At 49.2% G+C, this 71,399-nt stretch overlaps 2 protein-coding genes and 1 long non-coding RNA gene across 3 annotated transcripts in view; all 3 read left to right on the plus strand.

Moving 5' to 3' along the window:
* Nucleotides 1–24,084: 24,084 nt before the first annotated feature.
* On the plus strand, nt 24,085–40,351 carry LOC114667451 (serine-rich adhesin for platelets-like; the record flags this gene model as incomplete). Its single annotated transcript, XM_051920295.1, has 15 exons — nt 24,085–25,693; nt 26,213–28,033; nt 28,313–29,950; nt 31,202–33,112; nt 33,281–33,898; nt 34,175–34,633; nt 35,366–36,048; nt 36,227–36,291; nt 37,455–37,609; nt 38,112–38,239; nt 38,325–38,389; nt 38,464–38,606; nt 39,217–39,341; nt 39,420–39,478; nt 40,147–40,351. Coding segments are annotated over 15 exons (9,684 nt in total), but the record flags the coding sequence as incomplete, so codon positions are not given.
* Nucleotides 40,352–40,600: 249 nt separating this feature from the next.
* LOC127526117 (uncharacterized) lies at nt 40,601–41,582 on the plus strand. Its single transcript, XR_007933735.1, has 3 exons — nt 40,601–40,685; nt 40,810–40,887; nt 41,230–41,582. It is a non-coding gene; the product is annotated as an uncharacterized LOC127526117 (long non-coding RNA).
* A 7,073-nt stretch (nt 41,583–48,655) lies between these two features.
* LOC114667715 (mucin-3A-like) overlaps nt 48,656–71,399 on the plus strand; it is a 29,463-nt gene continuing 6,719 nt past the window's right edge. The window contains exons 1-16 of the mRNA XM_051920297.1: nt 48,656–48,798; nt 55,565–55,626; nt 57,993–58,091; nt 60,388–60,479; nt 61,116–61,154; nt 61,701–61,856; nt 62,598–63,188; nt 64,024–64,088; nt 64,968–65,122; nt 65,265–65,374; nt 65,543–65,604; nt 66,798–66,934; nt 68,627–68,751; nt 68,831–68,889; nt 68,964–69,109; nt 69,423–71,399. The exon at nt 69,423–71,399 is cut by the window's right edge and continues 206 nt beyond it. Of these exons, the coding sequence (XP_051776257.1) occupies nt 55,587–55,626; nt 57,993–58,091; nt 60,388–60,479; nt 61,116–61,154; nt 61,701–61,856; nt 62,598–63,188; nt 64,024–64,088; nt 64,968–65,122; nt 65,265–65,374; nt 65,543–65,604; nt 66,798–66,934; nt 68,627–68,751; nt 68,831–68,889; nt 68,964–69,109; nt 69,423–71,399 (3,853 nt within the window). The 5' untranslated portion in view covers nt 48,656–48,798; nt 55,565–55,586. The remainder of the gene's footprint in view (nt 48,799–55,564; nt 55,627–57,992; nt 58,092–60,387; nt 60,480–61,115; nt 61,155–61,700; nt 61,857–62,597; nt 63,189–64,023; nt 64,089–64,967; nt 65,123–65,264; nt 65,375–65,542; nt 65,605–66,797; nt 66,935–68,626; nt 68,752–68,830; nt 68,890–68,963; nt 69,110–69,422) is intronic.

A 71,399-nucleotide genomic window follows, 5' to 3' on the forward strand; every position in this document is an offset into this window, starting at 1 on the left:
AGGCCAAAGAGGAGGTGATGAAGGCAGAAAATGATATGAAAGGCAAAGAGAGTCATGAATGGGAGCAGCCAAACGAAGAAGAAGAAATGAAAAATCAAATGAAACACTTCAGTAATTACGATGACAGAAATCTCATTCTTGACTGCGTTCAACTTACTGAGACGAGCGGCAGACGTTCTGCTCTGAGTCTGCTTGATGGTGAAGTGAACGGCAGCCATAAACTACAAGCACATTGTTTACAGCGTCCGTCCATTAGAGAAGGAGGGGACTTGTGTTTAATTGTGGTGTGTGTGTGTGTGTGAGGTCATGGTGTGTGTGTGTGAGGGTGTGTGTGTGTGAGGGTGATTCGAAGGGTTAGGGTGTCTTTAAGGAGGTCTGGGCTCTCTGGGGGTCTTGTTGTTTCCTTTGTGATCATCTCATTGTAATGCTCTTCATTTGTGTGCGGTTTTCAGCCCCGCAGCTCTCGTTATTAAAACGCAGCTTTAACGAGATTTATCGTATTTGAATCTAAAGGTGCACAAATTGCTCAGACTCTGACCGGACCACTCCGGTGATGACAAAAAGGTGACAGCAGCAAATGGGACAGTGGGACAGTGGGCACAATCCATTGGCTGCTTACACTAATCCTGCATACAATGCTTTCGGGGGTCCTCATTTCGGAGTGTTTCACTAAATGGTTGTGCAGTTCCTTCTGGCTTGGTGGGCTCACTAACTGGATTTATTTCCCTGGATTGTGGCCCAATTTACTAGTCGAGAACTGAGCATGTGCGCTGTAAGACCCCTGTCCTAAAAGCTAATGCAGCAGAAAGTAACGACCCGCCAAAGCACAGACAGGTGGCACTTGTGTCCCATTGCATTTAGTGCTCTTGTCACGTCCTGAGTGTGCCAGCGGTGCTTTGGCAACTGTGTGATCTTTCTGTTGGGCACCTTGAAAGCTTTTCTGTTTGACTAAACCACAGGAAGAAGCTTCATGTTGTCCCATTGAGACCTGTGATGGCGAGTGTTTATATAGCGCTTGCCCTGCGTGACCCCTAAGGGCTGCCAGCAGCAGCGGACTCCTCTTAGCAAAAAAGAAAGAAGCGTGCAGCCTCCTCAAAGTGGAAAGTCTGTGTCCGCACAAAAAGGGTCTCAAACGTGTGGACTGAACAATGGGAGCGAAGGCCATCAGCGACATTTGGGAGAAACCAGCAAAGGATGCCACCCTCGATCAAGCAGGGAGGTGCGGCACCACCCGCTACATGACGACTCACACGGGTAACATTTCAGAAGTTCCCAATCTTTTTCAGGCCAGGAGCCATTAGAAGGCGGGTTGGGGGGGGAGTTATGGCCGTCCACCACAGGGAAACGCAAGACAAACAAGTTCTCGTCACAAAATGCGCAGAGCTCTTGAACGTGAACCCACTTTCCAGATTGGTCAGATTTAGAGGTGCCCTGTGCCACATCTTGGCATTGACATTCATCCATTCCACAGCTAGTAAAGTGCAGAGAGGCCTGTGCAGCTTCTTCTTTCTGGGCAGGTGGCTGGCAGGCTGGCAGGATGGTGTCCTCCACAGTTTACATTGGCCCCCTGTTGTCACTTCCCAGGGAGCTGGTGGCACATTGGGCATATGTCAGCCACACTTTTCCCTGTCAAGTCTGCAGTGCTGGAAGCCATCAACTGACCAGCGAGGCGCTACATCCGGTCTTCGTCTGGTCTGGTGCACATTCATGACACACGACACATCATAACAGCCAACTGGCGGCCATGTCTGCTCCTCCTAAGGTAACTGGAGCAATCGAATGCCCTCCCACTGCAATAAGAGCGACAAGCAGAAACAAAGTGGCTCCTGTGAACACTTCATTAGTGCACCAGTCATCTGAGATGTGGCTGACCAACATCTTGACCTGGTGGTCTCAGTCAGCCCGCAATTCATTTATTTGAGGCAGAGCAGCCTTGAGAGATGTGACAGCTGGCTTGTGGGTAAGGTGACTGACTGGCTGAAGCCTCCATGTTTCCTCTGGCATTTCATCTGTCATTGTCATGGCAATCACATCATTTCATGTGCCAGGGGGCTACCTGCTCAGACACCTCCAGGACACACAGCAGTGAGGCGCTCTAATGCCATGGGTGATCTTGTGTGCTCTCAGTTGTGGAGCGCAGCCACGGCCTCTTGAATGCCTCCGGTGGGAGCTGCTCCACCAGCCAGTGATGTTCTGCACCATCGTGTCTGCATATGTATGAGGCTGATTAGCATGCTCCATATTTGGCTGTCTTGGGGTGGGTGGGTGTGTTCGAGGGGCGTTCACAGACGTTTACAAAGGGCTGTGCTTCATAAAGGGGAGATGGTGTAGGAATGAGCAGATCCCATTGTTTTTTTGGCCTGCACGTATCTTCACAAAGTTTTATAAATGAGGCCCGTGGAGGGCTGCCGTGGCTGTGGGTTTCATTCGGACCTTCTGCTTCATCAGTCCTCAGGTTTTGCTGCTCATTCTTTTCCTTGTGTTTTTGAAGCTCTTGTCTTCTGAATTGCTTTGTTTTTTCCTTAAACGGCACCCAAACAGGAATGAGATGTGACTTTAGTGAGGGACTTTAGTGACGTGTCAACTCAGGGCCGCAGCCTACCAAAGCGGTCCAGCAGGTGGAGTCCTTGGCTCACCAAAGCAGCCGGCCTCGGGCACTCATCTCACATTCTGTTGTCCCGTAAGAACCGGCGCGTAGGGCGCTATATGCCAGCACTCATGAGGTAGCCAGCCACCTGAACACCCCTGAAAGACCCTGGCGGTGACCCCCAAGGTCTCATATGAAGCTAAAGACTCCTCAGCCTGGCAAACAGCCTGACGGACTGGGTGGGCAGCAGCTTGAAGGGGGAGAAGGGGCGCGATACGAGAGAGGGTTTGTTACATTTCAGTCCTACACACAATTTGATGCTCACTTTTTTTGCTGCGTTTTTAATTTCAATGGAAATGTGGAGGCGACTGCGGGGTCACTGTAATATTTACAAACCTGGCAGAAAACGATTACCGATTGGGTCAGCTTATTAGAGAAGACCCTCGGCCCCTCTAGTGGCCGTAGGACGTATTTTTCAAGCGGAATACATTTAAGAAGTTAAAAGAGCGGGCTCCGATATTTAGAAGCGACCGTCTGACGCCGCGCAGATTGTCAGCAAGAAACTGAGGAACACCACGGCCGTGCTCGATGTGTTAGGATCTCAGACAACATCACATTATTACTGCTGCCAGTGAGAACGAGCATACGAATAACAACGATAATGACAGGAATAACAATACCTTTGGCTCTTTTGCTTTCTTGGTGTCGTCACCTTTTGGGTTTCAGTTCTGTTTACTTGCAATGGAAGAAATGGGCGAATACAAAGAAACGAAAACTAAAGCTAACAACGGCACGTTAAGTCCTTCAAAGAGGTCCAACAAAGGCAGGTGACGCTCCAGAAATGCACCCCATCTCGAATCGTCACTTGGGTGGGCTGGCACAGCCTTGTCACTTCATATCGCCTATGAAGTGACTTTGTCACCCCGAGCTCTTCTGTCATTTAGTGTTAATTAGCAGGGCTGTTACGCTCATTCTTTCAAGATGCTTCATTTCTTCTTCTTAGACCACTATAACAATGAACAAACAAACCCTGCACCTGAATTTGATGAGGGGCAGCTACAGACCCCCGGCAACTGTCGCGCGGACTTGAGCAGTCGCAGTTGATTTTTTGACAGGTCCACATGGCGGGCACAGCAACTGATGCCATCAGAAGTGACATCCTCAAAGGTGACTGTGCGCGGGTGACTAGTGCCATGATGAACCGGTCAATCCTTTAGGCGACATCGGCGAGGGTCGCTGTATGTGAAAGTTAAACGCATATTCCCACCCTGGCCCCCAACTCCCAGTTCCCCCGCTCTGGACACAGGGAGGCGCCGTTAATGACAGTTAGGGGGCGCTCTTTCCGAACCTGCCCCGCCATTTCTGCATTATGGACGCCGAGGGGCGCCGTTTGGTAATCCCAGGGACACGCATTCCGCCTCGGGCTCCATTGTGGGCTTCGACGGGCACTGATGATTCAACAGGCGCTGCTGAATTGTCACCGGTCGCCTCTTCACAATAGAGGTCCCCCAACACGGGGACAAGTCAGCACATCTTGTTTATTTGGCCCCACAAGGAGGACATTGTCGTTGACTTCATCTTCAGATGTTTTCAGCTTTCCCCGTCCATTAAAGATATTGTGACAGTGCAGATAATAACGCACACTAATTCTAAGATTTCTTCGATTATAATTTAACTGAACTTACACTTAATTCAAGTAAAATCCCACCATCCTGCCTTGTGCCCCTTTGCACACCAAGTGCTGCTTATCGCTGCTTTAACTGGTTTGTGCCACACAAGCAGGTGGGCACTCGTGCTTGAAGTGATCGGCTGGGTCAGAATGGAAGAAAAGAACACTTGGGCTAGTGAGGGGGCAAAGGGGCAGGGGCTTGAGCCTCTGCAGCCCCCCTTTGTGCATGTCCCCGGATTGAAGGGTGTAGCACTTGACGGTCTGCACCTGCCAGTAAACATGCCAGCAGAGTACCACTGACCAACTCTCTCTGCAGCCATCAGGGGTTTATACAGAGTTGGCCACCCTACTCAGAGAGGTGCCAGCAGCCCACATTGGCACTAAAGCTGTTGGGTGTAGAGAGGCCTCACTTTTACAGTCTGAACCTGGAACATTTTTTATATAAAGCTCTCCATCATATAAAGATATGTCTCCGCTGGCATCTCACTTCAAGCAGAGTGACCCAGGTGTTGTGACAGTTGGCAGATTATTGAAAGTGGCACAGCAGACAAAGCATCCAAGGCACATTACTGGGATGAACCGCAGCATCAGAACGCTGTGAAGGTATGGCAACAGCGCCACCTACAGACATCCAGCATGGGAGGCTGAGCCCCTTGAAGAACATGACAATGATGCCAAGTAGGCATGACAGCCTAATCAAAGGAAACACAAAAGATGTCAGGAAGTCAGAGACGTCACCTGCAAGGGGCACTGCAGACACAGAAATGACAGGAGAAGTCAGACGGCCATGAAGAGGATCGGAGCTGACATTTGACAAGACAAATGACACAAAGCCTGTCCTCCCTTCATTTGCCATGGCAACGTGCTGAGGGTCACCACTGCGTGTCACCAATGGCCCATGTGGTGCCCCACCTTTGAGATCATCAATTGGGTTCAGAAGCATCAGGAGAAGATATCCATGACCAGGGGGCAAAGCACAAGCATCCTCAAGGTCCGATGCAAGGGGGCTTCAGCCAACCAGCTAAGAGCTTAGCTGAAAGGCTCAAAAGTGCAACTCATTGGATATCCTTGAAGCGGCCCGGCTGGCTCACCTCTGACAGGAGGTGCCCGAGCAGGAGGTTAAAGGTGGCAGCCCATGTCACAACACTTGAGTTGTACACGTGCAGGTACAGACAAGCCTGGGCATGGCGTGGAGACACCTGAAGGTGACATGCAGTCTGAGATGTCCATTGGCAGATTGGCAGAGGGCTGGGCAGAGTGCCAACACAACCACCCATTAAGACTTTGTAGGCACACTTCTCATCCACCCTTCTGTCTGTCACACGAGTAAACCTAACATCATGCTCATGGTTGTCATATCCACCTTCTGGAAATGCAGCAAAGGAGCATCAGTGAGAGAGAGTGTGTGCCAGACCAACAGGTGGCACACAGAGAGTCCACTTAGCACAACGCTGCTGCCCTAAAGGGCCTAAAATGTCATCAAGAGAGGAGCGGCAGGTCGGCGTTTGGTCTCTCATTCCACCTTTCTGTCTGTGGAGAAACGAAGCTCTGACCAAAGCCTAGTGGCGTGCCCCTGTGTCCTGACTGAGAATGGCCTCTAAAGTGCCAGTCGGCATCCATCTGCTGACTGGAGTTTTGTCACCTCCTAAGATGGACATCTCTTGTCCCCATTCAAAGCCTCTCTAGTGCCACGTCTGGTCATTTTCAAGTGTTTTGAAATGTCAGCAGCGTTTTCCTTCTTTAAAGGCTTTTGATTTGCTGCCCTTCTGAGCGATGCTATTCATGGTTACGGTCGTCTTGTTTATGGCGTCTTCATGTTTTTTGTTTTTCAGTTTCTGCCTAAGTGCTGGGGATCACCGTCAGAGTGATGGGTGGATCGCCATTGTGACAAATCTCTCGGTTATTTTGTCGGTGACGACCAGACTGACTCGGTTGAATTCCTTTGCCTTGCGGCGTTGTCGAGGAATATTTTGCGAGCCACTCCCGCCAGGTTCCTCGCGACTCTGAGCCGCGCCTTTGCTCTTTTCATTCTCTACAGTCCCAAATACGTCTGAGCAGCTCTAGGACTTTATCTAAACGTAGCAGCTTTCCAGCAGGACTTGCTGAAGGCAGGAAAAGGAGAAGAAGACCACCAAGTGATGAGGCAGGAGGCACGGCTCACCATGATGATCTCCACTCCACACCATGCAGGCCCCCGTGGGATTGGAAGCAAGGCGAGCCCTGACTCTTATAGACTGACATTCAGTCTCAAGGCTGACCGCCAGGCCTCTTCTAACGTCGGTGACAAACGAGGGAGGAGAGTGAGGCTCGAGCATCCAGCACAGCACTCCAATCTGGTGCCACCTGCCCTCTAAGCCTCTCCTCGAGGTGCCATCCTGGCACAAGAGGGGCCTTGCATGAATCCCGTTGTTTTTCAGTGCCCTACTGTTTGCACATCATGTGATTTTGGGGCTGCCTGAGTGGGTAGAGTTTGCTCCTGTAATTGTATTGTATTGACCCCCTTCTTTTGACACCCACTGCACGCCCAACCTACCTGGAAAGGGGTCTCTCTCTGAACTGCCTTTCCCGAGGTTTCTTCCATTTTTTCCCTACAAGGGTCTTTTTTAGGAGTTTCTCCTCGTCTTCTTAGAGAATCAAGGCTGGGGGGCTGTCAAGAGGCAGGGCCTGTTAAAGTCCATTGCGGCACATCTCGTGTGATTGTGGGCTATACAAAAATTAATTGTATTGTATTGTATTTGTATTTGTAGCATTAGGGTGTTGTACCGTGTTAGCCATTATGAATGTAGAGAAAAGCCAATGACCCCTTTTATTGGCTAACTAAAAAGATTACAATATGCAAGCTTTCAAGGCAACTCAGGCCCCTTCTTCAGGCGAGATGTAATACAGAGACTGGAGTTCCCTGTGTTTATATACACACTCTAGAACAATGTATGGTCAAGATCTCTGGATAGGAGAGCTGTCCACCAAAGTCTTTTGAAGTTTGTAATGAGTTTTTCAGTACAATGTGGGTCTGTAGTCGGGTTGTCTGTCATTCTGAGAGATGTAAGCAATCCTCATACCTGGCATTAAAACTCTTGTCTCTATTCAAGCCATGTTGTAATGTATTAAATTTTAGCATGAGCTTAACTTCCAATTCTTTTCTCTCTTGCTGTGTTTTGAAGTTGCCCATAAGCCCTGTGACTTTAAAGTCCTTCTCACAGTACCCATGGCTGTTGAAGTGGGCCGCTACAGGAACATCTGTGTTGCCATGTTTAATGTGTCACCTGTGGAAATTCATTCTCTGGCGGAGTGTTTGTCCAGTTTCTCTCACGTAGAGTGCGGTGTCAGGACATTTCATGCAGAGAATTAGGTAGACTACATTACCATTGCCAAGCAATACAGTACAATCGTATTTGCTCAGACCCGACAGACCGGGATCAACAACTGCAGGAGCTCAGATGAGATTTCATCAGACAAGGTTACACCCCCAAAACAACAGACACTCAAATAAGAAGAGCTACTGCCATACCCAGAGACCACCTTCTGGAATATAAAAACAAAGACACCAAGAACCGCATCCCCCTTGTTGTCACCTACAACCCACATCTTGAAACACTTCGAAAAATTATAAAAGAACTTCAGCCAATACTAAACAAGGACCAAACACTGAAAAGTGTATTTCCTGAACCTCCCCTTGGCATACAGACAACCACCAAACCTTCAGCAACTAATTGTCCGAAGCTCCCTAAGTGAACCAACAGAAAATGGCACATCTCCATTTCTACAAAGAAGATGCAAAACATGTGCCCACATTTATGATACAGACCGTATAGTTATACCACACTGCTGACTTGAACATCACATCAAGGGATCATTTTCCTGCAGATCATCTAATGTAGTCTACCTAATTCTCTGTATGAAATGTCCTGACACTGCACTCTATGTGGGAGAAACTGGACAAACACTCCACCAGAGAATGAATTTACACAGGTGACACATTAAATATGGCAACACAGATGTTCCTGTAGCGGCCCACTTCAACAGCCATGGGCACTGTGAGAGGAACTTTAAAGTCACAGGGCTTATGGGCAACTTCAAAACACAGCAAGAGAGAAAAGAATGGGAAGTTAAACTCATGCTAAAATGTAATACTTTAGAACATGGCTTGAATAAAGACAAGAGTTTTAATGCCAGGTTTGAGGATTGTTTACATCTCTCAGAATGACAGACAACCCGACTACAGACCCACATTGTGCTGAAAAACTCATTACAAACTTCAAAAGACTTTATTGGACAGTCATCTTATCCAGAGATCTTGACCATACATTGTTCTTCTCTCTCTTGTTAAATTAACCCTAGCCTGAATGAATCTATTAATTTTTTACATTTAAAATTTCTCATTTAAAGATTTACCAATGTTGTTTCTTGTCCTAGAGTGTGTATATAAACACAGGGAACTCCAGTTTCTGTGTAACATCTCACCTGAAGAAGGGGCCTGAGTTGCCTCGAAAGCTTGCATATTGTAATCTTTTCAGTTAGCCAATAAAAGGTGTCATTGTGCTTGGCTTTTCTCTACATTGTATTGTATTGTAATCCTTTGGGGTCTTTTTGTTCATTTTCAAATACGTTTATAACATTGACACTTTATTTCTTCACTTAGCAGAAGCTCGTGTCCAAAGTGACTTTCAAAAGAGGCCACCATAATCAAAGAGACAGTTTGTGAACAAGTGTGACAGAACAAGGTGACAAAACTCATGACCACAAGTGAAGAGCTCAGAACAAAACTCCAGCGAGTTACAATTCTCAGATTACAAAAACTTAATAGACAGAAATTAACCAAACCAGGGGTCTTCAAATGCTTCCTAAACACATGGACGGCGTCAGCAGTTCAAATGGAGGTGGGCAGCTCATTCCACCAGTCAGGAGCTGCACAAGAAGAGAGTCTGGACTGAGATCTGGTGCCACATAGAGGTGGCATCACCAGATGCTGTTCATCAGCGTATCTGAGTAGTCGAGAAGGAAGCTGAGGACCTCGCAGGAGCGGACCCACTGACGACTCTCCTGGGAAGCATCAAGGAGTTGAAGCTAATCTGAGCTGCTAAAGGGAGCCAGTGTAACCATCTGAAAGGAGGAGTGACCTGTGCCCATTTTGGCTTGTTAAACTGCAGGTGTGCCACCGCATTTTGAATCATCTGCAGCAGTTTGGTGACACATGCATTGCATGGATTTGAACAGGCATCAGAGATAAGGAGCCGAGATGGGGTACTAAAAGACAGACAAGCTGGGATAACAAGAAGGTCAGTCTTTGCCAGGTGAGGCTGGTGATGGTGCTTCTTCATCCAGGTTTAGAGGCCAGTGAGACAAGTTGAGATTCTAACAGATACCACGTGGTCCACTGGAGAAAACCACAGTTGTGAGTACGTATGTTTAGCATAACACTGGGCCCTCTCCGTACCCGTTTCTTTATTTATTTACACTGCCATTCTGTGGTTGTCCCACTGCTACCACATGATGTCATTATAGTGTCACTATTGAAGATGGCGGCACACTTCCTTCTTTGTGTAGCTCTTACAGTTCCAGATCATTTCAATCATCGAGAACTTCCATTTTTGAGTTTTTCTGTGCTCTTTAGGCTTCACTTTTCACTGATTTTTGACTTTTTGATTGTACTATCATTCCCATTCTTTTCCGTCATAATGCCACCACAGCAGCCATTTTAGATGTCATTGTTTTGTTTCTTCATGATTTGTTGATTTTCATCATTGTGACAGTAATGTCATATCACTGCCATCTTGAGTCATCTTCTTCAAGGTTGCCACCCTTTGGTTTATGGTTTCTATGCAGGTTGTGATTCTTCAATCAACTTTGCCTGCCCCTTGGCCACCGGATGGGTCACCTGAATTGGATGCAGTGTGCCCAGTGCTGATCCCTCTGCCATTGAGCTTGCTGCCATTTCTGCTTTTGCCCTCTTGTCCATGTGTTTTTAGGCTTGCAGGTAGTGCTGGGGCATCTTTCCTCTTATTTCTCTCCTCTGTCCTAACTCCTCCAGGTCACAAGGTGCCCAACCCTAAACACCCTGCATGTGCCCAGTGCCCCCTGCTGGAGAGACCTGCTGAGGGTCACATGCCCAACTGAACCACTTGATGTGAGCGTACAGAGACTTGCAAAACTGTGCCAAGGGGTGTATGCATGAAGGGGCTGTTGGGATAGCACCTGTCGGGGGTGGGGGGTGCTGTCCTTGCACTGCTGATCTAATGCCCAAGCGTTCAAGTTCATGTTGATTTGGTTTCAAGCCCCTGGAACACGACTAAGACTTTGTTACATCGATATCTCGTCTTCTGGTTGCCACTGTCTGTCCAACCTCAGATCCACTCATTTGTCAATGTCTTAGTGGCTGATTGCCCATTGCGTTGCTGGACTCCTGCTCTCGCCCGTCTTGGTTTTCTCCCTCTTGATTTCCTTATATTACTGATGTAGGGCTGACTGCTAATAGGCTTGGCATGGCACTGCCACAGTGGTGCCATGGTGGTGTGGCGCTCTGCTCCTGGAGTCCCCTTCTGGTCGACATGTGTGTGTGTTCAGCGTGTTCTCCCCATGTGAGGTTCACTTTTCTCAAGAGTCTCTAGTTTTACTTCTAGGGATGTCCTGGTTGTGCACTGGCGTCTCTTCTGGGGTTGGGCTGCCAGAACAGGCTTGAGCCGCCCCTAAGCAGGTCCAGCAAGTGTACGTTCCTCCCAATGCACACCCATGCTTGAATTCTCCCTGATGTATAGATCACCAGGGTTCCTCCATTCATTCTTGCCACACATCCATTTTGAATGTGCCAGGACTCCTGACTGAGGTGGGACAAAGCTTGGGATTAAAAGGAGAGAGATGGGAAGTCACGGTGGGCATCCAGCAGGTTTGGGAGGGGTGACTCAAAGCACAATTTTGCCATGGAGGGCGTCACAGGCGTCACTCTTCTATCACCTCATTGCGTGACACCACGTCCTCCTCCAGGTGATTCTCTGTTCTTTGATGACATGTGCGGCCTTTCAATCATCTTGTCATTGTCATTTGTCTACTTTTAACTCTTTAGTTCCACTTGACTTGTGGTAAACTCCATAGCTCCTCTCTCCTCCAAAAGACACCCCAGTGAACCATGAGAGCTCATCCTACAACCAAACATAGGACCCACCTGGCCAGCATGGCACTAGAAAAGATTGGACACTTCACTTTGATACTGAGCCACTCTTGCCCTGCCTGGCCAGGTACGACACAGAGAGCACACCACCTCTCTAAAGGGCATCATGTGAGCTGCCCCAGCTTAGTGATGCCAATCTCATGCTCCAGATACGAGCGACCCTTCAGTGAACTGTGGGCACAGATCAGAAAGGTCAAAAGCACAGGTGGCACCAGGGTGACTTTTGGAGAGAAAAATCATTTGTTGAACCATTTTTAATTTGGAATACGGGTTAATAATACAAGAAGCTGCCCAGTTAGTAGGGGACTGCCAGGGCAAAGGTGCCACCAACAGAACATGGAACACTTGGAACTCTGACCTCTGATAGAGACAGAGAGCCACAGGTGTAGCCAGTGAGGGAAGACAGGGCCACTAGGGCATGTAAGTCCTGCCATCATTCATGGTGCCACAAAAAATGGTGACATGTGGTCTCTGGCTGGGACAGGAGAGCCAGCTTGTCCATTTTAAGGGATCTGGCAGCTTTGGAGGGTTGGCACTTTAGGCCAAGGAGGGCTTGGGTGGCAGGGGCACAAGGTGCCACTAGAGGAGAGCTGGCCTTTATAGTTGACCCCAGAAGTAACCCTTCCATGAAATTTAAAGGCCACCTTTGGCAGGAGCATTTTCAGGGCTAGTGCTTTTTGGTCTCTGAATTCAAGTTTTCCTCAGTCTTCTCTGGCTCTCTTCTCACACTTTGTTCCTCAGCCACCAGCCTACTAATTATTGGGGGTGTCCACAGCTGTCGTGGTCCAATATGAAGAAGACAGGTGCCACATCCACTCGGCTTCATAGACCATCAGGTCCAATCCACCTGTGACATCTAATTAGGTGCCCTACTGACCTCCCCCAAGCATGGTGCCTATGGCTGCCTTCTCGATATCTTCCTCTTCACCCTGCCATTTCATACCAAGAAGGTGACCAAATGTGGTACCATATGCTTGTGCCACCTTTACAAGAAGGGGTGCCCTCTGTTGGGCTCATTAAATGTGCGGGGATCCAATAGTCATGGAGGGTGAAAAGGTAACCAGGGGAAGTCAAGAAGACAGCAGGCGTGCAGCCCTGGCACAAGGGCTGTCCCATCTCTGTAATATACACACAAACAAACACAGAGGCGGGCGGAGGCACCTGCCACTCTTCATTCTTTCATGATGACATGTTAGTGAACTGAAACTATGTGCTTGAGGTGTGGCTCTCAAAAAATTACTATCTGCAAACACAATAGCAGGTGAGAGCCCACGTAAAAAGTGACCGGTGGCCGACGTCAGACAGCCGCTCCGCACACGCAGGTAGGTAAACAAACAGACAGATAGACACCGTACACCAACATCATCTGACAATAGAGCAGACGTTGGCACGGGTCACTAGTGTTCCCGCCTTGCGTTCGGCCCATTGGTGACATGGCTGCCTGCTGAGTTTGAAGAGCCAACACTCAGCTCCTCGATGACGTGGACTGTGGCCACCTCATGAAAGGACATCCACTTGTAATCGAGAGCAGCCACCCCAGCAGTGCTCCGATTTCATCATCAGATGACTCTGTTTGATCCAAAGCCTTCAAGTCATTGAGTCTTCGTTTAGATATTTGTCACAGGTCCCTGTCTCTGTCATGTTTGGCCTTTTCCTGTTTCTTTATTCACCAATTACAGCTCCTCTTCTTCTCCTGCTTTCATTTTTATTTTTATTTTTGTTTACCTGATTTTATGCCAGCTCACCTAAGTACTTCAAATTAGGCGCTTTCTGTGTCTTTATATCACCTGCCACCAAGTCACTCAAGTCATGTGCCCCCTTACCTGTCCTTAAAACCAATTAGCAGTTCTTCTTGCCCCCATCATCTGCCCACTCTACATCGCTCACTTTGATCACCTGCACTGCTTGCCAGTTTTCTACACTGCTCACCTGTCCTCGTCATCACTCATCTGTACCACCAGCACGCATCACCTGTGTTGTACACAACTGCCCCTGTACAGCTGATGCCCCTTTTCCTACCCGCTTCACTGCTCACTTGTATGACCTACAACATGACCCCTAACGTGTCCTCTACACCACTCATCTGTTCACGTGCCTCTCCTTAAGACTCTTTAGCAAACTACTTGCCTGCATTACCGGTCCTCTTCACGCCTTACCTGCCTTACATTTCAGTTGTCTACACTACTCGCCTCTACTGCCTGCCTCCATCACCTGTCTTCTAAATCGCTCACATGAAGTATTTGCCCCCTTCCTACACTCCACTTTGCCCACTTGAACTAAATGCCCCCTCTGTCCTCTCTATATTACTTACATCACTTCCTACAACCTCATAGGTCCTATAGGCACCACTCACCTGGACTATTTCCCGCCTTTACCTTTCCTCGACATCACTCCTCTGTACCACTCGTCTTCATCACCTTCTGTATAATCACTTGTCCTTATCTAACTTTCTCACCTGTCTTCTGTATTATTGGTCCCCTTTTACAAGCCTGCTGCATTACTCACCTGTCCTTAAATGCCTTTCTCGTCTGTCCTGTTTCACCACTCACCTGTACTACCTGCTTCCCTCACCATCTGTGCCACTACCCTTGGACTTTGTGCCTCCATTACCCCATGTGTCATTTGCTTGTATGACCTGCCTCCATCCCCGTCCTTGGCACCACTCACCTATATTACTTGCCTTCCTCCTTGACATCATTTACCTCAAGTACAGTACCTGTGCCCCTAACTTGCCATCTGCATCGCTCACCTGTATTACTTAGACAATTTACCTGTACTACCAGCCTCATTATTTACCTTTGCTAGCTGCCCCCATCTGTCCTCTTCATCACTAACTTGTATTACCTGCCGTCCTTACCTGTCCTTAAGTCCATCCACCTGTACTACTTCATCCTTCTCCTGTCCTCTTCATCACTCACCTGTTCAACTAGCCTCATCTCCCATCCTCTTCATTAAACTACCCTCTCCTTTCCTTGCCCTCACCTGTAATCCTTGCCTCTTTTACCTGTATCACTGAAGCTCATCTGTAGATTGGAGGCCCAAGAGCACCTCTGGACCAGTAAGACAGCGTGAAGTGTGGATGAGTGACACAGGGCACAATGGTGGATGAAGCAGGCTGGGAAAGACTAGAGGCTCAGTGTGAGTGGACAGAAGTGGAACAATGACATGAGAAGAGACTGGCCAACAAGATCTAACAGTCAGCACCCCCCAACCCCCCTTAAGCCTGCAGTCACTTTACAACCTCAGTGAGGACACAAAGAGACATGTTAGGGAGGACCACTGGCAGGACACACCATCTACAACATGACGGTAAACCAAGGTGAGTATGAATCGTGGAGGGTATTGGCCAAGTTAACTGCTGAGATGAACCACAGCTGGGTACTGACTAATAAGGGTGGCTGCAAAGTCACAAGGTTGCCAGCCGGACCTTCAAGAAAGAGACAGCTGATAGGAGCCATCTGCTGACCCCTCTATTCATTCAGCCACACTTGTCCCCAGTGACTTTAAGTGGTATGTCCTGCCCAATGACCACTGAGCTGATGAAGAAGGCACACTCTGGCTGCATGTGTATGAATGACAGGGATGGGCAACAAGCCCATTGTCACAATGCATTTTTGTGGTGACAGTGACTGTGACATATCCCATTGTGTTCGTCTCCACTGCTCCAGCTACTCCCTAGCCTTAGGAGCAGACACGCCTTGCAGTCTGGATGTGGTGCTGTGTGGCACCTGGAAAGAGATTTCAACTTCCCACCTCAACGTGCCAGTGTATAGCGCCTTTGTGACACTCACAAGGGGTCCACTCTATAAGCCTTTAATTAAGTAGAAACCTCACACATGCACAAGGGGATGAATGAGGGCCCCACAGGAGTCCCACTCTAAATGACACAGTCAAAGTGACAATCATCCTGTCAATCACTTAGTAAGCTGAGATGAGGGTGCCACACAAAAACACAACACACCCCACTGGGCTGGGCCTCTTTTATTTGACTCCCTGAGGCAGAGCAGAACCCATCACTCGTTCAGTGAAGAGCAGCAGAGCATCTCGTGCAAAACACTCCTCATCGAGTCCCGTGCCAACAGCCGAACAACACAGACAGACTCAGCAGGTGAGTGTCGGGGGCGCCGGGCTAGCATTGCACTACATTGTGTGGCTTGAGGCACTCGGTGAAAGGAAGGCTCACTCAAGCTTTCAGGCTATCAGAGGGTGCCTCTGGGTACAAATGGCACCCTTTAGTGGGCTTGTGTGGCACTCTACACTTTGTGTGCTCGTGTTAGGCAAATCCTTGTGCATTTGTTGTGTTATGCTGGTCAACCTGTCTGGTGTTTGCACTGTCACACATTGTACTTTGATGCCTTTGGCACGGTGTTGTGCTGCAGATTGTCACTTATGGACTTTGTTTTGTGGCCCTGCTACCTGCTTCACATTGTGCTCTTTGTCCATTTTGCCCGTTTCTTCATTTCTCAGCTGTGTGTGCCTGTGCTGTGTTGCCCTTCTACACATTTGTCACAATGCACTTTTGTACTTTTAGAGCTTTGTTGGAGGTCTGCTTGTTTGTCACACACATTGGTCACTTTTGTCACATTATTCTTTTGTTTGTTTTATGTTGTGCACTTTTCTTGCTCATTGGATTTGTTGCACTTTTAGATGTGTTATCATTTGTGTGTTTTTCTCGGGTCTGGTCCTCTTCTGCACATTTGTTACATCCCACTTGTGTAATGACGTTGTTGTGTTGCCCATCTGCTCATTTCTTGCCCCATCCTTTTGTCTACACCTGGCTTAGCATTTTTGCGTGTCGGTCGTGTTGTATGTCTGGACGTCTGTCACATGTCCCTTTTGTATATTTTATGTGTTGCCACTTTTCCGTATTTGTTCTGGTATGCTTTTGCACATTTGTCATGTGATGCTTTTGTCCATTGGGTTGTGTTCAACATTTGCCCACCTGGCACGTCATGAACTTCTTCTTGTTTCCCTGCCGGCCAACTTCTTATTTTGTCTTCTCATCGGACAGCCTGAGCAGACACGCACTCACACTGGGCACTTGGTGGCTGATGAATGCCCAGACTGGTGACCCGGCCTGTCATCTTTGTCCATGTGGCACTCTGGACTAGCAAGTGACACCCAGCAAATCCCACAGGTGCCAACATCTTGGTTGCGCACACTCCCAGATGCCTCTTCTCAGTGGCTTCTCCCCACTGCTCTTACACCCACCACTCATTCAGGAGCCATCTTAAACTGAAGCAAGGCACAGCCCTGTTATTAACTCGCCAAGAGCTCCTCATCATCAGTGGATGTTAATGACTTGGGAATTGGCAACTCAACAAGGGTGAATCTGACCTGCCACCTACTGCCAATGTAGACTGTACTAAGATGTTGATATAGCGCCATCCAGTGGGTTCTCCCCGGGCTGCTGTCCAAACATGTTATTGGGAGGATGTGCCGCAGATAGACAGTGAAAGATGCTACATATAATAAGAGATGGGCAGTCAAAGTCAAATCAACTTGATAGATAATGAAAGGCGCTATATATATATATATATATATATATATATATATATATATATATATATATATATGATAGAAAGCGCTACAGCAGGCAGGTCACCAAGGAGATGTTCCATGTCCATCCATGGTGGAGGTGTTGACATGAAACTCGTGACATGCTTTATAGCTGCAGACTCAAGCTTTGCGGTAAGCCCCCCGAGCCCCAAACCCAAAACAGCCAACTGGTGCCTTTTATTAACCAAAACAAGGAAGGAGAAACAGATACGGGAAATAGCCACGTGGTCAACAGCCCTACCATTGTCCAGGGGGTGTCCTGTCCACTCGCTCCCTTCTGAATGAGGGTCTCCTGCTCACCTTCTATTCATATTAAGTGGGCCATTAATGGCAACATCTAGGGGCTCACATGAAGCAAGAGGCCACTGGGCTTGAAGGCATCTGAAGGTCTTCTTCTACACACCCATGGCCTCACACAAGTGTAAAAGGTGCTATATACAACAGACAGGTGGATGTGAAAGGCACTATATAAGGCTGTCAGGCACAGGTGTGACCTTCTGCTTTGCTGTGACATTCTGCTTCTCGCCTGGTTGCTCAGGTGTCACTGAGATAGATGATTCGCTGACGATAATCTGCCCCCGAGTGTGAAGCCGTGTGGTGTCATGTGACAGAAGTGCACATAGCCAGACATGTAGATGGTGTTGCATTTCTCGACACACTTCTGCTGAATGATTGGTTAGCTGAAAGTCCTCCGTGTTGGTGTGTCAGACAGAGGGTGTGCAGCGTTGTTCATAATGGCACTCAGCTTTGTTTTATTTCTGTAGTAAAGACAATGCAGGTGTGCAGCTGCTCCTTACATGAACATGTGGATTACAATACTGTCCTTAAATTCACCGGAGATCCACCAGTGAACTGAGCCCACCGAGGTGCCATTTTCCTTTCATAAGGATATTCCAAGTGGAACAAGTGAACAAGTTTCCCTCATTTCTGCCTGGATGGCGCCACCATTTAGTGGAGGCTGTTGGCACACCTTAGACTGAATGACACATTTGGCCTTCCAGGCGGTGCCTTTGTCACTGAGGGTGGCCTTCGCTCTTCTTTGCTGAAGGGTGTCTAAGGAGTTTGGTTGTTATTTGATCTGCTGCTCTCCAGCTCGTGTGCCTCATAACTCCACATAGACGCCGACCATGTACGGAATGCCAGCAAAGACACTATGAGCAGTGGCACCGAGGAGCATCCACACTGGCACATGAGTTGGCTGTTGCTCCTTCAAGACTACGACCACAGATGACATTTTTTGTGGGATTGTTCCAGTGACATCATAGGACTTTGGTGTCCTTGTCCTCACTGACAGAAGTTCAGTTCACACAACCACTAAAACTCTATCCAGCTAAGTCACATGTGGCGATGAAGACCTTTAGGAACATATAAAAAGATGGGCATGGTGGGGGGGGGGGTTGGGGGTGGAAGAAAGACAATCTTCAGCAAGGGCCAAACAAAATTAAAAAAAAAGGCAGGCACAAAATCCAGGAGTGCCATTTTGGGATTAGGAGACTGTTGGGATGGAGACACTAAGGCGTAAGGAGGAAGAGGAGGAGGTAGTGTGATACAGAGGAAGAGAACAAGTGGAAATCTCCAGAACTCGGAGGGTCCTACAAACACTGGCATCTAAAAGAATCGAGCAGAGCAGTGGGAGACCAGAAACCCCCGCAAGGGTGAAATGCCTGAGCTGATGAGCGGAGACCAATGGAGGGCAACCATCCGGACCTCATTTATTGGACAATAAGGACAACACAGAGAAAGTGAAAGGACCAGCTGTCCGCTGCAGCTGTGTCATAGTACTTAAGTTTGGAAATTGACCTAAGAATTTGTAAAAGGAGGACATTTTGAAAAGGGTGGGACCTGAAGAACTGGAAAATGAAACCTCCCCTATGCTGAATACCTAGCCTGTCCTGCAGGTCACTTTTCAGGACCACTAGATTCAGGGACAGTTGTCACTCAGCTGCTCACTGACCACTTCTACTGACCCCTACATGACTCTCTTGTGTCTGGTGCGGTGTTTATGGTGGTGCGGCTAAGGGCCCGCGTCCAGCGTGAATGGTGGTGTTCACAAAGGTGGCCACCCGTTTGACCCGGCAGAATTGCTTCAATTCAACAATGAATCGTGGACTTGAGGACACCTAGTGGAGACTAAGTGCAAGGGCATACCATGGCAGGGTACACTCAGCTGTGTAGGGTCGACTTAACATGGCGAACTGGACATCTTTAGGGATTAGGGCGAAATCTGACTATGTGGGGAATGCTAAAAACATGCAGGGTCCACCTGGCAGTGCCAAGCTGTAAGGCAAAAGGCTGCACCAACATGCTGCCCAAATATGCACGGCAATATCAGGGATTTGATTTGTGAATAGCTCAGTTCTAATAATGAAGGCTAAACATTGACAGATTCAAGTAGCTGATGTGCCAACAGACAAAACAGACATGCCCAGGTGTAACCCACTACATCGCACTGTACTCACGCTGAGAGTGGCTCTCCTTGGACAGCCATGCCTGATGCTGCCAGCTGCTGCCAGCTGCTTTCTACCCTGAACAAGTCCATCACATTTTTCTGCCGTCTTTTTCATGAATTTGATAGGCGACCATCACGAAGGCTGGTGGCACTGCAGGACAGAGTGGGTAACATGATGGTGCAGCACTCTGCGTGTAGCTGCAAAAATATAAGGTGTCATCAGGCACGGGTAAGACGCGTGTCAAAAGAACTCTCAGAGTCCAAGAGTTCGTTTTAACGGTTTTTAGTGAAAGTTAAAAGCGAATGATCCAAACAAGAATAAAAGAAAAAATATTTACACACTTAGAATAAAAGGCAAAAAAGGTAAAAATGAATCTTCTATAAACTTAGCTTTTTTTGAAAGACTTTAGTATTTTTATACTTAAAGGTTCTTAATTTCTTCTTTCCTACTTAAAGGTTCTTCTTCTGTACGCTTTACGTATGGCACAACACATAAATTAAGTGCATAGTTACTTCACGCACTCTAAAGGCTCGTAAGCCGGTTGGCACAGTGACGTGCAATCACAGTTAAAAATCGTATGCCTCTACACCTTAACAACACAAGGCTGACACTAACTCACTGCAGAATAATGTTTACTCCAAGCTATTAGACATGGCAAGAACATACCAAAATGATTCTGTTCACGGGGGTTATAGGAACCTTCCATAGTTTATGCATTGTCATCTAATAAACATTCATGAATCTTATAGAACAAGGAAAATGGCTCTTACACTGCGTGTCCCAACATGCCGTATGCTCCTAGTCACAACTGTCAATCCATTTTCTGAGCCCACCTTGTCATCTGACTGGAATTTATTTCTGCAGAAAATGACATCCCGTCCACTATCACCCATGTTCCCCTACCAACCACCCTATTCTCAGATTTCAGTTTACCAGCTGACAATAATATCTCGGCGCTTGTAACAAAATCGAATTCTTCCACATGTCAATCAGATCCAATACCTACAAGCTTTGTTAAGTCCTGTCTGTCACATATTTCCCCCATGATAACTACTATAGTTAACTCTTCCCTTACCACAGGCCCGGCCCCCCTCTCACTAAAAACAGCCTCAATTACTCCAATTCTGAAAAACCTGCTTTAGACCCAAATATCCTGAACATCGGCCCATCTCAAATGTCCATTTATAGCCAAAATTCTTGAAAAGATAGTTGCCTCCCAACTCCAGTCCCACCTTTCAACAAATAACCTTTTTGAACAGTTTGTTTCAATCTGGGTTTCGCCCTAAACACATGCAGCACAGAAACTGTCCTGGTCAAAATCACAAATGATCTTCTCCGGGCAGCTGACATGGGACTTTTATCAATTCTTGTGCTTCTTCACCTCAGCTCTGCATTTGACACCACATCTCAGCAGATACTTTTGAAACGACTCGCTAGTTTTGGAGTCTGTGGCCTTGTCCTTCAGTGGTTTTCTTCCTACCTCACTGATAGGACGCAGTTTGTTCAAATTAAGGGCTTTAAATCTGAGAACGCAGTCGTTACTCAGGGAGTTCCGCAGGGTTCTGTTTTGGGGCCGCTTCTTTTTCTTATTTGTATCTTCCCAATAGGTAATATTTTCCAGCACCATGGTATTAGGTTTCGTTGCTATGCCGATGACACACAGCTATATCTATCCACTAAATCCACTTCTGTTTTCCCTCCAGATGCCCTTATGGCAGGTCTCCAAGACATAAAGACATGGATGACTCACAATTTTCTCCAACTAAACAGCAATAAAACTGAGGTACTCCTCATTGGTTCTAAATCCACACTTGCTAAGGTTAACCATTCTTCTATTTTAATAAACAATATTAACACAAACATTTCTTCCCAAGTTAAGAGCCTGGGTGTTATCCTTGACAGTACTCTTTCTTTTTCTTCCCATATAAGTACCATTTCTCGGACTGCCTTCTTCCATCTCCGAAACATTTCTAGACTTCGCTCTGTTCTCACCCAGCATAATACTGAAGTACTGGTCAATGCCCGAGTCACCTGACGTATAGATTACTGTAACGCTATTCTATCTGGCATTCCACAAAAACTTATTCATCGCTTACAGCTTATTCAAAATTCTGCTGCCAGGATAATATCCTGCTGTTGTAAATCCACTGAACATATCCCACCAATTCTCCGTAAACTTCACTGGGTCCCTGTTAACTACCGATTACAATACTAAATACCGCTCTTAACATTTAAAGCTCTCCACCACCTCACTGATCTCCTCCAGACTTACACTCCTTTCGTTTACTCAGATCTTCATCTGCCGCTCGACTTTCTGTACCACACATCAGACTCAGTGCACTGGGAGCTCGAGCGTCTCTCCTGGTGCTCCTCAACTCTGGAATTCTCTTCCCTCTCATATTCGTCAGCTTGAGTCAATAGCACAGTTTAAAACTCCTCTCAAAACTTATCATTTCAAGCTGGCATATCCTACTGCCGGTCATATTTGTTTGTTTACTAATTATTGCTTTGTGATTTATCATTTTCTTGTTTTTATTTTATTAATTATTGTTTAATTTATTGTAAGGTGACCTTGAGTGATAAGAAAGGAGCCTATTAAATAAAATGTATTATTATTATTATTATTATTTAAATGACACAAAGTAGTCGACAATTCATTAATCCACATGGAGGCTGTCATGCGATCCAGAAGCACCCCCTTGTTTGTTCATACAAACTGATGGTGACAATGACAAACAGAATGGGACATCTGGGATGCAACAAGAACTACAAAAAACCATAAGGACAAATACTGCACTGGAAGTTGCTGCTGGGACTGAAACGGAGACATCTACAGTATGGTGTAGCACCACTTTCACTCTCAACACACTCTCTTCCCAGCTTTGAGGATTAAAGATGGCTCTAGGAGGGGCACAGTGGGCAAGTCCTTGATGGCAATTCAGTGTTTGGGTTTTGGTACACAGGCACAGACTGTCAGGTGAGCAGACAGCACAGACAGGCCAAATGACGCTGCCTTTTCTCTTATTCCAGGTCACCAGGCAAACCAACGGCAAGGTGCAGCACCATGGAGCTGCGGAGTGTGTCCCTCCTCCTCCTAGTCACAGGTATGTGTGGTGCTAGACCAAGACCATCCTCTGTCCAAGAGCTTCTGCTCTGTGAAGTATGGCATCCACAGTAGACATTCCTGCCTTCCAGAGTGCAGGCAGCACAGCTCTGTGGTCACAACCTGACCCACCAACCCATTGCTGAACAAGCACCATGGGAGCTGAATGGATAGTTCAAAACCCAAAGGCTCACCATGAAACCCTGCAGTCCACATGAGATGTGGTAAAACCTTCTCTGGACACAGTGACTGCATGTAAACACATCCTCAGCTAGCTTCTCCCCTCAGAACTGAAAATTGGGGTGGGGATAGTGGGAATGTACAAGACAACAGCATAGTGCCCACATCAACAACAAGACACTCCAGATGAAAAGGATAGAGAGTTGAAAACAAGAGGGCACTGTCCAAATTAAAAATTGTATCTCTCTAACAGTATTTGCCAACGTGATGAGGACTACAGACCAATCAGTATCAAATTCAACGACGATTGCCACCAGTACACTAAGTGGAACACTGGCCCCCTCAGTGACGTCCACTGCATCATCATCATCATCATCTTCCTCAAGTACAAGTTCATCATCTTCGTCAGTTAGTCCAATTTCCTCAACTTCCACAGCTAGTCAAATAGCATCTTCTTCTTCCTCAGCAATTCCTGAATCATCATCGTCCTCCTCAAGTGCCAGTTCATCATCTTCCTTACCAAACCCTGTATCATCTTCATCCACAGTTAGCCCTGCATCCTCAAATCCCTCAGCTACTACAATATCACCATCTTCCTCAGCCAGTTCCATATCCTCATCATCCTCAGCCAGTTCCATATCCTCATCTTCCTCAGCCAGTCCAGCATCATCCTCTTCATCTGCTAGCCCTGTTTCCTCATCCTCCTCCAGTCCCAGTTCATCATCCTCCACAGCTAGTCCTCTATCCTCATCTTCCTCAGCTAGTCCAGCATCATCATCTTCATCTGCTAGCCCTGTTTCCTCATCCTCCTCCTCCTCCAGTCCCAGTTCATCATCCTCCACAGCTAGTCCCCTATCCTCATCTTCCTCAGCTAGTCCAGCATCATCCTCTTCATCTGCTAGCCCTGTTTCCTCATCCTCCTCCCCCAGTCCAAGTTCGTCATCCTCCTCAGCTAGTCCAGCATCATCATCTTCATCTGCTAGCCCTATTTCCTCATCCTCCTCCTCCTCCAGTCCCAGTTCATCATCCTCCACAGCTAGTCCCCTAACCTCATCTTCCTCAGCTAGTCCAGCATCATCCTCTTCATCTGCTAGCCCTGTTTCCTCATCCTCCTCCTCCAGTCTCAGTTCGTCATCCTCCTCAGCTAGCCCTGTATCATCATCTTCATCAGCAAGTCCAGCATCATCCTCTTCATCTGCTAGCCCTGTTTCCTCATCGTCCTCCTCCAGTCCCAGTTTATCATCCTCCTCAGCTAGTCCTGTATCATCCTCTTCATCAGCTAGTCCAGCATCATCCTCTTCATCTGCTAGCCCTGTTTCCTCATCCTCCTCCTCCAGTCCTAGTTTGTTATCTACCTCAGCTAGTCCCGTATCATCATCTTCCTCAGCTAATCCTGCATCATCCTCTTCCTCTGCTAGTCCTGCTTCCTCATCCTCCTCCTCCAGTCCCAGTTCGTCATCCTCCTCAGCTACTCCCGTATCATCATCTTCCTCAGCTAGTCCAATTTCCTCATCTTCCTCAGCCAGTCCCGCATCATCCTCTTCATCTGCTAGCCCTGTTTCTTCATCATCCTCCTCCAGTCCCAGTTCATCATCCTCCTCAGCTACTCCTGTATCCTCGTCTTCCTCAGCTAGTCCAGCATCATCCTCTTCATCAGCTAGCCCTGCTTCCTCATCATCCTCTTCCAGTCCCAGTTCATCATCCTCCTCAGCTAGTCCCAGTTCGTCATCCTCCTCAGCTAGTCCCGTATCATCATCTTCCTCAGCCAGTCCAGCATCATCCTCTTCATCTGCTAGCCCTGTTTCCTCATCCTCCTCCTCCAGTCCCAGTTCGTCATCCTCCTCAGCTAGTCCTGTATCATCATCTTCATCAGCTAGTCCAGCATCATCCTCTTCATCTGCTAGCCCTGTTTCCTCATCCTCCTCCTCCAGTCCCAGTTCGTCATCCTCCTCAGCTACTCCTGTAACATCATCTTCCTCAGCTAGTCCAATTTCCTCATCTTCCTCAGCCAGTCCCGCATCATCCTCTTCATCTGCTAGCCCTGTTTCCTCATCCTCCTCCTCCAGTCCCAGTTCGTCATCCTCCTCAGCTACTCCTGTAACATCATCTTCCTCAACTAGTCCAATTTCCTCATCTTCCTCACCCAGTCCCGCATCATCCTCTTCATCTGCTAGCCCTGTTTCCTCATCATCCTCCTCCAGTCCAAGTTCATCATCCTCCTCAGCTACTCCTGTATCCTCATCTTCCTCAGCTAGTCCAGCATCATCCTCTTCATCTGCTAGCCCTGCTTCCTCATCCTCCTCTTCCAGTCCCAGTTCATCATCCTCCTCAGCTAGTCCTGTATCATCATCTTCCTCAGCTAGTCCAGCATCATCCTCTTCATCTGCTAGCCCTGTTTCCTCATCCTCCTCCTCCAGTCCCAGTTCATCATCCTCCTCAGCTAGTCCTGTATCATCATCTTCCTCAGCTAGTCCAGCATCATCCTCTTCATCTGCTAGCCCTGCTTCCTCATCCTCCTCTTCCAGTCCCAGTTCATCATCCTCCTCAGCTAGTCCCGTATCATCATCTTCATCAGCTAGTCCTGCATCATCCTCTTCATCTGCTAGCCCTGTTTCCTCATCCTCCTCCTCCAGTCTCAGTTCGTCATCCTCCTCAGGTACTCCCGTAACATCATCTTCCTCAGCTAGTCCAATTTCCTCATCTTCCTCAGCCAATCCCGCATCACCCTCTTCATCTGCTAGCCCTGTTTCCTCATCATCCTCCTCCAGTCCCAGTTCGTCATCCTCCTCAGCTACTCCTGTATCATCATCCTCCTCAGCTAGTCCCAGTTCGTCATCCTCCTCAGCTAGTCCCGTACCATCATCTTCCTCAGCTAGTCCAGCATCAACCTCTTCATCTGCTAGCCCTGTTTCCTCATCCTCCTCCTCCAGTCCCAGTTCGTCATCCTCCTCAGCTAGCCCTGTATCATCATCTTCATCAGCAAGTCCAGCATCATCCTATTCATCTGCAAACCCTGTTTCCTCATCCTCCTCCTCCAGTCCCAGTTCGTCATCATCCTCAGCTAGTCCGGTATCATCATCTTCCTCAGCTAGTCTAATTTCCTCATCTTCCTCAGCCACTCCCGCATCATCATCTTCATCTGCTAGTCCTGTATCCTCATCTTCCTCAGCTAGTCCAATTTCCTCATCTTCCTCAGCTAGTTCCATATCCTCATCTTCCTCAGCCAGTCCAGCATCATCCTCTTCATCTGCTAGCCCTGTTTCCTCATCCTCCTCCTCCAGTCCTAGTTCATCATCTTCCTCCACTAGTCCCGTATCATCATCTTCCTCAGCTAATCCTGCATTATCCTCTTCCTCTACTAGTCCTGCTTCCTCATCTTTCTCAGCCAGTCCCGCTTCATCCTCTTCATCTGCTAGCCCTGTTTCCTCATCATCCTCCTCCAGTCCCAGTTCATCATCCTCCTCAGCTACTCCTGTATCCTCATCTTCCTCAGCTAGTCCAGCATCATCCTCTTCATCTGCTAGCCCTGCTTCCTCATCCTCCTCTTCCAGTCCCAGTTCATCATCCTCCTCAGCTAGTCCCGTATCATCATCTTCCTCAGCCAGTCCAGCATCATCCTCTTCATCTGCTAGCCCTGTTTCCTCATCCTCCTCCTCCAGTCCCAGTTCATCATCCTCCTCAGCTAGTCCCAGTTCGTCATCCTCCTCAGCTAGTCCCGTATCATCATCTTCCTCAGCCAGTCCAGCATCATCCTCTTCATCTGCTAGCCCTGTTTCCTCATCCTCCTCTTCCAGTCCCAGTTCATCATCCTCCTCAGCTAGTCCCAGTTCGTCATCCTCCTCAGCTAGTCCCGTATCATCATCTTCCTCAGCCAGTCCAGCATCATCCTCTTCATCTGCTAGCCCTGTTTCCTCATCCTCCTCCTCCAGTCCCAGTTCATCATCCTCCTCAGCTAGTCCTGTATCATCATCTTCATCAGCTAGTCCAGCATCATCCTCTTCATCAGCAAACCCTGTTTCCTCATCCTCCTCCTCCAGTCCCAGTTCATCATCCTCCTCAGCTAGTCCTGTGTCATCATCTTCCTCAGCTAGTCCAGCATCATCCTCTGCATCTGCTAGCCCTGCTTCCTCATCCTCCTCTTCCAGTCCCAGTTCATCATCCTCCTCAGCTAGTCCCAGTTCGTCATCCTCCTCAGCTGGTCCCGTATCATCATCTTCCTCAGCCAGTCCAGCATCATCCTCTTCATCTGCTAGCCCTTTATCCTCATCTTCCTCAGCTAATCCAATTTCCTCATCGTCCTCAGCTAGTTCCATATCCTCATCCTCCTCAAACAGTCCAGCATCATCCTCTTCATCTGCTAGCCCTGTTTCCTCATCCTCCTCTTCCAGCCCCAGTTCATCATCCTCCTCAGCTAGTCCCGTATCATCATCTTCCTCAGCTAGTCCAGCATCGTCCTCTTCATCTGCAAACCCTGTTTCCTCATCCTCCTCCTCCAGTCCAAGTTCATCTTCCTCCTCAGCTAGTTCTATATCATCATCTTCCTCAGCTAGTCCCGTATCATCATCTTCCTCAGCCAGTCCCGCATCATCCTCTTCATCTGCTAGCCCTGTTTCCTCATCCTCCAGTCCCAGTTCATCATCCTCCTCAGCTACTCCTGTATCCTCATCTTCCTCAGCTAGTCCAGCATCATCCTCTTCTTCTGCTAGCCCTGTTTCCTCATCCTCCTCTTCCAGTCCCAGTTCATCATCCTCCTCAGCTAGTCCCAGTTCGTCATCCTCCTCAGCTAGTCCCGTATCATCATCTTCCTTAGCCAGTCCAGCATCATCCTCTTCATCTGCTAGCCCTGTTTCCTCATCCTCCTCCTCCAGTCCCAGTTCATCATCCTCCTCAGCTAGTCCTGTATCATCATCTTCATCAGCTAGTCCAGCATCACCCTCTTCATCAGCAAACCCTGTTTCCTCATCCTCATCCTCCAGTCCCAGTTCATCATCATCCTCAACTAGTCCCGTATTATCATCTTCCTCAGCTAGTCCAGCATCATCCTCTTCATCTGCTAGCCCTGCTTCCTCATCCTCCTCTTCCAGTCCCAGTTCATCATCCTCCTCAGCTAGTCCTGTATCATCATCTTCCTCAGCTAGTCCAGCATCATCCTCTTCATCTGCTAGCCCTGTTTCCTCATCCTCCTCCTCCAGTCCCAGTTCATCATCCTCCTCAGCTAGTCCCGTATCATCATCTTCATCAGCTAGTCCTGCATCATCCTCTTCCTCTGCTAGTCCTGCTTCCTCATCCTCCTCCTCCAGTCCCAGTTCGTCATCCTCCTCAGGTACTCCCGTAACATCATCTTCCTCAGCTAGTCCAATTTCCTCATCTTCCTCAGCCAATCCCGCATCACCCTCTTCATCTGCTAGCCCTGTTTCCTCATCATCCTCCTCCAGTCCCAGTTCATCATCCTCCTCAGCTAGTCCTGTATCATCATCTTCCTCAGCCAGTCCAGCATCATCCTCTTCATCTGCTAGCCCTGTTTCCTCATCATCCTCCTCCAGTCCCAGTTCATCATCCTCCTCAGCTACACCTGTATCCTCATTTTCCTCAGCTAGTCCAGCATCATCCTCTTCATCTGCTAGCCCTGCTTCCTCATCCTCCTCTTCCAGTCCCAGTTCATCATCCTCCTCAGCTAGTCCTGTATCATCATCTTCATCAGCTAGTCCAGCATCATCCTCTTCATCAGCAAATCCTGTTTCCTCATCCTCCTCCTCCAGTCCCAGTTCATCATCCTCCTCAGCTAGTCCCAGTTCGTCATCCTCCTCAGCTGGTCCCGTATCATCATCTTCCTCAGCCAGTCCAGCATCATCCTCTTCATCTGCTAGCCCTGTATCCTCATCTTCCTCAGCTAATCCAATTTCCTCATCTTCCTCAGCTAGTTCCATATCCTCATCTTCCTCAAACAGTCCAGCATCATCCTCTTCATCTGCTAGCCCTGTTTCCTCATCCTCCTCTTCCAGCCCCAGTTCATCATCCTCCTCAGCTAGTCCCGTATCATCATCTTCCTCAGCTAGTCCAGCATCGTCCTCTTCATCTGCAAACCCTGTTTCCTCATCCTCCTCCTCCAGTCCAAGTTCATCTTCCTCCTCAGCTAGTCCTATATCATCATCTTCCTCAGCTAGTCCCGTATCATCATCTTCCTCAGCCAGTCCCGCATCATCCTCTTCATCTGCTAGCCCTGTTTCCTCATCCTCCTCCTCCAGTCCCAGTTCATCATCCTCCTCAGCTACTCCTGTATCCTCATCTTCCTCAGCTAGTCCAGCATCATCCTCTTCTTCTGCTAGCCCTGTTTCCTCATCCTCCTCTTCCAGTCCCAGTTCATCATCCTCCTCAGCTAGTCCCAGTTCGTCATCCTCCTCAGCTAGTCCCGTATCATCATCTTCCTCAGCCAGTCCAGCATCATCCTCTTCATCTGCTAGCCCTGTTTCCTCATCCTCCTCCTCCAGTCCCAGTTCATCATCCTCCTCAGCTAGTCCTGTATCATCATCTTCATCAGCTAGTCCAGTATCATCCTCTTCATCAGCAAACCCCGTTTCCTCATCCTCCTCCTCCAGTCCCAGTTCATCATCCTCCTCAGCTAGTCCTGTGTCATCATCTTCCTCAGCTAGTCCAGCATCATCCTCTTCATCTGCAAGCCCTGCTTCCTCATCATCCTCTTCTAGTCCCAGTTCATCATCCTCCTCAGCTAGTCCCAGTTCGTCATCCTCCTCAGCTAGTCCCGTATCATCATCTTCCTCAGCCAGTCCAGCATCATCCTCTTCATCTGCTAGCCCTGTTTCCTCCTCCTCCTCCATTCCCAGTTCATCATCCTCCTCAGCTAGTCCTGTATCATCATCTTCATCAGCTAGTCCAGCATCATCCTCTTCATCAGCAAACCCTGTTTCCTCATCCTCCTCCTCCAGTCCCAGTTCATCATCCTCCTCAGCTAGTCCTGTGTCATCATCTTCCTCAGCTAGTCCAGCATCATCCTCTTCATCTGCTAGCCCTGCTTCCTCATCCTCCTCTTCCAGTCCCAGTTCATCATCCTCCTCAGCTAGTCCCAGTTCGTCATCCTCCTCAGCTAGTCCCGTATCATCATCTTCCTCAGCCAGTCCAGCATCATCCTCTTCATCTGCTAGCCCTGTTTCCTCATCCTCCTCCTCCAGTCCCAGTTCATCATCCTCCTCAGCTAGTCCAGTGTCATCATCTTCCTCAGCCAGTCCCGCATCATCATCTTCATCTGCTAGTCCTGTATCCTCATCTTCCTCAGCTAGTCCAATTTCCTCATCTTCCTCAGCTAGTTCCATATCCTCATCTTCCTCAGCCAGTCCCGCATCATCATCTTCATCTGCTAGTCCTGTATCCTCATCTTCCTCAGCTAGTCCAATTTCCTCATCTTCCTCAGCTAGTTCCATATCCTCATCTTCCTCAGCCAGTCCAGCATCATCCTCTTCATCTGCTAGCCCTGTTTCCTCATCCTCCTCCTCCATTCACAGTTCATCATCCTCCTCAGCTAGTCCTGTATCATCATCTTCATCAGCTAGTCCAGCATCACCCTCTTCATCAGCAAACCCTGTTTCCTCATCCTCCTCCTCCAGTCCCAGTTCATCATCATCCTCAACTAGTCCTGTATCATCATCTTCCTCAGCTAGTCCAGCATCATCCTCTTCATCTGCTAGCCCTGCTTCCTCATCCTCCTCTTCCAGTCCCAGTTCATCATCCTCCTCAGCTGGTCCCAGTTCGACATCCTCCTCAGCTAGTCCCGTATCATCATCTTCCTCAGCCAGTCCAGCATCATCCTCTTCATCTGCTAGCCCTGTTTCCTCATCCTCCTCCTCCTCCAGTCCCAGTTCATCATCCTCCTCAGCTAGTCCAGTGTCATCATCTTCCTCAGCCAGTCCCGCATCATCATCTTCATCTGCTAGTCATGTATCCTCATCTTCCTCAGCTAGTCCAATTTCCTCATCTTCCTCAGCTAGTTCCATATCCTCATCTTCCTCAGCAAATGCAGCAGCATCCTCTTCATCTGCTAGCCCTGTATCCTCATCTTCCTCAGCTAATCCAATTTCCTCAACTTCCTCAGCTAGTTCCATATCCTCATCTTCCTCAAACAGTCCAGCATCATCCTCTTCATCTGCTAGCCCTGTTTCCTCATCCTCCTCTTCCAGCCCCAGTTCATCATCCTCCTCAGCTAGTCCCGTATCATCACCTTCCTCAGCTAGTCTAATTTCCTCATCTTCCTCAGCCAGTCCTGCATCATCATCTTCATCTGCCAGTCCTGTATCCTCATCTTCCTCAGCTACTCCAATTTCCTCATCTTCCTCAGCTAGTTCCATATTCTCATCTTCCTCAGCCAATGCAGCATCATCCTCTTCATCTGCTAGCCCTGTATCCTCATCTTCCTCAGCTAATCCAATTTCCTCATCTTCCTCAGCTAGTTCCATATCCTCATCTTCATCAGCCAATCCAGCATCATCCTCTTCATCTGCTAGCCCTGTTTCCTCATCCTCCTCTTCCAGCCCCAGTTCATCATCCTCCTCATCTAGTCCTGTATCATCATCTTCCTCAGCCAGTCCAGCATCATCCTCTTCATCTGCTAGCCCTGTTTCCTCTTCCTCCTCCTCCAGTCCCAGTTCATCTTCCTCCTCAGCTAGTCCTGTATCATCATCTTCCTCAGCTAGTCCCATATCATCATCTTCCTCAGCCAGTCCCCCATCATCCTCTTCATCTGCTAGCCCTGCTTCCTCATCCTCCTCTTCCAGTCCCAGTTCATCATCCTCCTCAGCTAGTCCCAGTTCGTCATCCTCCTCAGCTAGTCCCGTATCATCATCTTCCTCAGCCAGTCAAGCATCATCCTCTTCATCTGCTAGCCCTGTTTCCTCATCCTCCTCCTCCAGTCCCAGTTCATCATCCTCCTCAGCTAGTCCTGTGTCATCATCTTCATCAGCTAGTCCAGTATCATCCTCTTCATCAGCAAACCCTGTTTCCTCATCCTCCTCCTCCAGTCCCAGTTCATTATCCTCCTCAGCTAGTCCTGTATCATCATCTTCCTCAGCTAGTCCCGTATCATCATCTTCCTCAGCCAGTCCCCCATCATCCTCTTCATCTGCTAGCCCTGCTTCCTCATCCTCCTCTTCCAGTCCCAGTTCATCATCCTCCTCAGCTAGTCCCAGTTCGTCATCCTCCTCAGCTAGTCCCGTATCATCATCTTCCTCAGCCAGTCAAGCATCATCCTCTTCATCTGCTAGCCCTGCTTCCTCATCCTCCTCTTCCAGTCCCAGTTCATCATCCTCCTCAGCTAGTCCTGTGTCATCATCTTCCTCAGCCAGTCCCGCATCATCATCTTCATCTGCTAGCCCTGCTTCCTCATCCTCCTCCTCCAGTCCCAGTTCATCATCCTCCTCAGCTAGTCCCGTATCATCATCTTCCTCAGCTAGTCCAATTTCCTCATCTTCCTCAGCCAGTCCTGCATCATCCTCTTCATCTGCTAGCCCTGTTTCCTCATCCTCCTCCTCCAGTCCCAGTTCGTCATCCTCCTCAGCCAGTCACGTATCATCATCTTCCTCAGCTAGTCCTATATCATCATCTTCATCAGCTAGTCCAGCATCATCCTCTTCATCAGCAAACCCTGTTTCATCATCCTCCTCCTCCAGTCCCAGTTCATCATCCTCCTCAGCTAGTCCTGTGTCATCATCTTCCTCAGCCAGTCCCGCATCATCATCTTCATCTGCTAGTCCTGTATCCTCATCTTCCTCAGCTAGTCCAGTTTCCTCATCTTCCTCAGCTAGTTCCATATCCTCATCTTCCTCAGCCAGTCCAGCATCATCCTCTTCATCTGCTAGCCCTGTTTCCTCATCCTCCTCCTCCAGTCCCAGTTCGTCCTCCTCCTCAGCTAGTCCAGTATCTTCATCTTCCTCAGCTAGTCCAGCATCATCCTCTTCATCTGCTAACCCTGCTTCCTCATCCTCCTCCTCCAGTCCCAGTTCGTCATCCTCCTCAGCTAGTCCCGTATCATCATCTTCCTCAGCTAGTCCAATTTCCTCATCTTCCTCAGCCAGTCCTGCATCATCCTCTTCATCTGCTAACCCTGTTTCCTCATCCTCCTCCTCCAGTCCCAGTTCGTCATCCTCTTCAGCTAGTCCTGTATCATCATCTTCCTCAGCCAGTCCAGCATCATCCTCTTCATCTGCTAGCCCTGTTTCCTCATCCTCCTCCTCCAGTCCCAGTTCGTCATCCTCTTCAGCTAGTCCTGTATCATCTTCTTCCTCAGCTAGTCCTGTATCATCCTCTTCATCTGCTAGCCCTGTTTCCTCATCCTCCTCCTCCAGTCCCAGTTCGTCATCCTCCTCAGCTAGTCCCGTATCATCATCTTCCTCAGCTAGTCCAATTTCCTCATCTTCCTCAGCCAGTCCTGCATCATCCTCTTCATCTGCTAACCCTGTTTCCTCATCCTCCTCAGCCAGTCCCAGTTCGTCATCCTCCTCTGCTAGTCACGTATCATCATCTTCCTCAGCTAGTCCTATATCCTCATCTTCCTCCGCTAGCCCAGCATCATCCTCTTCATCTGCTAGCCCTGTTTCCTCATCCTCCTCCTCCAGTCCCAGTTCGTCATCCTCTTCAGCTAGTCCTGTATCATCATCTTCCTCAGCTAGTCCAGCATCATCCTCTTCATCTGCTAACCCTGTTTCCTCATCCTCCTCCTCCAGTCCCAGTTCGTCATCCTCTTCAGCTAGTCCTGTTTCATCTTCTTCCTTAGCTAGTCCTGTATCATCATCTTCCTCAGCCAGTCCTGCATCATCCTCTTCATCTGCTAGCCCTGTTTCCTCATCCTCCTCCTCCAGTCCCAGTTCATCATCCTCCTCAGCTAGTCACGTATCATCATCCTCCTCAGCTAGTCCCGTATCATCATCTTCCTCAGCTAGTCCAATTTCCTCATCTTCCTCAGCCAGTCCTGCATCATCCTCTTCATCTGCTAGCCCTGTTTCCTCATCCTCCTCCTCCTCCAGTCCCAGTTCGTCATCCTCTTCAGCTAGTCCTATATCATCATCTTCCTCAGCTAGTCCAGCATCATCCTCTTCATCTGCTAGCCCTGTTTCCTCATCCTCCTCCACCAGTCCCAGTTCGTCATCCTCTTCAGCTAGTCCTGTATCATCTTCTTCCTCAGCTAGTCCTGTATCATCCTCTTCATCTGCTAGCCCTGTTTCCTCATCCTCCTCCTCCAGTCCCAGTTCATCATCCTCCTCAGCTAGTCCCGTATCATCATCTTCCTCAGCTAGTCCAATTTCCTCATCTTCCTCAGCCAGTCCTGCATCATCCTCTTCATCTGCTAACCCTGTTTCCTCATCCTCCTCAGCCAGTCCCAGTTCGTCATCCTCCTCTGCTAGTCACGTATCATCATCTTCCTCAGCTAGTCCTATATCCTCATCTTCCTCCGCTAGCCCAGCATCATCCTCTTCATCTGCTAGCCCTGTTTCCTCATCCTCCTCCTCCAGTCCCAGTTCGTCATCCTCTTCAGCTAGTCCTGTATCATCATCTTCCTCAGCTAGTCCAGCATCATCCTCTTCATCAGCTAACTCTGTTTCCTCATCCTCCTCCTCCAGTCCCAGTTCGTCATCCTCTTCAGCTAGTCCTGTTTCATCTTCTTCCTCAGCTAGTCCTGTATCATCATCTTCCTCAGCCAGTCCTGCATCATCCTCTTCATCTGCTAGCCCTGTTTCCTCATCCTCCTCCTCCAGTCCCAGTTCGTCATCCTCTTCAGCTAGTCCTGTATCCTCATCTTCCTCAGCTAGTCCAGTTTCCTCATCTTCCTCAGCTAGTTCCATATCCTCATCTTCCTTAGCCAGTCCTGCATCATCCTCTTCATCTGCTAGCCCTGTTTCCTCATCCTCCTCCTCCAGTCCCAGTTCGTCATCCTCCTCAGCTAGTCACGTATCATCATCCTCCTCAGCTAGTCCCGTATCATCATCTTCCACAGCTAGTCCAATTTCCTCATCTTCCTCAGCCAGTCCTGCATCATCCTCTTCATCTGCTAGCCCTGTTTCCTCATCCTCCTCCTCCTCCAGTCCCAGTTCATCATCCTCCTCAGCTAGTCCAATTTCCTCATCTTCCTCAGCCAGTCCAGCATCATCCTCTTCATCTGCTAGCCCTGTTTCCTCATCCTCCTCCTCCAGTCCCAGTTCATCATCCTCCTCAGCTAGTCCTGTATCATCATCTTCATCAGCTAGTCCAGCATCATCCTCTTCATCAGCAAACCCTGTTTCATCATCATCCTCCTCCAGTCCCAGTTCATCATCCTCCTCAGCTAGTCCTGTGTCATCATCTTCCTCAGCCAGTCCCACATCATCATCTTCATCTGCTAGCCCTGTATCCTCATCTTCCTCAGCTAATCCAATTTCCTCATCTTCCTCAGCTAGTTCCATATCCTCATCTTCCTCAGCCAGTCCAGCATCATCCTCTTCATCTGCTAGTCCTGTTTCCTCATCCTCCTCCTCCGGTCCCAGTTCATCATCCTCCTCAGCTAGTCCTATATCATCACCTTCATCAGCTAGACCTGCATCATCCTCTTCCTCTGCTAACCCTGTTTCCTCATCCTCCTCCTCCAGTCCCAGTTCGTCCTCCTCCTCAGCTAGTCCAGTATCTTCATCTTCCTCAGCTAGTCCAGCATCATCCTCTTCATCTGCTAACCCTGCTTCCTCATCCTCCTCCTCCAGTCCCAGTTCGTCATCCTCCTCAGCTAGTCCCGTATCATCATCTTCCTCAGCTAATCCAATTTCCTCATCTTCCTCAGCCAGTCCTGCATCATCCTCTTCATCTGCTAACCCTGTTTCCTCATCCTCCTCCTCCAGTCCCAGTTCGTCATCCTCTTCAGCTAGTCCTGTATCATCTTCTTCCTCAGCTAGTCCTGTATCATCATCTTCATCAGCTAGTCTAGCATCATCCTCTTCATCTGCTAGCCCTGTTTCCTCATCCTCCTCCTCCAGTCCCAGTTCATCATCCTCCTCAGCTAGTCCTGTATCCTCATCTTCCTCAGCTAGTCCAGTTTCCTCATCTTCCTCAGCTATTTCCATATCCTCATCTTCCTCAGCCAGTCCAGCATCATCCTCTTCATCTGCTAGCCCTGTTTCCTCATCCTCCAGTCCCAGTTCATCATCCTCCTCAGCTAGCCCTGTTTCCTCATCTTCAACAATGAATTCCTCAACTACTCCACCTTCTGTGATGCGTCCCTTGCACTTCAGACTTCTGGAACCCTTCAATTCCACGCTTAATGACACAAACTCCATGGCATTCCATCTCCTCAACTCCACGGTGACCCAGTCTGTAAGTCCACATGTTTTTCTTTGTCTAGTTTTTATGTTCCTTTTTTGTTCCCTTGTGCTGTCCTTCAATGGCCAACTCAGTTTTCCATCTGTCCTTTTGGACCTTAGCATGGACATTCTCATTTTGTGAAGTGTCCCTGCAGGATGGTGCTACTAATTGCCAACTTCTGTCTTCACAGATTGATGCCATCTTCAGACCTCAGTACCCTAACAGTTACGTGGGATCTCATGTGAACAGTTTTCGGTAAGTGACCAGCATTCTCTGCAGTGCAGACTGGGGGTCAGGTGGACGCTGGTGTTTGTCTAAATATGCATCTGGGCTGGGGGGGCCAACATGAAGTCCAAGGTCATGTTGCAGCATGGCACAGGTGTGCTTGAATGGTGCTATAAAGGCATTGTAATCTGGGTGGTCTTTGTGGATGTGCTTTGAGGTGGCATACATCAGAGAGGGTGTGGCAGCACTGCCACACAGGCGACGCTATTTGGAAATGGGAAAACACAAAGTCGTGTGTGAGCCATCCTGCCCAGCGCAGAGAGTCCTTATCAGAGTAAATGTTACACTGATTCAGACCACGTGTGCAATTTGACCCACACTAAGGGGCTGTCACTCCATCAGAGTGGTCATTAGGTTCATTATTGTGTATGTGGTGCCCACAGGCGTACCATTGGACACAATCAAGTGGAAGTGGAATTTCCACAGACACGACGACAAACAAGTGGGCATCCAAAGGGGACATCCATAGAGCTGCGGTGCCAGTCTTGCCCACTCTTTCTTTCTCCATCCCCACCTCCTCTCCATCATTATGTCTGCTGTTCGCAGCTGGGCTTTCTGAGGACATCAGCTGTAGTGTCACGTCTTCCCCTTCAGCTCTGTCTGTCAGCTGGTAATCTTGGAAATGGGAAGTAAAGGAAGTTCGCTAGGTGGCCATCACTTCACCAAGGCACAAACAGGACAGTGCAGTCAGGGACAGTGGGACTGACCTGAGCACACCCACTGTGAACACAGCCAGTAGGAGCGGCCCGTCTACTTCCTGTCAGGTGGCGCCATCTTGTGGAAGTTCTCCATATACATGGCTTTACTGGTGACTGAGGCACCAAACATTGATGTGACCAGGCAGAGCACGCCAGTGCAGTGTGCCTTCTAATGATAGGTCGTCCGTATGGCGCCCTGATGTGCTGTCACCTGAATGACCAATGACATGCCAGACGGGCGCATTTGGGCCCTTCTTTCCATTTGTCCCACCCCGCTGAAGGGCCAGCATGGCAGGCAGCGGAGGATGCCAGGCCAGCTCAAAGTTTCCAGTTCACTACAGGGACACAGGGCACATGTGCCAACCACAGCAGATGAGCCCACTGACCTGCACGCCCTGGCACCTCATGCTCTCTCTGATCTGTCTTGTATTTCAGTAATGGCTCCATCATCACTGACATGACCCTCTCTTTCTCGTCCAACAACACGGCACCAAGCAACATTGATGTGGTCAACACGTTGTACACGGTGGTCAACTCATCTGGATTTGCAAACAACTTGCCATTGGACAGAAACAGCATCCAGTCAAACGGTAGGCACAGCGATGGCCTCTGCAGGCTGCCAGTTTGTGACATCATCGGGCCACTAAACTGCGACCTGACCTTCAAAAGTCAGATGGGCATTTGGAAAACTCTTCTTTTGTATCCCCAAATGTTTTACACACATAAGGGGCATCACCCACATCTCCTGGGGCATGGCCAAGGGTCAAATCAGGTGGCAGCTCTTGCACTAGCCCACCAGGGGGAGAAGGTCGAGTGTGCCATGTCACTGCGTAGCCTGATGCAGTGAGTGCCCAGTTCTCCCACTGTGCCAACCGCTGACTCTACGTGTGATCCTGCTCCCCAGGTTACATCCACAGCAGCTTGTCATTGCAATGCCAAGTCCCTCATCTCTTGTGATGGTCCATTTGGGGGGCTAATTCATTCTCGTCAGGCACACAATTTTCTGAACAATCAAATTTAGGTGCCATCCTCTCTCTTGCCACGTAAATCAAACTATGACGCCCTCACCTCACCTCCATGCTTTCTTTTCAGATGCCAATGTGACCAGTGCCTTCCCCTGGTACATCACACAGTTTCTTATACTGCAAGGATACACAGAAAGCCTGTCTAACAACGCATCGGACGCATACAAGCAGCTCAACCTAAGTGTCGTCAACTGGGTGAGGATGGCATCACAGCACAGCCCGCCTTGACCGGACCCTCAGCACCCACTCACTTGTTCACTCTCTGCTTCTTCTCTTTCAGCTGCAGCCCATCTTTGGCAGAGTTCTAAATGCGAGCCTGACGAGTGTGCCATCCTGCTCCTTCAGGTAACATCACCGAGCCGGTGGGGTGGGCAGCCGCGAGGCGAGCCCCCACTCACAGTCTGGGTCGTCTCTTACAGCAATTCCAACAACTGGACTCAGGCCAGCCTGCTACTGCAGCTGTCGGCCAAGCAATCGGCCAGCACCTCCATGATCATCTCCAGCATCCTCGCCACGCCGAGCCCCTCGCTGATGTACACCGAGGACAGCCTGCAGGTCAACGGTACGGCCAGCGACGCGCAATATCGATAGACAGAAATGAAAGGCACTTTTATACTGGAAGAGGTAGATGGGAAAGGCATTTTATACTGGAAGAGGTAGATGGGAAAGGCACTATACAGAACAGAGAGACTGATGGCTGCTGAGTGGTTTGTGTCTCTTTAACTGAGCAGAGAGGCAGGTAGGACCGACGTGAAAGGCACCATATACAAGTGACAGAATGGCAGACGGGCTCGGGGAGAGAGAGAGAGATGGGAAAGGCACGATATGCTAGATTGATGTGGAAGGTGCTTTGTAGGATGGATGGATATGAAGGGCCCCATATTGAATAGCTAGATAAGCCTAGCATGGTATGGTTCCAGTGTTCCTGTAAATGGACAGACACACAGATGGGAAAGGCGCTATATAAGGTCAAAGTGCCAGAAGAGCAATGACTGAACAGACAGACGTGACAGCTCAGTAGATGTGAAGGGCCCGGATAAATAGACTGACACCTGAAAGGCGCTATACAATACTGTAGAGAGACAGACGTGAAAGGCGCTATATCATTCAAGACCAGAAAACAATATTCCTTGGCCTCCCCATTTATCTGAGCGTCGTGTGTCTCTACGCAGGGTCCCACGCACCAATCCAAGTGTTCCCCTTTGACCTGCGGATCCTGAATAAGGATTTTGTGGCCGGGATGTCCAATCAGTCAAACTCGAACTTCATGGATTTTAGCAATCAGGTCATCCAGTCGGTGAGTTGATCTCCCATGGAGTGGGGTCCATCCTGGGGGGGTGAGCGCCTGCCCTAAGTGTCCCATCTCTCTCTGCAGGTGACAAGTCTGTTTTCACAACACGCAGGATTTTCACAGGTTTACGTGTCACAACTCAGGTGAGTCTTCCTCCTCCTCCTCCTCCTCATTTTCTTGCCTCTGGTCCTCATCTTCCTGGGCGCAAAACGTCATGTGACATGCTGAAGACGGGGTGTCTGTAGAGACTGCGGTGAGACGCAGACCGCCACTAGGGGGCAGTAGTCCAGTGCCGAGCAGCCATTCATGCACATACCTGGACTCAGCCCTCAGGCCCGGTCTTAGGTATTATGGGGCCCTAGGCAAAAGGGGGGTCCAGGGACCCCCTAGAAGCTCTGCAAAATGCGTGAAAATTAGGCCAAGGAGACGTTTCGGGGCCCCCCGGATGCCGGGGTCGCCTACTTCGCCTATGCCTAAGGCCGGGCCTGCAGCCCTATGGACCAGCAGGCCTTCTCACACAGGACCCTCAGGGTGAAAGTGATGGTGGGCCGAGACGCTTGTTGTTTGCTGTCAGATGTTGTGCCTCTTTGCATTCTTTCCCATTTTATTTTCTATCCTAATGGCTTTCTGATTTAAATTTCCAAATGTCCACATTGCTCTGAGAGGGTGGCACAGGCTTAAGGATGGGCTGCTAATCAGAGTTGCACATTGGAATGAGGAAGTGTTCTGTATGCCCACTACAGTGCCAAGATGGCACCATTGCCCTGGCAGGCCGTGATCCTCTAAACTTCTTCTTCTTGTCACCACGCAGGAATGGGTCAGTCATCGCCAGCACAAACATCAGCTATGCCAGTGGGAGCAGCAGCAGAGACAGCGTGGCACAGGTCCTGTACAGAGGCATCACTCAGCTGTCACTCGATGGCCTGGACCTGGACCCCGCCTCAGTCACCCCTGCAGGTACGCTTGTCTGTCCTCTAGGATTTCAAGATCACATAGGTGGCCGGACGGAGGTCTAACTGGTCAAGGAGTGCCACATGGCTGGCCAGCGTGGCCTAAGGCTGATGTTCTTCTTTGGCCTCTGCTTGGCACACCACCCAATGAGCTCAGCTGCTGGCTGACTCCCCCGTACCAGCCGATGGATCGCTTCAGCTACTCTTGGCTGCTGCGCCACCTCTATGTGTCTTTTCTAGAAGGTGTGAGCTATGCCAGGATGCCACCTTAACTTGTGTTTTCTGTGTCTCCTTAGCCACCCCTATGCCCGCAACAGCACGGCCGTTCCCAGGATTTGCAGTGGCTATCATTGTGCTGTGCAGCTTGGCCATCCTGGTCATTCCCATCATCATTGTTGTGGTGAGTGACAAAGCCAAGAGGGTGTGAGTCTCCCGTGCCGCATGGTGTCCCAGCACCTTGCTCTGTTCTCAGCGGGCGAGGCTGGTAATCAGATCAATCACTGATGCCCATTCTCATTTGACAGCTCCTGAAGACGAACCTGCGGCAGCGACTGAGTCGAGCCTTCAGCTTCAAGTCGCCCGAGTCCTTCAGCATATTCTCAGTGAGTGGCACTAAGGGGCGGACGTGGGGGGGGGGGAACACACGGAGACAGAGGAGCAGGGAGGGGGGGGGCATGGGGGTTGGGAGAGGAGAAGGCAGTGTGACAGAGGGAGGGGGGGGCTGAGAGCGAAGGGGGCGCTGCAAGTGGCATTAAGATGGAGGGAATGGGCAGACGGCAAAGCAGCTCAGACCACTAAGAGCGTCACGAGACCTGGAGGCGGGTGGGTGACAGGGTGTGGGCCCTGGGGTGAAGGAGGGCCTCAGATCAGCAGGCTTGTCCCACACGAGTGTTGACCAGGTGGGCCATGACGCCTGACTGATGTCTCTTCTCTCCTCCTTGCAGGACCACGACTAAGCCCCTGCAGTGCAGCCATGGGATGTAAAGAACGACGACCATCTCGGTGACGACAGAGCCCACCATTACCGGATGCCATGTTGGCACTTGTTCTCTGACTGGACTTTTTTTGCTCAACTGCTCTCCTTCCTGGCCGTCTATCCAGACCCTGGTTGGCACGTCTGGCGGGCACTGGGTGGTGAATCGGCTGCTGCCAGGCAGTGAAGCGACTCTCATGCTGATAGCCCCTCTTGCCAGGGGCGAGATTGGACTGAATGAACACTCTGGGGGGCCGTGATGATCTGCCTGGTTTTCTGATGTAAACGTCGCTCGCTTGTGTTGTGCTCAATAAAAGGCTTCAAAGCAAAGCAGCCTGATGCTCTCTTTATTCGGGCGTCCTGATGCTCTTCCTTGACATCCTGCTGGACCTCCGCAGTGTGGCTCGGCCCCCCCGGCGTCTCGAGGTGAGTATCTCGCCATCCAAATGCTCATCTCCTTCCTGCTATCTGCTCTTTTCAGCCCCCAATGAAAGAAGAAAACCTCAGCGAGGGCCCGGCGGGAGGTGACGGTGACAGCCTTAGAGCCACGAGGTCCCCAGACGCAGAGCAGCACCCCAGATAAGACGATGGGCCGGCGAGGAGGCATCCTGACAAATTTCAGATGGGCGGTGCAGGAGACGCCCGAGGAAGCGGAAGGTTCCAGAAGAGCAGATCAGCGGCCCAGCGGAGACCCTCAGAAGTCCAAAGGGATGATGAGAAGGTACGTCGGGCCCCCGGTCGTTTGCTTGTCTTTTGAATTCCTGTACTCCCGGTGTTCAGGTGGGCCACTCGCTCTCCTGCTCTTCTCTTCTGACCTCCTCGTTTGCCTTTGGGGGTCTCTCGTTGGCTGCTGCTCCCCTTCTGCTTGGCTGCGTTTCCTTTCCTTTTCTTATTTTTGGAGTTTTGTTGTGCTTTGGGAATGTCGCCTGTAAACTGCCGTTTGTCTTTCTCTTGGGATTTCTTGAGTTTAGAGCGTCAGACGGCTCCAAGGACACGACTTGATCAATAAACCGGCGCCTCTCCTCGGGGTCCTCTCTTGCCGGCGGCCCCTCTCCCCATCGCCCGCTCGTTGTGGGCTCCACGTTTTCTCCTTTATTGTAACGGCAGCGCGTTGCTAGGGAGCGTCACCTCGTTGTCATGGCTTGATGACATCATCATCATTGAGACAAGCGCGGCCCGAGTGGGATTTTCCTTTGTTAGGCTGTAGGTTGGTGGTCTCTTGCTTTGGCGCCCTGACCGATGACTGGCCTCGCCCCGTCACTCACACTACATTGGATTTCCTGCCAGGGGTTTCTGATGGTCCCCCTCTCCCTTGAGCCCGTCTGTGGCAGTGCCACACTGCTGTGCCATGCTGGAGCTCAACATTGAGCAGGTGAACTGCAGAACTGAGCACACGTCTGGGCTTCACGTGGACCCCCGGGGTCCCAGATGAAATCCCACATCCAGCACTGGCCTTGGCCTCACGTTGCCGGTTTTGTTGCGATGGCGACCCTGGGCCAGTGGAGTTACCCACAATGTTGCTCCACGGCGTCACTGGCATGGCCAAACAAAGGTCGTTGTATTGTCACTGTCACAGATGGCACGACCCACGCTCTAACTTAAAAAGTGAAAAATGAAACAGACAAGAATGGCAGGTAATGCGCACCAATCGAATCGGGATCCGCCGCCCATCGCACAGATCAGACTTGGGTCCCAGGACGCCAGATGTTCGTGGAGTCTCCTACGTATGCAGGCCGGTGGCTCATTACCCGGTGGTCTGCCTATTGTTAAGGAGGGCTTTGATTTTGCTTTGATCCTCTCTGCGGCTTTTGTGTGCCTGCGATTATCGGCCTCCTGGCTTAAAGCAGAGCTTCTGGAACTCCACATGGGGTCCTGGTGGGTCGTCTCACTCTTGTGCTGTCCGGTAGCTGCCCCCCGTCACGGGCAGACGTGTTCACACAGGGCTTCAAGAGCAGATCCTTCTGGTGCGTCCAGATTAATTCCGGGGTCCCCGCTGCCCGTCCGATGTTTGCTAAGCGCACTTTCAGTGGTCACGGACCACCCTCGCATGTTCAACATCTCTAAGTGACGCTCAAAGAACGTCATGTCCTGGGGGCTCATTCTGCTTTTATTAAATTGATGCTTGCTGCCCGCTTGTCCCCTTCACTCTTTGTATTTGAATGCCACTGTCATTTGTCTGCGTGTGGCTCTGCTGTCATTATGGTAACAATCCTCTTGCTGGCTCCACATTTGAGTCCTCTGATTTAAAGAGCCCCCAGATTGATCGAATAAAAGCCATTGAGGATTTATGGCATTGCAATCTTACATAAAGTATAAGCTGGTGGTCCGAAACTTACAGTACGTGTAGTTGGAGAAGGGCTCCATTCGGCACTGATTTAGGACCCTCTTCTCAGTTCTCCAGGGGTCTTCCCCCAGTAGCCTTTCTGCTTGTCTCAAACTCGATCCCGCCTGCTTGAAGGCACCATGCAGACCCACGAGACGACTCCCGGAGTCCTCAAATGAGAAACAACTCGCCAAATGGTGCCGTCGGAGTAAATACAAGGCGTTATACACGTCACGAACACTGGGCGTGGAAGAAGGATAATAATAATAATATGTTACACTTATATAGCGCCTTTAACAATCCTCAAACTGGCGTAGAGCAGGAGAGTCAGACATGGCAGAGTCAAATGCAGCAGAACGAATACCACGGACTTGAGGCTCTCAAGTGACCTTCCATGGACGCCACTGTGAAAATGGCACACGTCCCGTCCTCAGCTGCCCGGCAGATGGTGTGGCCTGGTGGTGAAGGCATTGGGGCCTTATGAGGCTGTGAGCTCTGCGGGACCAGAAGGTCACCTCACCTGCCTCTGCTGCACTTGACAAGACACCAGAAATGTCACCAAGTAGGCAGCCATGTCACCAGCACTTTCGAGCAGCTCATCCCCCTGAGGCTCAGCACATTCAGGCTCGGCCAGTGCAAGTTTGGGTTGGTGTCGGTGAGGCCAGCAGGGGGCGCTTACCCTGAGGTCTGTGTGTGGATCCCAGTGCCCCAGTGCAGTGACGGGGATACTGGGCAGCAAAAATGGCGCAGTCCATCAGATGAAATGTAAAATCTCTGTGGTCATTAAAGATCCCTGGGCCTCCTTTGTAAATAGTAGGTTGTCCCCCCAAATGTCCAGACTAAATTGCCCACTACATCCTGGTCATGCAGGTCCCCTAATCAGCCTCTGTCTCTGATTGGCTGTCTCTCTCACCCCTTCACCCCCTGACACTCAATGTGTGGCGAGTGCACTGCTGCAAAACTGGCTGCCCTCAGTCATCCAGGTGGGTGGAAGTGGCTGCCCACTCACTGAAGCGCATAGACTAGTGAGAAAAATGCTATGGAAATGTACAGCATGATCATAATTAGTATTCTTAGTATTATTAACAAGGAGTTGACGATTCCACTCTTCACGTTCGCTCCTGTGAAGGCGTGCATTCATTAATAAGTAATGAGGTCGCGCAATTTGCGTACATATTCTGCAACTTGAGGGTCCATGCTAAGCAAACGGTGACCAGATGTCCGCAGTGGCCGTCGCACTGTGTCAGTGGGCAGATGACCAAAAGTGAGGCGACACTCCGTCCATCTGACGCCGCCTCTGCTCCGCCACAAGCGGCAATAAAAACAGCAGGCGGCATTCGCGGGGGTCTTCCAACCTCCGTGCGGCTGTGCGGCGCCGGCCTTTTGTTTGCGTGTCTCGGAGCCGCCGTGTTTCTGGCTGTCCGGTGCACTGAACGTTCGCTTTGCAGTGACTTCCATAAACGTGTCGGACAGGTGATCTCTGAAAGTGTTTGACATTCATGGCCGAATGAGTTTCTGGGCTGAGTCTACTAAGAGAACAACAAGACACCAAGGAATGAATTAAAAACCGCTGCGGTGACATCACACCATCACAGCTGGTCGCCGCAGTCCTGCATGTGTCCTCCCGACAACTTCAAGCCCCCCTCGCATGTTCGTCTCGAGCGTCCAGTGAAAGAAACGCCCGGTGAAAGTATAAGTGCTGGGGTCCACGCCCCCGGTTTGGAGTTTGCATGTTCTCCCCACGTGCGCGTGGGTCTGTAGACACGCAGGTTGGGTGGTCTGCGGGGCGCGTGTGGTTGGTGTTGTTTCTGCGTCGGGTCTGTTTATGGCTGGGAGAGGCTCGGACTTTGTGAAATGATAAGATGGTGTCTCGGGGACCCTCATGAAGAGCTTATGGTGTGGCGGAGGCACGAGGCCCAATCCCCTCGTGGGTTTCTTTTTGATTCCCCACGGAAGTCCGCTGTAATTCACGTCTTCCCTCGTTTCTACTTATTTATTTATTGCGCTGTGGCGGCACCTCCTCCAGGTGACCGTTTTCCTTCGCGACGTCCTAATAATAATAACAATAATAATAAAAGTTTTTTTGGGGGGGAGTTTTTGCTTGTCTTCTTAGAGAGTCAAGCCTGGGGGGCTATCAAGAGGCAGGGCCAGTTAAAGCCCATTGCGGCACTTCTTGTGTGATTGTGGGCTATACAACATTAATTGTATTTTATTGTGCTAATGGAAATGCAAAAACCAAAGCCGTCACAGGCGATTGGACGAGAGATAACCGCCAACTGCCACGGACTGCCGCCTTGCGCCCCGGCGACAGGATCAATCCAGATTGCGGCGCCAGCGACATGCGTTCTTGGTGACAGGACTGTCGACATCGAGCAGATGACTGTGGAGAGGTAGTGGCGGCAGTGCACCCCATCAGACCCTCATAACAAACCGAAACAGCTCGGGATGAGCTCAGCAGAGTCTGGGGGCGGCCGCAGAGGGGTCTGCCAGTGGGCCCTCTTGAATTAGTGGAGCGCTCAAGGTGGCACCGCTTTGAGACAAACGGCGACTTTTGCGTCACTTTCCAGCAAATGCCCGGCCTTGCCTGAGTTTCCGCTGTCAAAAGTGAGTGGGCGCCCCCTGGTGTTCAGTGCAAGACTTGCAGCTGGCCATAGGCTGAAGGGAAGTGTCCGACCGAATACAGCAGACAGAGTCATTTCATCAAAGCCCCCTTTTCTCATAAACGGGGGAGCGTCTTCAAAAGACGAGCGAGACAATCGGGTAGACTCGATAGTGCGATGCCACCAAAGCATCTTGTATAATGAGCACCAAAAGTGACCGCGTTCAGTTTCTGAGGGGGTCATTTCTGGTCACTCTGATTTGCTTTGTACTTTAAAAATCCTATGTGACCGACACGCCATTTTGTCGTATCGTCAGTACTGAGCTCTGTCCCTTCTGCCCATTTCTGCCAGGCATGTTAGTAATGGGAACCAGACAAGAAGTCTATCTGGGGCCCCAGTCTACAAGGCACACACACTCACCCATCACAGGGCATTTTAAGGGCACCAATCAAGCCCAGTGTGGAGACCTTTAGGCTGATCTGCGTATCTCTGTACCTGGGCTGGCATCTCCATGGCGGACGCCACCACCATCTGCTCTTACTGACTGACTGGGTGGGCTCAAGAGCTCAGGCGTCGAGCGTTGCTTGTTGGTCCTGACGTCCCACAAGCCGGGGAGTGGAGTGGCAGTGCCGTTTGTTTTCAATGCCCGCCGTCATTCTTTCGAGTGTCTTGCACAACATCAACTTGTGTGTGTGTTTTTTTTCTTTTTTGCTTCCTTTACAATAAATGAGAACCTGACGGGCAGCTTTAGTGAGGAGCCACGCCAGAATCTCTGAATCAGAGAGCACAGGCATCTGGCTGGCATGTGCTAAGTAATCAGGGCATAGGAATAACCTAAATGTCATACTGGTTAGGAGTGGCACCAGCAATGTGACTTCCAGCTTGAATGTGGCACACACCTTTACATCATGTGTAGTGCCTTTCGCTGCTTGACATGTGTGGTATGGGTGACAAACACAAGGGGTGCCCTCTTTGCCACTCAGTTCTGCTCACAATTGTTTTAGCACGTCTGAGTCTCTTGGTCCAAGACCCGGGTGACACAACATGGCCACTTGTCACCATTTTGTGTTGGATTTCACATTACTGTTACAGCTGAATTCAACGCTCCGTGCCACTCCATGCCTCCCGGACTTCAATGTCGTGCCCTTTTGCTTACAGCACCTCTCAGCATTCACAGACAAGAGCGCAATGAAGGGCGGCTGTGTACCCGACCAGCCCCTGGGTGTCTCCATGGTTGGTAATGCGACAGGACCACCGCTCACCCTGACAAGGGTCCAAGAAGACGTCATCCTGAACGGGCACGTGGAAGGAGAGGTGAGTGTCCTGCCAGCAGCTGTGCTTGGTGCTATCGGTACCAAATCCTCCTGGTCCTGAGTGTTGGAAGAGGCGGGTACAGAGCTGAGTGTGCCATGCCAACCTCTAGCACTTGGTGTGACGCACGTGGACCTTTGAGGCAAATTCAGCTCTAAATGAGGACAATGACCGCTCTCCAAAAGTGGGTAAGGGTGCTCCATTTTCTGAGACTGATAGTGACAGTGGCTGGCATTGGTGCCCAGCACTGACTGGCAGGTTCCCTTCTTCACCATTAATTGTGCTGCCATCTGTTTGCCTGGCAGAGGCTGGTCCAGAGTGCCCATATTGCGATCAAAGCAGGTGCCTTGGCATTGGCAGTTGGGTGTGTTCCGCTCGTAGGGCTTTGCCACCTTCCTGATGCCTGAGCTGCTCTGCAGTTGTGGCTGAGGCCAGAGGAATGTCGCTGGGTGTGTCGGCATCATTCAGCTCGGGATAAACGTGGCGTTCATCAGGCTTAACATCTCAGCCTTGTGCGTCTTTGCTTGCGTGTGCAGAGCCACTGGGCGCAGTCGTCATGCCTGAGCACATCATGACCCCTTCTGGGATCACTAGGGTGGCACCCTGGCCGGCCCCTCGCTGACCTGCACCATCACAATGTGTGCCCCTCACCTACTCGAGGTTCTCGTTTATTTTCATTTTGTGCTTTTCTGCTGGCACTCTCTGGCATTACCCACCTGCGCCCATTGAATAGGTCACGTAGTTTGATTGCCTGCCAAACTGTCACTTCATCGCTAATGGGGGCTTGGGGTGGGCACTCACTTAGTAACGGGGTAGTGAGAAGCAGAGGGGTGTGCTCTCTTCCTGAAAGGTGCTATATAGAGGAAATTCACCAAGAAGTGGAAAACAAACAAGAAGGGGCATGAGAGTGAGGTAGCCACAGCTCTTCGGTGCCCGCATGCCTGCTTTGTCACCCTCCTCAGCATCTTCAATGTCCTGGCATCAGATCTAGATAAGCTCCTCCTGCGGGCTGTTTGCTTAGACCTTATCTCTTTTCTCACTGCTTCAAGGTGTGTCACCTTAGGCATCTTTCTGGAATGTCACTGTGTCACCGGAGGGGTGGCCAGGAAGTTTCTCTCCCCTCACAAAACTTGTTCCCGGATGCCTTGTGTCTCAGTGACACTTAGGATACTCTAACGCTAACTTGTGTGACTCCAGAGGTGACCTGCAGATTTAACTGCCCACAGAAGAAACTTGACGTCGTGACACAAGCCAAGGCTGGAAGCCTGACGGAGGACATCGGTGGGAGCTCGCTGATCCTCCAGAGGTAAGTCAGTCGCCTAGCCCAAGTGGCCACTCTGCTTTGTATTACTTGTGATAGTGGCATCAAGTAGCCATGAGGACACAGAGGGGACTGAATGGTGGCTCACAGACACAAGCCATGTTTCCATCGGCTCAGGGACATGAGGAGCGCTGCCAGGGTGCCCCCAGCCCATCTCCGTCTTGGTAAATGGATGGTCCTACCACCAGATGTGCTGCTTTCGGCCACCCTCAGCCTGTCTCTTGTGCTCTCATGTGCTGATAGTGAAAGGCTCGTGGTGACCAAATGCCAGCGGGCAGGTAGAATCTCCAGTGCACAGAGCCCACTGATCCTTCACCTCAAGTCGGAGGACACCAGATGGCCACAGAAAATGAGCATCAATTGAGGCAATCAAACACCCAGCCATGGCTTCTTGATACACGAGGACAGGGTGGGGACAGGGTGACGATGAAGAGCACAAGGTACCATGTTTCTCAACAGACTCCAAGTGACTGGATTACGCTGCCCGCGATTGGGACTCGACCAACAGCATGGAGGATGAAGCAGCCTGAGACACTCCACTGCAGCGAAAGGCCTTCACATTCTGGAGGGAGAAGATGTGGAACGCCAGCTGGCCAGATGGTGCCCGTCCCCAGACATGCAGACGCACACTAAGAGGTGCCCATGCCCTGTTCATGCCAGCTTTATGCATTCACTGACTTGAATGGAAGGTAAAAACTCGAATGTCCACACAGCCGGGGCAGACACCTCGAGGCTTTGGAGTGGGGAGATTGATGAACCGACCCATCCCACCCATGTCAAAGTGGTCAGCTGCAACATGAAGACCCCATCGGAATTTTTCAAGGATTCTCTTTTATTCACGGAGATGTCGGCCCTGTCAGTTGGCTTTCTACATGGAAGTCTACCCCTGTTCTCCCAAAGTTCAATGTAGCCCCCCTTGCAAACTCAAACTCGAGGTCCCAGAAGACTTGGGCCCAGAGTTCAGGCAGACCCTCACTAAATCAGAAGAAAGACCCCGGGGCATCACCAGCGTGGAGTGACCAGCCAGGGTTTGGGATGGTGAGTCCCGCTCGCGTTGAGCCCCCGGCAGCTCAGTTCAGCACTAAGGAGTCCCAGGTGTTCCAAACAGCCACAGACTGTGCCTTCTGCTTTTGCATAAACAGGCAAGTGGGCACCGCAGCTCACGTGGCATCCTTAAATGTGAAACAATCTTCAACAAATGACAGGAGAGATTGGAAAAATGGACCAAAAGTGACAACCTCAGTGGAGAAGTGGGAAATGAAAAGAGCACCCAAATTGGAGCACCAGGGTGGCGAGACGTGACAGAAATGCCAACTCCAGACTCACTCAAACACCACGTCTCCTTCTCATTCCTGAAGTGTATGCCTGCTGTAATGCCACCTTTAAGAACATCTGGCATGGGTTGCCATTCAGTCGCCAATCTTTATTTTTCAATAGAGCCGTTAACAGCTGGCACCATCACATTCCACTTTATCTGAGTGAACAGGACCAACACACAGCGTCCAAGTGGACACCTCACCGGACTATCAGGATTACAAATACAGCAGGACCCTGGGGGACACTTCAGGAGTCCAAGCCTAAAGAGCAGGGCACCATGGAGTCCGTTAAAGTGGCGTGTTAGTGTCAGGAGGGCAGGGAGGAAGCCAAGGGACCTTGAGAACGAGCGCCTGGGCACTCGGCAAACACAGTGCGCAGACTCGCCTTAGGTGGAGCCCAGCAACCTGCTTGCGATCCAGTCAGACAAGTTACCCAGGATGCCAAGGGCTTTATGGTGACTTTTGTTTTCTGGGGGTGGGTGGTGATGATGGGAATTTCAATACGCCTGTTGTGCAACTTGTTTTTAGTTGAAAACCTGCACTGCCTGTTCACCACTCAGTGAGACCGCCACCGCCTGCCAGACACAGCATCACGGGACCCTCTTGTAGGTCAGAGGGCAGCGCAGGGTCCAGCAGCTCTGTGGCCTCATAGCGCAACTCTCCGTCCATCACTTGAGTTTGTTTGCATATCCTAAGGATGTGTGTGTGTCACATTAGTGGGTGACCCTAAACGGTCCAGAAGTGGGACAGCGTGTGTGTGCGTGATTAAGTGCTGGACACGTGTCCCTACCAGGACAGTTGGACACCACAAGGAACAGGCCTGTCTGCTCTTCACTCCACTCCGTGCAGGTCAGGTCACCGGCAGAAACTCTCAGATGGTGCAAGGGGGTCCATGACAGTCCAACTCTCCTTCGAGTACGAGAGGGTCCATGACAGGTACAGGCTCATTAGGCAAAAGTTAATTACTGTAAAAGGCAAGACTTGGCTATGGGACACACTCTGGACTCCCTGGGAGTGCCATTATGAACAATGCTTCACGTCCATTCGCTGACACACCAGCACTGAGGACTTTCAGCCTTCAGCAGAAGTGTGTCAAGAAACGCAACCGGGGGCTCCTTTACAGAAATGGCAATATGTCTGTATAGCGCCCCCCTGGGGCTATCTATCTATCTATCTATCTATCTATCTATCTATCTATCTATCTATCTATCTATCTATCTATCTATCTATCTATCTATCTATCTATCTATCTATCTGCCAATACTGATTCTCTGTGCAAGAAAGGACAGAGCCGACTATACTTCCTTAGAAGGCTGGCGTCCTTCAACATCTGCAATAAGATGCTGCAGATGTTCTATCAGACAGTTGTGGCGAGCGCCCTCTTCTACGCAGTGGTGTGCTGGGGAGGCAGCATTAAGAGGAAAGACGCCTCACGCCTGGACAAACTGGTGAGGAAGGCAGGCTCTATTGTTGGGATGGAGCTGGACAGTTTGACATCTGTGGCAGAGTGAAGGGCGCTCAGCAGGCTCCTATCAATTATGGAGAATCCACTGCATCCACTAAATAGTGTCATCTCCAGACAGAAGAGCAGCTTCAGTGACAGACTGCTGTCACTGTCCTGCTCCACTGACAGATTGAGGAGATCGTTCCTCCCCCAAACTATGCGACTCTTCAATTCCACCTGGGGGGTAAACGTTAACATTATACAGAGTTATTGTCTGTTTTTCACCTGCATTATTATCATTCTTTAATACTATTTATTGTATCAGTATGCTGCTGCTGGAGAATGTGAATTTCCCATTGGGATTAATAAAGTATCTATCTATCTATCTATCTATCTATCTATCTATCTATCTATCTATCTATCTATCTATCTATCTATCTATCTATCTATCTATCTATCTATCTATCTATCTATCTATCCATTTAAAGAGTGTCTGTAAGAAACAAATTACTCCCTAGGAATAAATAAAGTTTTATCTAATATCACATAATGTAAGAAAATATGACATAATAATATAATAATAATAAAGTTTTCATGTAATACAAAAAATCTGATATGCAGGCGTTCTTAAACTTTTAATCTGAGGGTCCAAACAAGAAAAGCCGAAGCATACTGAGACCCGCGGAGAGGAAAGACAGCAGAGCCACAGATAACAATGGCCTTAGAATAAAAGAAGAGTCCGCGCTTTTCTTTGAAACACACTCTGTGTGTCACGTGAAGATCACTAAAAGAGAAAAGTGGAAATGAAAAGCTAATTCTGACTTGAAGCGGCAGACTCGAGATGGCCGAGGTGCATCACTGCCAGTGCAGGTGCTCAGTGTGACCCTTCAGTAAAACTGCCGGCGACAGAAACCAATTTTCGGATGTAGAAGATGAAGGGTCGTTTAACTCATGGTGCCGAATGGGGGACACAGTGCATGGTGCAAAACAATGAATCACTGCAAGACAGTTTATTTACCTCCTCTTAAATGACACCATTAAATAATAATAATGATTTCAAATGAGCTCCTCCATCGTCAGCAGCACATTCCAAATGAGACTGTGAACAGTTCCACAAATCGCGCTTTTCATTTAACAATTCAATAAACGAAGTAGACAAGTAGCTCAGTTTTCCCGACAAACCGGGTTATCCGAAGACAGGATTAATTAATTGATGAATAATTCGGAGAACTGTCCCATCGGAAGGGTTTAATGCCGACATCGTGTTGAATGTCTACCTCTGCTCCCCCCTGGATGTTTTCTGTTATTCTTACATCCCTGAATGACCAACAAACACGCCCTGCTGCGTCGGACCCCCGGGGTTACGAGGCACATTCAGCTTAAAGCGACATCTTGGCACCTCCGCTTCAATTGATGTTGTAACAGCAATCTGCTCACATGCCCTTCATAACGTCACCCCCTCGCACCGCGTTCGTTCCTTTCATGGCGACCTCTCAGTCTAGCGGCCCCACGGTCCTTGCCCTGCTTGGTGCTGAGGGGATTCTTCTTTGCCCCTGTGTCATGAAATCAAAAGCTCTCTATGCACCGCTCAGCAAAGAATTGTGTGACTTGTGTGTCCGCGACCCCACCGCAAAACAATATAAGAGCTATAAGAGCAGAATGAAAGTGACAGAGTAGTGCATTGTAGAATGTGGCTGTAATGTGACACGACAGCATACAACAGGGTCGTTAATAAAACACAACAGTCATGCTCGGTGCCCACCTGTTCTAGTTCAACATCAGGCTGAGCCAGAGCCCATGTTGGCAGCACTGGTTACAGGGTAGGACCGAACCTTGGTGGGGCCCCAGCCCATGATCTAATCCAGGGGTAGGCAACGTCGGTCCTGGAGTGCCACAGTATGTGCAGGTTTTTGTTCCAACCCAGTTCCTTAACGAGAACTCAATTATTGCTGATGAAGCACATATTGCTTAAGTGACATTTTGATGCTTCATTTTAGTGGTCTCGCTTGTTAAGGTTCTCCAACCTTAATTGCTTATTTCAATCTTAAACTGCTGCATTCAGTGTTTTAATTGCTCCTTATTAGCAATAAGATGTAAAACAGGGGTAGGCAATGTCGGTCCTGGTGAGCCGCAGTGGCTACAGGTTTTCATTCCAACCCAATTGCTTAATTAGAAACCAATCATTGCCAATCTCAGACCTTATTTAATTTTATGGCTTGTTAGTCTGCAATGTAAGGCTTTTATATCGTAGATTTTTTTCCTTTCCAAGGATATCATCCAAATGATTTGAAGCCTAAAACAGATAATTTTCAGTCTGTCACATTTTTCTATTAAGTGTTTTATTAAATCAAACCGTGCATGATGAACACACACAGATGTAATTGGAAAAAAGCTAGCTGGAGAACTGCTGGCTGCTTTGTCTTTTACATCTTATTGCTAATAAGGAGCAATTAAAACACTGAATGCAGCAGTTTAAGATTGAAATAAGCAATTAAGGTTGGAGAACCTTAACAAGCGAGACCACTAAAATGAAGCATTAAAATGTCACTTAAGCAATATGTGCTTCATCAGCAATAATTGAGTTCTCGTTAAGGAACTGGGTTGGAACAAAAACCTGCACATACTGTGGCACTCCAGGACCGACGTTGCCTACCCCTGATCTAATCTAATATGACTAAGGGGGCTTCCTGCTCGCTTCGCTCGTCAAGCCCCCCAACCTGCGCTTGGCGCCAGCACAATTGCATCTCTGTTGCTCGCATGTGTGGATTTCACTTCCACCAAACAACAAATCTTTGATTTCTCGCGGATCAGCCTCTTCATTGGTAAGACACACGACTTTCCCCCGATGGCAACATGAATCAGACGACCTACAAGTCTACGACTTAAACTTTAAATCCAAATAATATATTCAATCTCTTTTTGCTGTTCCGTTATTTCACTGAGTAATAATTTCCATTTGTTTGCACTCATGAGATTTTTACTATCAGTTGAGACTTTTGAATTTTCCTACTTCCATTATCTCTAACCTGCTCTGCTTGTGTAACGCGCCGTTTTTGAATTCTTTACGACGTTCTACTTTGTCATCTACTCTTTGTCTTTTATTTCTGGCCCCGGGCCTGGTTAAATCTCTTGGCACACGGGATGTGTACGTGTCTCTTTGAGAAAATCGCGTCTCGTCTCCTTCCAAGATTTGTTTTTATAATGGAGAGACATAATATAATAATATAATAATAATAATAATACAAACACACAAAGACACGGTGGAGTGCATTACAGTGCTGGCCCAGTCATTGCCCCTTTGGAGTTGGCATGCACCCTCCCATCCACATGGGGTTTCAGCTGTTCTCTCCCTCCTCCCATGAAGGTTAGAATGACTGGCAGGTTTCAACTTGGCACTCTGTGAGTGAAGACATGTGTGCCAGTTGAGTGGTGGAGTTGGTTCATGCCCAGGCTCCTTTTGATCCTCTAATGGGTACAATGGCTTCAGAAAATGAATTTGTGTAATGCAACGATTATGTGACAGGGAGGGAGGGCTGTGCAGCGGGGGGCCATAAAGCCAATTAACTCCCAGTGGGTGGGTCTGTGAAAGGGCATTGTAATGGGTGCACATCCCATTCAGGTTGGGTTCTAGCCTTGTGCCTACAGATGCTGAACAGGGCAGTGGGCCTCTGGCACATCATCCTACATCACGCCACTATTGCTGAATCGCTCTGTTTGGCTGCTTGGACTGACGGGGGTCTCTGGTTTAACATGTTGCTCACTGCAGGCCCTTGTTGCAGTACGTGAATGGAGGGGTCTGTCTGGCATTGCACTGGCATTTGCCAGTGCCAAACGCACATGCAGACATGTGGAGAAGTATGCCATGCAGATGAGTGTACAGTATATGAAGTGCCTGTCCAAGCGCGGTGTGTGGCACAGCGTTGCTCTTCCTGATCGCTCGTAATCTGCATGCCCGCTTCACCTGTAATGCTATGTTTGTGTTCTTTCACAGAAATCAAGTTCGTGGCAGAAGAATGGGCCGTGGAAGAGCAGCAAGGCTCCTGCCACCTATAGGTGAGTGTTCAATGGTGTCGAGTGCAAGGGTTGGCTGCGCTGGATGCCTGTTGGTCTCTCTTATAACTTAAGAAGATAACATGTGGAAAAAAGTATTGCTTCCTTTTTGTCAGACAATTAAGAATCAAGACGAAGGTTGGGCAATGCGAGGAGTGTCAGTGCCAGTCACCTCAGGCTTGGGGTTCTTGGTGGCCTTGCCTCTCACTTGCACCCTGCTAATGTAAAGGTCGGAGTACACAATGGGGGGTCTGACCTGTGAAAGTAGACCTTGTGACAAGGACCTAGGGGTCATCATCTAGTGGGCATGCAGAGAACATTAAGAAGGTGGTGGAGCCCCTGATATGTGGAGCGAGTGAAGGGAGGTTGTCCTTCGGCTATAAAGCACACTAGCAAGGCCTCCCCGGCAGTGGGAGTTCAAAAACGAACAAGTGGCACTAGAGAAGCTCCAGAGGAGAGCAACTTGACCAGGGGTGGCAAACTCCAGGCCTCGAGGGCCACGGTGGCTGCAGGTTTTCATTCTTACCATCTTCTTCATTAGTGACCAGTTTTTGCTGCTGATGACTTCTTTGAATTCACTTGACTCTGCCCCGTAGTTGCTTGTTTTTCTTTATTAGCAGCCAAACAATAATGAGACACAAAACAAGCCGCCACATGACCAGCTCCCCTGTGCCCACCACACGATATCCGAAATTAAAGAGAGGTGATGGCCTTAGTAAGGTTGAACTCTCAGGTCACCAAAACATCTTGACGGTGCTCTTAGAAAGAACAGAAAAACAACAAATGTGAGCCGTGGCCGAATGAGAGCAGCAACAAGCCATGGAATTAAATAACGGTTTTAATTAACAGCAACAATCAGCTTCTCATTAAGAAAGTGATTGGAGTGAAACTGGTTGGAGTTTGAAGCCCCAGTTTAGCTGGTCATCTGCTGGCTCGTTTCACATCTCATTTCTGCTTGGCTGTCATTTAATGAAGAAAGGAATCAATTCAAAGGGCTAAACTCTTCTAACAGTGATGGGGGAAAAGTGAATCAGCAATGAAAACTGGTGATTGCTTAGGAAAGGGTGAGAATGAAAACCTGCAGCCACTGCGGCCCTCCAGGCCTGAAGTTCGCCACCCCTGACCTGGACTGATTCATGAAGGGAGGAGCTGAACTTGACACAGAACACAAGGCGACCTGCCTCAAGTGTTCACCATGATGTAGGAAGTAGGACAGAGGACTTTCAAATGAGTTGTTCAACAAGAACGCAGAAACATTTGGGAAATTCTCGAGGGCAAATTTCACAGAGAGGTTAAAGAAGATTGCTAACTAGAGACAGTTGAAACACAGGAGTGCCAGAGTAGGCCTTCAAAACCTGACTTGATGCCATGGTGGAGAAATGGGGTGAATACGGCTAGCAAGCCCATTGGTCTGCTGCATGTTCTGTTGTTGTCCAAATTGTTCAAACATTCTAAAAATCCTTCAGTGACAGTGACAACCACCTGTTTCAGGTGACACTCCTCCATCAACTCAAATGGCATCAAGGTCCCCTTTAAGCGTCACCTTCCATGTAGCTGAGGAGCCAGCTGTTCACATCAAGCACAGCCTTCTGACAAACTTGCTGGGCTTTAGGGGTCTCCTCTCCGGCCCAGTTGACTGCTAATGGCCCTAACCCTGAATCAGTAGAGTATGATGACCATGTGCCCCTTGGCGCCTGACCAGAGCACATGTATCTTCTCAAACCTGACGTGACATTTTTGACACTATGACCACTGGGGGCTTTTTTCTTTCTGCTGTGACTTGTGTGTTATCTGTAATGCACTCTGAGCTACACGTCTGTGGAGGAATATTTCAAACTCTTTTAAATAAATATATTGCTCATTATAATAATAGACAATAATTAAGAGACAATGAAACTGGGTGGGGTAAAACACATGGGGGGGGTCCGCATAACCTGAAAACCTCAGCGATGAGCCACATAAGGCAAGCAGTGCGCAGTCACCAGCAGGCATCTGTGAGTGGGCACACTCCAGGGTTGAGACCACGGAGGTCTGTGGCGGGCAGGAGGTTTCATTTCAGAAGCTCTGAATTCATCATCTCATCAGGACTCTGGAAGACAATGCACCAATCAAACACTGAGCAGCCACTGGAGCCCACCCACTCTAAGGCATGATGGGTGAAAGCAACAGTTCCAGTTTCATGTTGTGTGGGCATGTGACATAAGCATAAAGTGACATTTTTCAATTTCTTGAATTATTCTGTCACACATTCAGTGTAAATTAGGCAGCCTGTCTTTATGCTGAGCTTTTTAAATTCATTTGAGCAGGACAGAGCCACGAGCACGAGTGCCGCCTTGGACTCTAACACTTCCTCTGCTCTGTTCACACAGGACTCGCGTCAATATGGTCGCTCCTGATGCTTTCTACCGTCATGACGCAAGCAGTTTCCGCGAAGTGTGGTGAGTCTACGGTCAACACCACCTCAACAAGTAAGTAACGCCGACCTCAAACGGTGATAAACTAAATGTCCTCCAAGGGTCCCAACAAAACAAAGACAGCAGCATGGGGTCCACAGTGGTCATCTTTACAGAAACAAAGCCATTAGTTGTCCAGGGGAGTGTAACTAAGGATGCTGAGTTGTAGGACGTAAATGGAATGAGACCTAGGAGCTCATATGGAGACAAACCGGCTAAGCACACATAACACCCATCATCTGGCCACATAAACCCTTAACGACGCCTCCGGCGGCCAGTCACATCATTCTGAACAAAACAAGGAAGGGACGGGATAACAGCAGATCCACAATGGCAGAACCCCCCTAATGCTAAATCAATCCCATGAAGGGAGATCACGTTCTGACTTGAATAGAAAGATGAAACACAACAAGGATATTTTGAAGAAACAGGAATGGCTTGGGAGGAGCAGACATGCAGTACGTGGGAAACGCAGGCCTCCATTTTGTCAGTCAGTCAGTCATTGTCCAACCTGCTATATCCTAACACAGGGTCACGGGGGTCTGCTGGAGCCAATCCCAGCCAGCACAGGGCGCAAGGCAGGAACAAATCCCGGGCAGGGCGCCAGCCCACCGCAGGGCACACACACACCAACCACACACGCCGATGCACCTGACCTACATGTCTTTGGACTGTGGGAGGTCACGGGGAGAACATGCAAACCCAGACGGGTCTCCTTACTGCGAGGTAGCAGCGCTACCCACTGCACCCCTGTGCCGCCCCCCTACCATTCTTATGAAACTGCTCAATTTATGCTGGTGAGCTGAATGAGGAGTGCAAAGTTCAGCAGCACATCTCAGGAGGCACAGGCTCCATGCTCAGTATCGATCTCACGGCAGCCAATGACGACTTTTAACTTTTCTTTGCACGGTTTAATGATGTCAGAGCATTTTGTCAAGGCAGAACTCCATATACGGACTCTTGTACGCGTGTTTCAGAATCTGGGGTTCTGCCTTCACTGGGTTGGTCACCTTACCCAATTCTGGGCGTGCATGAACTAGCTCACTGCTAGCCTCCTTCCGGAGGAGAGTGCCACTTGCAGGCCCAGCTGTCTCTGTATCCCTCAGCCCAATCGATACTCTTGTACTGAATGGCACACTCCTCTTCATGGACTCTTGTCTACCAAAAACCACCATATAACTTAGAAGGGCAACATTTGGGGATCACATGCAGCCTCTGATCGGCCAGCTGCCAAACATCCCCGGTCTGCATCTTCTTCTCATGTTGTGCGTCCACCAGAGAATGATAAGCTGCACAAAATCGAGAAGGTTCAGTTTTGTTAACGCACTGTGAAAAGTCACTGCAGCATCAAGATAGCCACAAGAACAACAGCCAATACCGACATACGGTTTACATGTAGACTGGATGACAAACCATTCAGGGCTCAGTCCACATCAGGCTCTGCTGGGAAATGCCATTGGATGTCAGCAAAATGAACGCAGCCTCTTCCGCTCCAACACTCGCCATCCCTCTCGCTTCTTCACTGTTAGCTGACGTTCTCTTGGTGCTCCAGGCCCATGCTGTCAGCATGGAAGAAGTTCAGAGGGCTTTGGATCAAAAGTCCCAGCATTGAGCAGGTCAGCCGTTGTGGTATTCCCATGTGTCTTGGGTCCCCTGTGCCAGGGTGTGCCCACATTTTTTTATAAGTTTCACATAATAAAATGAATTAATCTGGGCAACTTCACTACTTCTTTTGCTGGAAAATCTTTCAGATTTAAAGAACTTTCCCAGCACTTGTCCTGGCACTGCCCCAGAAATACAATGATGGACATAGGGACTAGTGAACGTACAAAGCCAACAATGTCAGATAATAATAATAATAATAATAATAAAGTAGAAACAAAATCAACACAGGCTATGAAAGACTAACAGGCTCTCCACACGAGTGCCACAGTCACTGAACACCACCAGGCTTGGGTGACACACTGAATATGCAGTGGGCTGCATGGCCGCCTACAGACTCAGAGCTCGCTTATTGCGAGGGGCACAGTACGCCGCCCTGCGATTACACCCTTCAGTCTTTAGCAATTCCCAAGTCTGACAGCATTCCAGTGCCACTCTGCTCCCTGGCATCACTTCCCCACAAGCCACTAAGGATTGTAACTGCATAGCTTACTGGCTTAATGGGGGCACCTCGTGGACATCTTCTTACCTTCACGGTTCACATAAAATTCAAACTGACCACTTGATAAACTCATTTGGGCTGTAAAGCTGGCATATCCTCAGATGCAGCACGGTAATGATGGTCCTTTAACTTTCTTTTTCTTCACAGGCTATCAAGATAATTGCACGTCACCCAACACCAGTAGCGCATTCAGCCAAGATGTCTCTCCCAGTCCAACCAGTAGCGCATTCAGCCAAGAGGTCTCTCCCAGTCCATCCAGTAGCTCATTCAGCCAAGAGGTCTCTCCCAGTCCAATCAGTAGCGCATTCAGCCTAGAGGTCTCTCCCAGTCCATCCATTAGCACATTCAGCCAAGACGTCTCTCCCAGTCCAACTAGTAGTGCATTCAGCCTAGAGGTCTCACCCAGTCCAACCAGTAACACATTCAACCAAGAGGTCCCTCCAAGTCTAACCAATAGCTCATTCAGTCAAGAGGTCCTTCCCAGTCCAACCAGTAGCACATTCAGCCAAGAGGTCTTTCCCAGTCCAACCAGTAGCGCATTCAACCAAGAGGTCTCTCCCAGTCCATCCAGTAGTGCATTCAGCCAAGAGGTCTCTCCCAGTACAACCAGTACCGCATTCAGCCAAGAGGTCCCTCCCAGTCCATCCAATAGCGCATTCAGCCAAGACATCTCTCCCAGTCCAACCAGTATTCAAACCAGTAGCTCATTCAGCCAAGACATCTCTCCCAGTCCAACCAGTAGCGCATTTAGCCTAGAGGTCTCTCCCAGTCCAACCAGTAGCGCATTCAGCCAAGAGGTCCCTCCCAGTCCATCCAGTAGCGCATTCAGCCAAGAGGTCCCTCCCAGTCCAACCAGTAGCGCATTCAACCAAGAGGTCTCTCCCAGTCCAACCAGTAGTGCTTTCAGCCAAGAGGTCCCTCCTAGTCCAACCAGTATCACATTCCACCAAGAGGTCTCTCCCAGTCCATCCAGTAGCGCATTCAGCCAAGACATCTCTCCCAGTCCAACCAGTAGCGCATTCAGCCTAGAGGTCTCTCCCAGTCCAACCAGTAGCGCATTCCACCAAGACGTCTCTCCCAGTCCATCCAGTAGCGCATTCAGCCAAGACATCTCTCCCAGTCCAACCAGTAGCGCATTCAGCATAGAGGTCTCTCCCAGTCCAACCAGTAGCGCATTCCACCAAGAGGTCCCTCCCAGTCCATCCAGTAGCTCATTCAGCCAAGAGGTCCCTCCCAGTCCAACCAGTAGCGCATTCAACCAAGAGGTCCCTCCCAGTCCATCCAGTAGCGCATTCAGTCAAGAGGTCTCTCCCAGTCCAACCAGCAGCGCATTCAGCCAAGAGGTCTCTCCTAGTCCATCCAGTAGCTCATTCAGCCAAGAGGTCTCTCCCAGTCCAATCAGTAGCACATTCAGCCAAGAGGTCTCTCCCAGTCCATCCAGTAGCTCATTCAGCCAAGAGGTCCCTCCCAGTCCAACCACTAGCGCATTCCACCAAGAGGGCTCTCCCAGTCCATCCAGTAGCTCATTCAGCCAAGAGGTTCCTCCCAGTCCATCCAGTAGCTCATTCAACCAAGGTGTCCCTCCCAGTCCAACCAGTAGCATATTCCACCAAGAGGTCTCTCCCAGTCCAACCAGTAGCGCATTCCACCAAGAGGTCCCTCCCAGTCCATCCAGTAGCGCATTCAGCCTAGAGGTCTCTACCAGTCCAACCAGTAGCGCATTCAGCCAAGAGGTCTCTCCCAGTCCATCCAGTAGCGCATTCCACCAAGAGGTCTCTCCTAGTCCATCCAGTAGCTCATTCAGCCAAGAGGTCCCTCCCAGTCCAACCAGTAGCGCATTCCACCAAGAGGGCTCTCCCAGTCCATCCAGTAGCTCATTCAGCCAAGTGGTCCCTCCCAGTCCAACCAGTAGCGCATTCCACCAAGAGGTCTCTCCCAGTCCATCCAGTAGCTTATTCAGCCAAGGTGTCCCTCCCAGTCCAACCAGTAGCATATTCCACCAAGAGGTCTCTCCCAGTCCAACCAGTAGCGCATTCCACCAAGAGGTCCCTCCCAGTCCATCCAGTAGCACATTCAGCCTAGAGGTCTCTACTAGTCCAACCAGTAGCATATTCCACCAAGAGGTCTCTCCCAGTCCAACCAGTAGCGCATTCCACCAAGAGGTCCCTCCCAGTCCATCCAGTAGCGCATTCAGCCTAGAGGTCTCTACCAGTCCAACCAGTAGCGCATTCAGCCAAGAGGTCTCTCCCAGTCCATCCAGTAGCGCATTCCACCAAGAGGTCTCTCCCAGTCCATCCAGTAGCTCATTCAGCCAAGAGGTCCCTCCCAGTCCAACCAGTAGCGCATTCCACCAAGAGGTCTCTCCCAGTCCAACCAATAGCTTGTTTCCCAGTATGCCCAGTAGCACACTGCCACCCCATCTATTAAGCAATAGCGCCTCCCCCAGCAGCACATTGCTTCCCAGTACATTAAGCCAAGAAGCTCCTCCCAGTCCAATCAGCAGCTTGTTTCCCAGTATGCCCAGTAGCACACTGCCTCCCCATCTATTAAGCAATAGCGCCTCCCCCACTCCACCCAGCAGCCCACTGCTTCCAGTTTCATTTAGTAATGGCATATCTCCCAGTTCGCCCAGTAACACAGTGTTCCCCACTCCAACAAGCAATGGAACTCCTCCCAGTCCACCCAGCAGCATGTCTCCCAGTCTGGCCAGCAGCACAAATCCCCACAGTGTATTCACTAGCACCAGTTCTCCCAGTTCCAGTGGCCCCACTGACTTGTCATCCTTCAGCACCAGCTCAACAGCTCCACCAACGGTGACAAGCAGCAACAGCACGCTGCCCCTTGTGGCTGCTCCCATCGTATTCAAGATAAATCAGCAATTCAATAGTGAACTTTCCAACAAGTCATCTCCAGTGTTCAAGTTTTTCAGTGATGAGGTCTCGGGTGAGGTAAGTGTTCTCCTCCATTATGTCCTGCTATCTGTGCACCACACACTTTATTGATGTGATTAGTGGATGAACCAAAACCTAAGGGAGAGAGTGAAAATGAAATAAGGAATGGCCTTTAAAGAACAAGGATGCCAGTTCAATTGCTGGCACTGCCTTGTCAGGGAGTCCCACCACCTGGCAGTGCATTCATGTTAAATGTAGGAAAACAACTGTAACAAAAATGTGTTGGCTACAGACAGGCGCTATGTAAAATAAAATGGTTTTCTGAATAAAAGGTGGTGTTCTCCTTCTGTGTGACATTTTGGTGGGCATGACTCTATCTGGCTGCTTGTTGTGCAGTCTGACCCCAATTTACTCCTGCTGTGAGCACAAGGGGTGGCATTCCCCCGGTACCCTGTGTTTGCACTCCACTTCTTGCAGGTCACCAGCTCAGTCATCCCTTAAATTTCTAGGTTGGCCGCCTTCTTAGCCAAGGCTGCACTGGCTCCAAGACTAGGTCCTTCACACCATCCAGATCTTGGGCCAAGGTGTGCTGCCAGCCCAGTGAGTCTGCCTTTGATGGCTAAGGTCTTTCCCTGTGACGAGAACCGTTTGGCTTAATGTGAGGGAGGCCAAGGTAAAGCATATGGCTCAGTAGAAGTGGATGCTGCTCTTGTTGTAAGTGGGTTCAGAATTTGAGAGTTAGTCCTGTTATACAAGATGAGTGGCACAGCTGTTAGCTATGGGGTCAAAGTCGTCTCCGGCCATGGAGAAAGTAAAGACTTCAGAGGTGCACTTTTGTGCCCACACACTGGCACTGCACATCATCCTGCCTTCTTGTTTTTGACTCTTTCAGCTGACCGGTGTTTACAAAAGGCAATTCCCAGAAACCTTTGAGAGAGTGGACATCTTGAGCTTCAGGTAAGCATTCAGGAGTGATGTGAGCACGGAATTGGGGGCATTCGCCAGAGCAGCTGGCAGTTTTGCTAAAGCATGTATGTCTGGTCCAAGTGAGACTGCCCCCCACATTTGTGTTCACCATTACCACAACATGTTTGTAACCGTTCTGTGGCCGTTCTCATTTAGCTGTTTTCTTTGGCATTTTTGGCACCATTGGCACTCCTACTTTGCTCACTGCTTTAGGCTGGCTGTCCAAATATAAGATGGAAAGCACTGAGGAACAGCAACCTTCAGGCTGATTGCTTGGAGACGAGGGCACTGCACAGGTCAAGTGACCACCAAACACTAAGAAGGTGCCGAGCAGTGGCAGTGTTCCAAGTTCTCTTGCACAGCTGGTCAATCCACCTCTTCCCGAGTTTACGTCACATTTTTCATTTAGTGTAAGGCTTGGCTGCTTCCCTCATCCACTCATGGTGTATGTGTCCCCCTGTTAGCATGCCGTGTATGCTGCCATAACAAAAAGAGCAAAAGTGGCCCGATCCCCAAGGCCACCACCAACACACATTTTCCCGGATCCAAAGTTCAGCTCTAAACGCTCAGTCCAGTTTGGTGAAGTTTCAATGTGATATCAGTCGACATGATTAGCTGTAGAGGGGTTCAGATAGTCATGGGAAGAAGTGGAGTTGGTGGTACCAGCAAAGTTTCAGCTTTCTGTCACCAAGTAGCAGAAGATACCCTGAAGAATGCCAGAGTTCTATGTGCTGCAGGCAAACTACCAGGGCCAAGTTCCTCCCTCGTGTACCCAGATGGCCAGCTGCAGTAGGCTTGTGTGTTTGGATGTGTTGCAGGCACTGAAGGCTGGTCATGGACTGAAAGTAAAGTTTCTCTCATTCCTTGCAGCAATGGCTCCATCCTCACGAATGCTAGTGTTATTTTTCAAACAGCAGTCACTGCTGCCCCATCTCCTTCAGACATAGTGAGGACACTGGCAACTGGAGTACAGAGTAATGCCTTGGGCAACCTCAGTGTCATCGCTGACACGATAGTGTCGACCGGTAAGTCTTTCTTCTGTCAGATATGATGAGAACCTTCATGGAAACACGATCAGTGATGGGCCACCCTGCCACTTCTCCTCTTATATTTGTCGGGAACGTTTTTTATATCTTGTCTACAATCGACTGTACTACCTTTCTTTAGGTGTGACACTCAGCTCCCTGCCTCCTCTCGCTGTGCAGATCCAGATGATCGTCCTCACCAGCTTTGGCACCCCAGAATCAGAGAACTTGACCTCCATAATCAATCAAAAGGTATGCTTACTTTATTTGACCAATGTTGTGTGATTTGTTCACTAGTGATTCTGCTAAACTACCATCACCGTGCTCTTTGTGTTCAGATAGCCTTGATTTATGGAGACATGTGGTCATCCACAACTCATCCCGCTCGCTCTCTCTCTCTCTCTCTCGGCTTGTTTCTAGCTAATGGACATCCTATCATTGGCCTACAATGGGACCATCGTCAACAGCAGTGTCAGCAGCAGGTAAGTGGCACTAAAATGTTGTAAGTTGCTTACACCTTTCACCTGTCTAGGCTGCCAAGTAGCTTGGCTACTCCCGAATTCCACCATATCTTTGGGACCCTCCAGCACACTTGTAGATGGACACTTTGGCAGGAAGTTGTGTAGTTTACTCCACACAGAAGTACATTTCTTTTGTACCTGTTACTTTGCTCACCCATGTTGTGTATCAATGGGCAAAAAAAATTGTTAATCTCATGTTTTTATGCGCAACTGAAATAAGTAAGTTCTCAACACAATAGGTGATCAAACAGCAAACACTCCAAATGCGCAAGGAAAATAAATTTCAATTGACCCGTGTTGTATAATCCTGTCAGATAGCCAGTCGTACGGCTCATGATGTCCCAGACACAAGTATTTTGGCTAAAATACAGTTAAACAAACATCTGGGGAATCCTTTTGTAAAGAGCTGGGGGTGCATGCTCAAAGCCGAGTGATCTTTTGAACTGAAGACCCACCTCCCTGGCCATTCATTGGTCAGGAGTGCTGGCAAAGTCACAGCTCATTAATTGGCCACTACGGTGCTTCACATCATCAGAACATTGTGGAGTGTGGTCTGACAGAGGACTTGAATTAGATTTGAAAAGTTAAAGAAAAGCGAGTGAAAACACACAATCAGGTGGAAGGCAGGCCCTGGATTTGTGCAGATCCCAGGTGCGTCAGCAAGCAGAAGGTCAAATCAACAGTGCAGTTTCAAAAAAGCCAAAAATACAATGTCACGGCCTAACAAGCACCGACGGTGGGAAGAGGCAGGTGTTCATTTCAAAGACTCGTCCTGTGTAAGCACGCTCCCTGCCTTTCAGAAGAGAATTTTCCAGAAATGGTTTATTTTAGCAAAAATACACGTGTTTGGGATGTTGTAGCAAACAACTGTATACCTGACTTAAGGGTGACGCAATACGTGGAAGTGGACTTTTCATGGACGTTTTGATGCTGTTTGTTTTTTGAGCAGTACTGGCACGCATTGAACTCTGCTGTGTCGGGAACGTTGTTATCTCGATGTCCATAAAAACATGAGATCAAAAATTTTACAGAGAGATGTGGGGAAATGGTGATTTTAAGTTGGAGTACACGTTAATGCGATTTTGTAAGCTGATGGCAAGATCAATACTTAAGAGTGTGGACTGAGCAGGTGTCCTTGTGCTTTGCTGAAACAGCAACAGTACTGGATGGACACAGATGACAGCAAACTATGAGCTGAACACACCCAACATTCAGCCGGAGTCCGTGGTGCTGCAGCAGATTCGCTCAAACATCTTGGTGAACTACGACCAGACGTCCCTGGCAGTGAATGGTGAGTATATGGACCACCAGATTTAAAGCCTGTAGTTTGAAATGGTCACCTGTCTGCCTCGGCCAGTCCTACTGCCACAAGTCAATTTCAACAATGAAAGCAGACACATTAATACTGTCAAGTATACAGAGGATAGGCAAATTCTCACTTGATCGTCCAACACAACATGTCGCCTCTCTCAAGATCCAATAGGCACTATAGAATAGGTGAACGTGGCACCCTATAAATTAGATAGATGAGCAATAAACAAGGAAAGGTACAACACATTAAATACTCTTATACAGAGAGATAATAAGAAAGCAGCATTGTCATGTGTACAGAGTACATAAAGAGTGTATCTTGAACATATGAATAAAATCGTGTCACCATTCTCCAGTACCATAATATCAAGAGTGCATTAAAGACACAACTCCATTTTATTTTAATAGAAAATACAAGTCACCATTGTGAATACTCATGTCAGCTTATCTTAAATGGTGCCTTTCACGCTTACCATTCTCTCTCACATGGGCTACCACTCATTTTTTTCTATTTCATCTATAGATTGTATATAGCAGTAGTACTGCCATGAAAACTGCTTTGCTGCTCCTCACAAACCAAAGTGACAAAAAGAGTCACCACAGTTGTCTCCAGTGACCAAGTCAGTCTCGTCAGTATGTGACCTGGGAAGCCAAGACATTGCAGTAACAAGAGCACTGACCATTATTCGTAATGGATTCATTTGTTATCAGGAAGTGGGGTAAAGTAATTATTACCAGAGGACCTCTGCAAGGGCGGCACGGCTGGCGCAGTGGTAGCACTGCCACCTCGCAGTTAGGAGACTCGGGTTTGCTTCCCAGGTCCTCCATGCGTGGAGTTTGCATGTTCTCCCCGTGTTTGCGTGGGTTTCCTCCCACAGTCCAAAGGCATGCAGGTGAGGTGCATTAGCGATTCTAAATTGTTCCTAGTATGTGCTTGGTGTGTGTGCGTGTGTGCACCATATGGTGGGCTGGCACCCTGCCCGGGGTTTATTTCCTGCCTTGCGCTCTGTGTTGGCTGGGATTGGCTCCAGCAGACCCCCCGTGACCCTGCAGTTAGGATATAGCGGGTTGGATAATGGATGGATGGACCTCTGCAGTTTTAGTCCCATCTGAGTTGCTCATGTCAGTAACTTTTTACAGATTGTGCGTTCACATTTCTGTAAAGATTACGGACACTTTTACTGTCTATAAACCGTTCATACAAATAAGCACAGGTTCAACTTGTCCCATGCAGATCAACATGTCAGTAAAATTCCAGCATTTGAGTGATTTGAAGGCGACTAAAATTACAGAGGTACTCTGGAAAAAAAAAAAAAGTGTCCTTCCTCCTGTTGTAAAGCTCATCCCATCCAAATAGGGCTTAAGGCTCATCATTCCTTCAATGAACTGGAATAAGCAGACAAAGTAGGAGTTGCTGTTTCTTTGTGTCCACTTTTGAAAACAGCTATCCATTACCCTAGAGGTGAAATGCAGATGGCCTGAAGTAAAGCAACTCCAAGCTTGGTCCACCTATCAGTGACTCAGTAACAGAAATTCAAAGACAGTACCGCCACTTCCATCCGAATCGATGACACAGTCAAACGACTCCATTCTGTCCAGGGAAGTCCACACAGCACCACATGAAGGGCTACATGCAGCAAGTGACTGGTCTTCTGTTGATTGTCATCCCTAGGAGTCAACACAATGTTCAGTAGCTTCTCCTACTCCCTGCGAATTACAAGCCTCAACTTCACAAACGACCTTACCAACAAAGGGTCCATGCAGTTTGCTGCAAGCTCCTTGAACATTTCCAGCGCTGTAAGTATTGCAGAGTCGTATGGGACACCTGGGCATTGCACTGCATCTCCGACTGACATCTGGTGTCTTCATTCCACAGCTGGCCTCACTCTTCCACTCCAAGAGTAATCTCGTGCAGGTTTTCATCAACAACTTTACGTAAGTGTCTGTCACACTCAATTGGCTTGCTGTCATTCTTTCTGGTTAAACACCACACTTTCTTCTCTTCACAGCCAAGGCTCGGTAGTTGCCAATACACAGCTTATCTTCACGCAGAACTCCATTTCTGATGCACAGGTGCAACAGGTCATCTTGAATGGAGCAAGCAATTTGACTGCAGTTGGCATCGTCATTGATCCGGCCTCATTCAGCACCTCTAGTAAGTTCAACTTTCCTGTCATATTCTTCCTTGCAAATCTCCCACCAACTAGTGACAGAAACAGGCAAGGAATTCGACAGCAGATGACAGACACAAACAGCATGGCATGCGGTGGTCAGGGCAAGTGTGGAAAAGAGAGAGTGTGCTTCATTCTTAGCAAAAGGCCAATAAAAATAAAGGGGTACATACAGACAAGTCCAAAGTACGGCTGGTCATGTTGAACAGTCAGGGTGGCACAACACGGAGAGTCAAAATGAAAACCTCCTCACCGCATTGACTCTGTTTGTTTGCTTTGTCTGTTTTGCTCATACAGGTACAACAACTACAAGCACCAGCACAGCCTCGTCCAACAGCACCAGCTCTGCACCTCAGGCTACACAAGCCAATGGAACTCAACCAGCAGCAGCTACACCAACCAGTATGGCACCTGCTAATGGGACTACACAAACCAACACAACCACCATAACTGCAGCTCCAAATAACGTAACTTCAACAAGCATCCAGAACAACAGCACAGCCTTACCAACTGCACAAACCGTTGCAGCATCTGTGACGACCGTCAACAACACAAACTCCACAACTGCACATACCGTTGCAGCATCTGTGACGACCCTCAACAACACAAACTCCACAACTGCACAAACCGTTGCAGCATCTGTGACGACCCTCAACAACACAAACTCCACAACTGCACATACCGTTGCAGCATCTGTGACGACCGTCAACAACACAAACTCCACAACTGCACATACCGTTGCAGCATCTGTGACGACCGTCAACAACACAAACTCCACAACTGCACAAACCGTTGCAGCATCTGTGACGACTGTCAACAACACAAACTCCACAACTGCACAAACCGTTGCAGCATCTGTGACGACCCTCAACAACACAAACTCCACAACTGCACATACCGTTGCAGCATCTGTGACGACCGTCAACAACACAAACTCCACAACTGCACATACCGTTGCAGCATCTGTGACGACCGTCAACAACACAAACTCCACAACTGCACAAACCGTTGCAGCATCTGTGACGACCGTCAACAACACAAACTCCACAACTGCACAAACCGTTGCAGCATCTGTGACGACCCTCAACAACACAAACTCCACAACTGCACATACCGTTGCAGCATCTGTGACGACTGTCAACAACACAAACTCCACAACTGCACAAACCGTTGCAGCATCTGTGACGACCCTCAACAACACAAACTCCACAACTGCACATACCGTTGCAGCATCTGTGACGACCGTCAACAACACAAACTCCACAACTGCACAAACCGTTGCAGCATCTGTGACGACCGTCAACAACACAAACTCCACAACTGCACATACCGTTGCAGCATCTGTGACGACCGTCAACAACACAAACTCCACAACTGCACAAACCGTTGCAGCATCTGTGACGACTGTCAACAACACAAACTCCACAACTGCACAAACCGTTGCAGCATCTGTGACGACCCTCAACAACACAAACTCCACAACTGCACAAACCATTGCAGCATCTGTGACGACCCTCAACAACACAAACTCCACAACTGCACAAACCGTTGCAGCATCTGTGACGACCCTCAACAACACAAACTCCACAACTGCACATACCGTTGCAGCATCTGTGACGACCCTCAACAACACAAACTCCACAACTGCACAAACCGTTGCAGCATCTGTGACGACCCTCAACAACACAAACTCCACAACTGCACAAACCTTTGCAGCATCTGTGACGACCGTCAACAACACAAACTCCACAACTGCACAAACCGTTGCAGCATCTGTGACGACCGTCAACAACACAAACTCCACAACTGCACAAACCTTTGCAGCATCTGTGACGACCGTCAACAACACAAACTCCACAACTGCACAAACCGTTGCAGCATCTGTGACGACCGTCAACAACACAAACTCCACAACTGCACAAACCGTTGCAGCATCTGTGACGACCGTCAACAACACAAACTCCACAACTGCACAAACCGTTGCAGCATCTGTGACGACCGTCAACAACACAAACTCCACAACTGCACAAACCGTTGCAGCATCTGTGACGACCCTCAACAACACAAACTCCACAACTGCACAAACCGTTGCAGCATCTGTGACGACCGTCAACAACACAAACTCCACAACTGCACAAACCGTTGCAGCATCTGTGACGACCGTCAACAACACAAACTCCACAGCTGCACAAACCGTTGCAGCATCTGTGACGACCGTCAACAACACAAACTCCACAGCTGCACAAACCGTTACAACATCTGTGACGACCCTCA

Source organism: Erpetoichthys calabaricus, chromosome 17, assembly GCF_900747795.2.
Source record: "Erpetoichthys calabaricus chromosome 17, fErpCal1.3, whole genome shotgun sequence".
NCBI lineage: Eukaryota > Metazoa > Chordata > Cladistia > Polypteriformes > Polypteridae > Erpetoichthys > Erpetoichthys calabaricus.